The 70,859-nt window shown below is 52.8% G+C and overlaps 1 protein-coding gene across 1 annotated transcript; it reads right to left on the reverse strand.

Annotated features, from left to right (window-relative positions):
- Positions 1-10,619: 10,619 nt before the first annotated feature.
- On the reverse strand, positions 10,620-42,985 carry TNFRSF8 (TNF receptor superfamily member 8). Its single transcript, XM_036069603.2, has 12 exons — positions 42,846-42,985; positions 39,263-39,356; positions 38,743-38,942; positions 37,384-37,500; positions 34,270-34,419; positions 27,589-27,682; positions 27,242-27,387; positions 25,681-25,785; positions 25,517-25,570; positions 18,876-18,901; positions 16,298-16,505; positions 10,620-12,696 (listed from the first exon to the last, which is right to left on the reverse strand). The coding sequence occupies exons 1-12, from the start codon at positions 42,931-42,933 to the stop codon at positions 12,452-12,454; spliced, it is 1,527 nt and encodes a 508-aa protein (XP_035925496.2). The 5' UTR covers positions 42,934-42,985; the 3' UTR covers positions 10,620-12,451.
- Positions 42,986-70,859: the final 27,874 nt, after the last annotated feature.

Raw genomic sequence — 70,859 nt, forward strand, 5'->3', positions numbered from 1 at the left:
GATGTCCAGGTGTGGCTGGGTGAAAGGTGTCCGTACCCCTCCCTAACCCACCGCTCTAACCCCGACTCCCCCCTGATCTCTGCCATGTTTCCAGGTGAGCTGAATGGCGGAGCCTAGTAGTCCTATGAGATGATCTAAGAGATGATCTTACATGACTCATCCACGTCCACACAGCCAGCAGAGTGTGAACCCATAACATAGAACAAATCGGTATTACAACGAATATCATTAAAATCTGAAAAATTCTATTTCATAAGGGATTTGCCGGACCCCAAGGCAGGGCCTATTATGTTCAGTTATACCACTCATTCTAAAGAGGCTCCAACCACTTCATAGATGGAGAACCTGGGGTTCTTCTTGTGCCCCGAACACAAGGCTTTCTCCAGGCTGGCCCCTAGGGAGGGGTGGAATTACCAGGCCCATCTCCCCCCCATCATCAGAAGCTTATACCTACTTGGTGGCCCGAGCTCTTCAGACAAGCCTGGCCAGGAGGCAAAGACCATACCTGTCACATCTTCTTTGGCCTTTCCTAGAGAAAATAGCTTTCTTAAACCTATCCTTACCTCACTTTTCCCAAAGGCTTCCTCCAAGGTAACTTCCCAGAGGGCTTCACCTGGACCCCCCAGGCAGTTTGGGCATACCCGCTCTCACATTGAAATGCGATGCCTTCCTCCTCTGATGCAAAACCATCCTTCCTGGCTTTGCTCCAACCCCACCTCCTTCTTGAAGCCCTCCAAGATGTCTCCAGACCACAGGGGTCTCTTGCCCTCTCTACAGGAAGTCTGCCATTGGAGAAAAAGAAAATGAGCTAAACCAGAGACTTGCAAATATATGTATATTTGGCCATAAAACTCTTTGTTCCAGTGGACTCTTAGATGGAGAGATAACTCAGTTTTCTCTGATTGCCGGGGTATGGATCCCAACTCTGCCACTCATTGGCTGTGTGACCTTAGAAGAGTCACTACACCTCTCTTAGCCTCAGTTTCTTGATCTGTAGAATGGCAGTAATAACACCTGCCTCCAAAGGTTGCTGTGAAGAGTAATCGTGATGATACGTGAAAAGCACCTGGCACATAGTGGGCAATCAGTAATGATGACAATTAGGACGGAAACCTAGTTGGGAAGATAGACCCAAGGGTTGCTACTTCATCTGAAGGGGGCTTAGAAAGGCCTGCTCCCCACTAACTTGGCTCACTCCTGAGTTACATCCCCAGAACCCTTAAATCCCACGGTCTGGATCCATGATCCAGACTATGCAGAATAATGTGCATCATTTAAAATTGAAATAGGCAAAGTGATTCCCTAATACAGCACGGAGTTTGAGAAGGAGCAGGTCTGTTATGTAAAATAAATGAACAAGAGGCTGGCTCAGTCAGGAGAACACGCGACTCTTGATCTCGGGTGTGAGTTCGAGCCCACGTTGGGTATAGAGAAGACTTAAAATCTTAAAAAAAAAAAAAAAAAAAAGAACAAGAACTAAAAGCAGGAACCCTCTAGAAGTTCCATTCAGAATCACTAGAAGCAAATCCTTCAGTGGGGGCTCTGCTGAGGTGAGGTTCATGCGGACAGCCCAAGTCATGAATTGCTAGAATTATAATTGTGGGATGGAAATGGTTTTAAACCATGTGAGGAGAGCTATGAACAAAGACCCCTAAGAGTTATAACCATAGGCTGGGAAGTTTTATTTTGGTAATAAATCACCGAAGATAATTTTTAAAAATTATTTAGAAGACGGGAAGGAAACCAAAATGTTTGAAGTGGTTATAAGGGGCATGGGATCATGCATAATTTTTATTATTTTCCTTATACTTTTGCTGCGTTTATTCATTTTATTCTCGCCCACCCATTATATTTACTTCCTTATTTGTAAGGATTTTGGGTTTTGTTTTAATATATATTTTTTAAGTATTTATTTGAGAGAAAGAGAGAGAGAGTGGGGGGTGGAGCAGAGGGAGAGGGACAAGCAGACTCTTTGCTGAGTGTGGAGCTCCACGCAGGGCTTGATCCCAGGACGCTGAGATCATGACCTGAGCTGAAGTCAGACGCTCAACCAACTGAGCCACTCAGATGCCCGTTTTAATATTTAAAGCACCAGCAACCTGGGTTCTAGTTCTGAGGCTGGTAACCTTGGACACATGTCTCTCATCTCCAGGCCTCAGTATTCCCATCTGTACTCTGAGAGGGAGGGGCTTCATGGGGCTCTGAGGCCGGGGGTCCTGACTCCTCCTGCACATCAGCCCTGCCTTGTACACCCCATTTGCCTCAGGCCACATCAGGGCGCCACCTCACTTTGGCGACCCACCAGTTCAGATGACCTGCTCGTGGCCAGGTGACCTCACACATGTTTTTCTCATTAGCGAGACCGTGGCTCAGAGCTGAAGCAGCCAGGGAGCGATCTGGAGGTGACAGGGCTGGGAGGGGGCAGTGCCCTCCCACGCTGGACACCGTGTGGCTCTGTGCCCATCTCCCTGACGCAGTACGCAGCACACGAGACGTCTCCTTGCTCATCAGCAAGGAGCACACAATACTGAAGTCACTGACCTCATCTTCCCAGCAAGTTTTCCCTTCCCTGATTCAAAAGGAGGAAGAAATAAATCATTTTTCCCCTGGTACGATTTCCCAATCTTCACTCATTTAGATGTTTATGAGTACATGTCTACTGGCCAGAGCTGAGCTGGGCAGGGCCGGACAGGGATGACTCAGTGTAGGCAGACCCCCTGCAGAAGCTTGGGAGGCAGAGAGCTTGCGGGAGGGACAGAGGGACCTGGCTCAGGATCCTGGGGACTTGAATTAGATGACAGTGACTTGGCCACCCCTAGCTCAGCATGCAGGTGGTATCTGTCTACAGGACCTCACTCCTCATCCCCCGAGGCCTGTCCCACCTTCCCTGCAGATGCCACACATACTTACTGAGCACCTACTGTGTGCCAGGCAGAGTTCTCGTGCCCCTTCACCCACGGTTCATGGAGACCCTGCTCCAGCCATGTGCCCAAATGAGGACCCCAGGAACATGGAGCTCCTAGCAATGACGGCGGAATTTCAAGCACCAAGAAGGCATCAACTTTGCCACTACCTAGACCTGGGTTCAAGTCCTAGCTCAGGCCATTTACTAGCATGTGACCTTGACCTTGGACAAATCACTTCATCTCCTTGAGCCTCCATTTCCTCATCTCTAGGATGGGGATAAGTAAGTCCCCTTTGCAGGGATGCTGGAAAAAATCAGAGTTTGGGAGTCCACAGCACCTGGCACATAGTAGGTGCTCAATAAAAGGAAACTCAGAACTTGATGGTGGCCATACATTCTGCCTCCCCAGAATGGGAGCCCTGGGCCCCCGAGTGTGCAGGAGAAGTTTTCCCTGTGAAGTTCCCGAAGTGCTCAGCCTCCCTCTTCCCCTCCACACTCAAAGGAAACTCCCCCAGGCCCGTTCCCCTGCAGTTCCCCCACCATGGGGAGGCTGTTGCAACTTCCCACGAACAGCCAGCCCAGCCCTTCCAGTCTCCCTCCCAACTCCTGCACAAGGACGGGCCCCCTAAGGCCCTTCCTCCACCATCTCGCCCCTCTCTCCTTAGAGACCTCAACGTGGGAAGGCAGGAGAGCGGCACTCTCCTCCCCAGACCTGCAAACACTCTCGTCGCTGACACCCCCATCACAGCTGCTCACTGCATGTCCCGAATTCCTCACCCCCTACCCTGGACCTTTGTACACCATGTGTGGAATCCTCAAGCCCTGGCTGCAACCCCTGACCCACAACTAGGGGCCCTACACACCACTGCATTTTTTTTGTCTTTAGAGCAGTTCCCGCTGGCTGGTGTTATCTCATGCTCTCTTTCTTGTCCCTCCACAAGGGCAGGGCTGTGTCCCCAGCACCTAGCAGCACATAGAGTTTGAGCTCAGTAATTCACAAATCAATGAATGAGCTTCATCCTTGTCGTCTCTCTTTGGGACAGGTCCTCTTATATATCCATTTTACGGAGGAAGAGGTAGAGGCCCACTGTCCAGGCCAGGCGCCACACGCTAGAGCCCCAGCAATGATCACGCCCTCAGCCACTGCCGGACACCAGGCAGGCCTCCCCAGTCAGGCTCTGAGTCCCCGAGAGCAGTTCCATATATCCCTGTCTCCTCCCAGCCCCACTGTGTTTCCCCGCACAGTTCCTGACACACAGTAGGTGCTCGGTATGGGTTGCTGCTCAGATGACTCAGTGAGCAGCTAAATGAATGGACAAATTCATCTTTTCACCCAGAGGTATTTCTTGGGAACCTGCTGGAATTAGGCCTCCAACCCTTTTCACAGCCAGTGCTGTGGGAACTCAGAGGACAAAGAGGTCCTGGCCCTGGGTGATCCTGGAAGGCTTCCTGGAGGAGGAGGAGAAAGTTGAGGATGGAGGCTTGGGAACTGGGGCACTGGGCTGAGATTTCATGGTGAGACGTGCCCCCGGTATTTGGTGATGGAGGGGGCGGGGCACGGCCGTGTTTCAGAGTGGTTTGGATACAGGAGCCACGGGAGGTAGCCGGACCTGCCTGTGAGGGCTTGACCGGCCAACTTCGGCCTACAGGTACTGGGGAATCATCGAAGGTTCTGTGTGAGAAGGGCCCGGTCAGAGCCGGGCTTCGGAAAGGACAAGGCGGCTGGAGGCCGGGAGGCAAACTCCATTCGCTGTACGTTTACTGAGCCCGGCGGATGCCCTGGCGGCGTTCTGCAGGGCCTGGGACTCAGGGGTGGGGCCGCAGCACAGTGGTGACCCCAGCCTCAGCTCCAATGGAACAAGCATGGTCCCGTGGTTGGGAACTTGGACTCCAGCCAGGTGGCCTGGGTTTGAATGCTGGCTGCCCCACTTAGCAGCTGTGTGACCTCAGGCAAGCTACCAAACTACTCTGTGCCTCTGTTTCCGAGCACCGGAACATAGGGATAACGATAGTAATCACTGCCTCGGGGTTGCAAGAACACAGCAAGCCTCGATAAGCCAGAGTTCTTAACTGTCTTTCTAACGACTATATGACTTCCTGGATGGTAGGGATGGAGCTCTACCCCTTTTGTCAGAGCCCAGCTCACAGGGGCACAGGGAGGCTCTCCGAGAACTTCCCGTGTGCCTGGACCTGTCCCAGGGCACACTGGTCCATCTCGAGTGTGCCCCAGGGTTCACGAGGGGTCTTCTGCCTGCAGTGAGGAGGCCTCCCTTGACATCTGCCACGACACCTTCCTCCCTCCACACCAAGGCTGTGGGTATTTCCTGAGTGAAGTGTAATCACAACGAAAAACAATGTCCCTATGACAGCCTCTTGCATAATCTGCCCACAGCTCTCTGTGACTTCCTGGCCAGGCTGGGTGCAACCCCAATAGGGGGGCCCCCCATCCGGCCCCGGAAGGTGCCAGACCCTGCCCCCCTTCCCAGAAGACACCCAGCAAGAGCTCTGGCAGCCTCAGTTTCTCCGTGTGGAAACTGGGGTGTTGGGGCTGATTATTTTGAAAGCCTCAAACGTTCTCGAATCAAACAGAGGTAGGCTTGATTTCTGGCCCTGCCATATTCTGCCTGTGGGGGTTCCTGAATGCACAGGGTGTCCCCGAGGTCAGAGCTCACACTCTGGACACAGACCAACTTCAATTCCAGTTCCATCCAGGTGACCTTGGACACGTGATTTAGCTTCCTTGAGGCAACTTTGGGAGCAAGAAGAGTCCAATTACTGGGAGAATGAAACGAGGCAGGATGCAAAATGTTAAGCACAGTCCCTGTCACATAGTAAGATCTCAAAATTCTTCATGGGCTGGGGGGTCTGCAGCCCCTCCCCTTGAACCTGGGCTCTGGGGCTGCTTGACCAATAGCGTGCGGCCAGAGTGATGCTGGGCCCGGTGCTGGGCCCCGATCTTAAGAACCTGGCGCGTCCCACTTCCTACGCTGGGATTGTTTGTTCTAGGAACGCAGCCGCCATGCTGTGAGGAAGCCTTAGCCTCCCCGAGAGAGGCCTGTGGAGAGAAACCCACAGCCCGCACCAACTTGCCTGCTCTGTCAGAAGTGCGATCCCCCAGGCCAGCAGTGAACAGAGGTGAGCTTTCCCGCCAAGCCCCGGCCAAACTACAGATCTGTGAGCAAAATCAGTGACGGATGTTGTTGCAAGCCGCTAAGTTTTGAGGTGGTTTATGAGTTAGCAAGAGATAACCGGGACGGCTGAGGTCAGTTAGTAGCCACTCCACGTTATTGAACAATGGGGCTGAGCGAGCTCATCTGTAATCATGGTCACTGTGATCGTAAGCAGCCAAGTGTGGAAAGTGCCTCTGCATCGAGTACAATCCGGACAGATAATGCTGCTGCCCCTGATGCAGAGCAGCCACCTAATTTGGGAGACCCAGGGAAAAAGGAAAACAGAGGGCCCCTTGTTCAAAAATGCACAGGTTTTCGGACAGCACAGCAGAGCATTAAACCCAGCGCTCCCCTCCAAAGCAGGAGCCCTGCTGGACCGAACAAGCTGCGTGCTCGTGAGGCTGCAGACGCTCGTGTGACGTTCCCATCTGATTATGGGACCGCCGCGACGCCTGCAAAGCTGCCTTATCAATAAGAACCCAACTCACCGCACTTTTGTTTTAATGCCAAATTTAAAAAGTCAATAAATAAAAGGAAGAATAAAAAGCAGCAAGTCATCTTTAGCCTTCACCTGGACTGAACGGTGATTTCCCCCCAGCCGTGTCTCCAGCAGGCAGCACCGAGCTGGGACCTTAGCCCAAACCCCTTTAACCTCCACGGAGCTCAGTTTTCCCATCTGTGATCTGGGGAGGTTTGCTCCTGACTCGTCTTCCTTCCAGGGCTCCGCGGGGGCGTGGGGCAGAGTGGGGTACGAGGAGTGGCTGAGAACGCACACAGCGATACCATCATCAGGAGGCCCCCCGCGCTGCCTGTACCCCCAGCCCCGAGTCTCCCCTGAATCAGGCCACCTTCAGGGAGCGCAGCTCCGAAGACAGAGGCTCTGCCTGGGCCAGCTCCGTGTCCTTCCTGCCCTGCCAGGGGGACTCAGAAAGCCACAGCTGGCCTGCCACTTGACCTCGGGCAGGTTACCCAGCCTCCTGCGACCATCTCTGCTTGTCCAGAGGGCACAGGGCCCGATGATAACCTTGATATAAACGTGGCCCCAACCACAGGGGCAGCCCAGCCACGTGGACGGGAGGGCGCCTTCCTGGCTGTGTGACAGTGGGTCAGTCGGTGCGCCTCTCTGAGCCCTAGTCTGTTAAACAGAGTGCTGATATTCAGCCTTTCGGCTATTATGAATGAAGCCCCAACACAGAAAGAATGCAGAAAGGCGGGAGCCAACTCAAAAGCTCCTGAAATGCCTACATGGGCCGCTCCATACCAAACAGGAAAGGTGCCTAGAGCCAGGCCAAGCACTTGACCCGGGTTACCCCGGCGCCTCACCACCATCTCGTAAGGGGGTTATTACGTCCGTGTTGCAGATCTAGGAAACCAAAGCTGGGGGCTATGTGGCTGGAACTGCTCGAGCGGGAAGTGAACCCTGATGGAGCCACGCCCTTCCTGGGCAGGAGAAATCGGGCTGATGAATGGAAGGGGGCGCGTGCAGTCCAGGGTCTGAAGAGGCCCCACACCCCCGCACCCAAACACAAACAAAGGCTCCAGCCTCCCCCAGGAATTTTTGGTGTGGTTTTTACTCTCCTGGAAGACACCCGAAGAAAGGGGAACCTAGACTCCCCGGCTCCCAGCCCCCCGCAGTGACGTCAGCCATGGACCCTGCACTGCCATCAGCCAGGAATGCAGTCCGAACTCTCTGCCTTTTCTGAGAAAGCTCGGCCAACTGCCTCCTGGCGCCCAGCCGCCACTGCCTCTTTCCTAGACTTCCCTCAGAAATAGGTTAAAACAACCTTTGGTGCCTCTGCTTGGGCTTTTGAGGCCTAGTCCTGAGATAATACCAGGATGTTTATTGTTCTAATAGAGAAAAAGAGACATAACCGTGGACCGATGTTTTTATGATAAAATCTAAGTGATCCGGCCGGCCGGCTTCCCCGCTCACCTCCTTTTTCTCTCCACCCTGCTTCTACCGCTGGGCTATGCTTCCTGAATCTCAAGGCCAGAAGCATTCCCACCTCAGGGCCTTTGCAGCTGCTGTTCCCCTAACTTCCCGGAATCTTCTGCCCCCAGGTCCCCAGCCCCTCCCCCCCAGCTTGTATTGTCACTCAGGTTGAGCTCAGGGGACACCTCCGCTGAGAAGCCTTCCCCGGCCACCTGGCTGGAGCTGGTCCCCCGCTACAGACACTCTGCCACAGACCCCTAATGGGGGCTTCTCATAGCACACAGCATGATGAATTCTGGAATCACCTTGTCATCAGTCTCCATCTACCAGACACAGGACCCACGCCAGCAAGTCTGTCTTAGTGCAGTATATCCTCTGCAGCTAGACTTGGGCCTGGCTCATCTTAGGTGTTTTTAAAAGGATGGGAGACAGGGAAGAAGGGGGCGAGGGAGGCCACTCAAGAAAGATCTTAAGCAGCAATGCACTGGAATGCACTAGAACCATGAGCAGGACGTCCCCTGCAGAGGGACCCACAGCACATCGCAAACACCCTGAGTTTCAGACATCTAACAAGCAGCCCAGTCCTAGGACTTTGACTTGAGAGGTTCTCTAGGGCACCCCACAGAGCAAGAAGAGGTCTACTCACTGTGGGGTTTCCCACTGCAACCTGGCGGCAAGGGAGGCCAGGTCCCAGGAGAGCCTGAAAGCCCTGGTGAACCTTACCTGAGCCAACACAGGCTTACTGGAACCAACCACCAATTACAACACGCTTTCAAAGGTTACCTGGAGCTGAATTCTGCCAGCCTAGGAAGGACTCGCTCATGGCAGGTGGGGCCATGCTGCACCCAGGACACAGGTGGCCAGCAGCAAGCACGAGCCACGGACCAGGTGGCCTCTAACAGAACCCCACGACCCTACCGGATAGGGGCTGATACCCTCACCTCGCAGACCAGGAAACAGCCAGACCTGTGTTATCCCTGGGCCTCCCATAACCAAGATCGCCCAGCTGGTAAGTGGCAGAGCCGGGATTCGAACCCAAGTCTGACCTCAGCAGCCATCCCCACCTGCACATCACTGCTGTTCTGTGTCTACGCTCCAGAGAGCGGTGGGCAGGCGGAAGTCCCTGGACATGGCCCCGGGGTGTGCCCAGCACGGGTGCTGGGCCAGGGTAAAGGATATGTGGGAGGGTGCAGGAGCCCCAGGTGGGCTCTGCCAGCTCCTCATGAGGCCCACAGAGCCAACCTCGAAACTTTTAATATTCTCATTGTGACCTCCACTCAAGCCTTCTGCCCTGAGTTCATCTCCGTCTCAGGCCCTGCCCCTCCCACCCCATACCTCCCCCACTGTTATTTCTTAGAGGACAGGGTCAAGAGTGTGGGTGGGACAGAAGGCACCCGAGAACCTGCAGCGAGAGAGCTGCCTTGTCCCTGCACAGATTTTCATTTCTGTTTAGCCCGACAAGCCAGTCCCCGGTGACTGCTCTTCAAGATCTCAGCCCTGGGGAGTGGTGAGAGGACACAGAGGCTCTGGAGATTCAGCCTCTTGTTCCATTTCAGGGAATGGCCCTGACCTGAGAGATTCTATAAACCGAAAACAGCTTATAACCTACCAGCCTGCCTAGCTTCCTTAGGACACATCACTTACCGTCACTACCTGAATACAAGTGTTCAGGAAGACGGATGTCACTCGTGCGCGGGAGGCTCCCTTACGGCCTGCCGTCTGCTACCCTGAGTCCTCTGCCCACCTGGACGTCAGAACGGACAGAGGTTAAGAAGTGGTCCCTGATCACTGGTCAGGGCAGGGAAATTCGCCCCGGCTCTCGGACCAACCACGTGGCAGGGAAACACTGGGTAAATGGCTGGGTTTGACTGTGAGGTCTGGGCATGAGCTGGAATCTTGGGGATGGGGTGGGTGAGGTCTGACCACAGCCCTCTGTCTCTTTCGGCCACCCCACAGGTGCGCCACAGTCAAGAGGGGAGCTCCGGGCCGGCTGCCTGTGGTGGGGAGCAGGCCTCCCACTGGCCCTGAGTTGTGATCAGGGCTGCAGGCTGGGCCCTTTCCAGCTCAGGCCCCAAGTCCAAGGCTTCCATTTACCCCTCAGTCCTCTCCTTGCCCCCAAAACTGGGCATTCATACTGCTACTTTGGAACCCCCTTTCCCCAAGCTGCGGGGTAGCTTGGCCCCGCCCAGAGGGAGGGCCACGGGGAGGCTCAGGATCTCTTTCTACAAATACCCAAAGGGAGACTTATGGCAAGAGAGGCTTTCTTTTAAATATCCTCAGAGGACAAGTCTTAGACCAGGGAGTGGGAATTACATGGAGGAAGGGTTTGCCTCTGAGGATAAAGAAAAACCTCTAGCAGTGGGAATGGTTGCCCCAGCAGGTAGCAGGCTCCCTGCACAGAGCATCTGCAGACCTCTGGGTCCCAAGATGCCTCCCACAGAGGGGACTGGTGGGGACCTTGTGAGACAAGTCAGTTGACCCGAGGCCCACTGTGGGGGCTACAGAATAGGGGAGGGCTGGCAGCACCAGAAGGGTCTCACTCGAGCCCCGGCAGGGCTGGGGGCCAGGCTGGGCACTCACCTCGACACAGCACACAGAGCATAGAAGCTGGCCGCCTCGGTAGGGGGATGAAGAGGAACCTGCTATTCTGGGGGGAGAGAGATTGCCCAGACCATTCCTGCTCAGACATTCTCAAATATTCAATCTCAAAGATCGTTTCCTGAAACTTACAATTGGTTATTTTTAAGTGACCTTACAAATTTTCTGAGGATCAAAGGTTTCAGATGATCAGAGGTTTTGTGAAGGGACTTTGGGCAAGGGAGTGCTTCATTTCGTCCAACATGCGGTCCATATCTTCAAGCCAAGACTGCCAGTGCCCTGCTCAGCGGGGTGGGACGTCTTCGGGCCCCTTCCAGCCGGAGTTCCAGGCGTGGCGTGCCCGCGCTGTCCCCACAGGAGACATCCAGGCAAATACTGTCCACTACATGGCAACGTCTTCAGGTTCCAGGGTGAGTCCCTCTCGGTGTCCTAGCCTCTCCACCTTTCCCCCAAACATCTGAGTAATTTCAGAAACTACCTTGTGATTCCTGACACAGCCCCAACTTCCTCCAGAGAGTGAGCAGGCTGGCGGGTAAATAGCAGCTTTCCTAGGCCTGGCCTCCAGTGGGTAATTCCAGGGGCCTCCAGGCAGCCGAGACTGAACAGCCTGAGCTGTGGGCAGCCCTGTCATCTGCCCACACGTCCCTCTCCAAGGCCCCTGGTTTGTTTACATGAGTCTGAAAGCCCTGGGGAGAGCCGGCCTGCAGACCCAAGTCGGGACAGCTTTACTCCTTAGCGTGAAATGCAAAAGTCCTCAAGTCCAGACTGGACTACTTGCTTTTCTGAGAATCCAGAATAAGGCAGGATGTCTGGGCGAAATGGTGTTGCTTTCCTACATCCGTATCCCAGCCACGGGTGCTGGGGGCTGGAGCGCGAGGGCAGGGCGGGGGCCACTGGGCTCCGTGGGTGTGGCAGGTGTGGGGAAGGCGCATGTCCCCGGGACAGAGCAGAGGTGCCCACGGAGCAGGCAAGGACCCAGGAAGGGCCCAGGGCTCCCCTTCAGCAGGCCCTTCTCCAGGCGGCAGCTGGCTGGGGAGGGTCTCCCGCGGGGGCGGGGCGCTACAGCTGCTGAGCGTCTGCAGACCTCTGGGTCCTAAGATGCCTCCCACGGAGGGGACTGGTGGGGACCTTGTGAGACCAGTCAGGGACCCCAGGCCTCCAGCCCACCATGAGGGCTACAGAATAGGGGAGGGCTGGCAGCACCAGGAGGGTCTCACTCGAGCCCTGGCAGGGCTGGGGGCCAGGCTGGGCATTCACCCGGACACAGGGCACAGAGCGCCGTGCGCCGGCTGTTGCCAAGATGGGGCCAGCCGACGACGCCCCACCCCTTGACGTCCCTTTTGACTCAGGAGCGACCATGGCAGGCGCTGGCTCAGTGCCCACAGGGGGCCACGTTACAGTAACTGGGGGCTGCTGGCATGGCGGCAAGGTCCATGTGAGAGTAGAAGGCACAGGGGGATGCCTCCGCCCCAAGTGAGCCCCGGCCCCAGCGGTGTGATGCTCAGGGCCCTGGGGGCATCTTCCCAGCACTGGCAGGAGACAAGGTGCCCAGTCTCTGCTGTCTGTCCGCTGTTCCAACAAACACTGCCATTCAGATCCAGCCCCTAGGTTGTCTCTCCTGCACAAGCCCAGGCTCCCCGAGGGTCTGAGCTGGGGGGCAGTGGTCGGAGGGGATGCAACTAGAGACCACCAGAACCCCCTTGCTCCAGGCTGCTCTACCCCTGGATGCTGGAACCTCAGTCCAGGCCACACAGGGCCTCTGCCACCAGCCTGGTGCCACCAGGGCCACCCTGGCCTCCCGGGGGGGCACCCCACTGCCCTCTCAGCCCCAACCCAGGCCAGGCTTCATTTCTCGGAGACGGTCATGGGCAAGGGGGCCTCCTTTCCTTCCTCTTCTACTGAGAACATGACATCCCCGCAGCTGCCCAGAGGAGGCTCTGTCTCCTGCTCTGGGAAGTGGGGGGCATGGTCCACTTCCAGATCCTCCTCGAACTCAGGACCCGTCGGCCCCACCAGGCCCCGGCCCTCAGGCACCTCGGTCCTCACGGTCCCCACAATCACTGTGTCAGCCTTCATGATGTAGATCTTCTCTGCAAGGCAAAAGGATGGGTGAAGTGAGGGGACCGGAGCCCTAGCTGGACAGGGTGAGGAGGCAGAGGAGGGTCTAAGCTCCAACTCTGTCTCTCCCACTGTGTGGCTTCAGGCAGATGACACAATCTCTCTGACGCACAGCCAGCCCCATCAACCTCACAGGTGTCCTGAGGCTCAAAGGACATAAAACAGCTAGAAACTGCATGCCAGGACTGGCTCCCTTGTGGGAGAGGCTCATGATCTTCTCAGCATTTAGGTGGGGATGGGGTAGGGAAGGAGAGCCCAGCGTTGGGAGAGAAAGCGAGCCTGGGGCAGAGAAGGGAGGGACTGCAGCCCCAGTGAGCAGCGGACGTGCTGGCCACCGTCCAGAACCTTCCACACGACCCCTGAGTCCTCACACCACTGCCGCACGGTAGACAGTCTACTCTTGTCCCCGTGGACAGATACAAAGAACCTAAAGCCCTGAAAGGTTAAATGACCGGCCCAAAGTCGCCAGGCAGTTAGTAGAAATCTCGGCAGAAACTCCCACCCGACTAGCTGCCCTTTCCACTCCTGTCCGCGTGCCTACATCAGAAACCTGGGGTGACCAACGTGTTCCGGCTCGCCTGGGCTGCTCCTGGTTGTTGTAGTGAAGGTCCTGTGGCCTGTGGACCTTTTCAGTTCAGGTAAATCCAGACAGTTGATCACAGTCTAAGAACCCCAGCCCTGTTAATAACGAACACCAGCCTGTGATTCTTCGCTCAGGGCCATATTTCAGTGTTTGTTACTTATGGCCGATCTCCCGCCTGAGGCCTTCACGGCTGGGCCGTGACCTGCGCATAGTAGGACTGCTTGTGTGTTGCTTGGATGAATCGGCAGCGCAGCCCCTTAGAGGCAGGACCCCCTGCAGTCCTCACCACCATCTGCTGTGGGGATGGGGGTGGGAGGGGGCGCTTCAGAGGCTCAGGGGAGTTAAGTAAGCTGCCCAAGAAGCTGGGAAGTGAGGAGCCTGGCCTTCACTCAGCCCAGCTTCTGATGGCCTTTAGCTCGGGGCAGGGTCCCAAGCTCCCAGCAGCTTGGCCCTGGGACTCTCTCTGGAGTCTGAATGAGGACGCTCAAGAGGGAACTTGAAAGCTAGGGTGGAGCAGGGCGCTGGGGACCCCTACCTCTCTGGGTCACCCAGTTATACCCCTCTGATTTAGAAACACCCAAAAGATCCTTGGGGGCCCTGCACCCGCCACCCAATTGCATAATGCTGGCTCTTCTGTTTTGGTTTTTAACACCTCCAGGAAAAAGGGAAGTGTTCAAAATAGCAGCGAGGACTAGAGGAAAGCTACAAGTGTGGCAAGCCCCTCACACACCCCAAAAGAGAGAGCAGGGCCCCAGGCCCCAGCCACACACCCTCCACCAAGGCCTGCAGGCCCTTTGCCCTGGGAGCCTGAGCAGATGGGCTAGGAAGAGGTGGGAGCCAGAGGTGGTGAAAGAGAGGGGACCCTGGGGAGCGAGACAGGGCACAGAGCAGCCAGACAGGACTAGAGGAGAAGCTGAGGCATACGGAGCAGGGTGGGAGAGAAATGGAGGTGGGTTTGTCTGAAGAAGCCAAAGCCAGGGGCCAGGCTATCCCTCCCTCACCTCCGAGGGTCCTGATTGCTCCGACTCTATCCCTCATCACAGGGCTGCCCTTCCCCCCGCCCCTGCCACAAGCTGGGAGGGGAAAGGAGGGTCTTTCAGGAGCTGCTTGAACCTTCTACCCACCCAGAGCTCTAGAATCCAGGGAAGTTATCTTGGTGGGGTGGGAGGTGAAAGGGCTCCCCCTGCCTGGTGCCCAGGGGCAGAGGGATAGAGCTCAGGCTGCAGTTTGGTCCCCCTGGGGTACTAGACAGGTTCAGTGGGGCAGGGGGTGCCCCCTGGGATGGTGTCAGAAGGACAAAAGGCTCCTGAGCGAACCTCCAAGGCCCCCTCTCCCAACACCCTGCTTCCCAGCGAGGCTCACAGGCCGCACCCCAGCCATCCTGGGAGCCCAGTACCTCCCTCCACCTGCCCCCGCAGTTCCGGGCACTGCACTCAGCACAGACCCAAACGTTCAAGTTAGGACTTCTTAGGAAATTTAAAGGAGATGCTTTGGTGGTACTGCCCCAAATAACACTCTTTTTAAATAAAACGTGCTAAAAGCTACAATGCCAAAAGTTCTGGTTTCCTATTAAAGACCCTGCCCCAGAGAGTTCTCTCCAGCAATGCCTGCTACAGAAACGTGCAGGACAATTACAAACGCCTCTCTGGTATTAACCCAGCAATAGCTAACCCTCCAGAGAAGACAGAGATGCAGCTCACTAAGGCCCTGCCCTCAGGGAGCTCACAGCCAGGTGGGGGCGAGGAGGTGGGGAGGCCGCAAATACAGTCATACTGCTGGGGGCTGAGGATACTGGGTATGGAGGCCCAGGGTCTGAGGGAGCACAGCAGAGGGGCATTTGGTCCAGACAGGAGAGTGGAGAGGGCCAGGAAGACTTCCTGGAGGAGGAGGCAAATAAGCAGTGGCCTCAGGACATCAGGAATTGACTAGATTCAAAGGGGGAGTTGGCTGTCCCAGGTGAGGAAGCAGCTCCCACAGAGAAGCTCCAAAGGGAGGGAGGGCTCTGTCAACTCTGGAAACTGCCAGTGGGTGGGTGAAGTAGGCCAGAGGGGTCAGGAGGCAGGTGAGTCTGGGGGGAGGAGGCAGCTCGTGACCAGTGACCAGTCTGAACTCCAGAATAAGAATCCTGGAATTCATCCTGACAGTGACAGGGACCCCCACCCCCAGGAGGGATGAAGTAGGGGTGCAGATGGGAAAGGCTTGTATATTGGTGGAGACACTCTGGTGTGCAAGGGTGGAGAGAAGCGGGAGAGAAGGCAGGGAGACCCTTGGGAGGCCAAAGCGGAAGATCTGCCTGAGGCGGAGGGCGGCGGCAGTTCAGGAAGGGCTGGCCTCAGTGCGTCTGCTGAGGCCCGCGCCGGTGAGGGCAAGCCAAGGGGTTCAGAGCCCCGCGGGCACGGGGTGAGGCCGAGTCCCTGCTCTGCCACCCCGCAGCTATGTGACAGGGAACATCTCCCTGCACCTACCTCACAGTGCCGTTGCCCCGGGTGTGAAAACGGGAGGCAGACACTGTCCTCAGAAGGCCACGTGACAAGAAAAGACTTCCGCCCAGACAAGTGGCTGGTCTTATTGTCACTGGCATGTCTCCTCCTGTCCCAGCAAGGGGCTCTTTGCTGGGGGTGGGGGCAGCGTTCACATCCCACTTCAAGGTTGGCAGGCCCCGGGGAAGGGGGAGCCCCTCTCCCCCACCTTCACCCCCACCCACCCAGACAACTTCACAAATGCTTGCAATGGCCCTGTGAGGGCCGAATCACAACTACACCAATTTTCCAGAAATTTAAATTGGGCTACCGAGACGGAACAAGCTTTAACTCTTCCACAAAAAGCTGCTCCTACTTACAAGGGCCAGCAGGAGAACCCACGCCTCTTCCTCGCTGGGCCTTCCTGCCCCAAGGTCTCTGGCTCCCGTCGGGGGCCCAGGGTCCAGTGCCCAGCTCCCCCTGCCCCCTCAGCCCTGACCACACCAGGACCCTCCAAATCGGCAGACTCACCAATCCTGTTGTTGGTATGCTCTGAGGTCACCCGGGGCTCAGGAAGGTCCCTGGGGGATGAGGGGCTCCCGGCAGCGGGTGGGCTGGCTTCCAGCAGCCGCATGCTCTCTAGGCAGGCTGCCCCACTGGGGGAGGTCTCCACAGGCGGGGGGCTCATTAACCTCAGCTCTTCCATGCCTGACTCCACCACCGATATACTCTTCAGCTGCTGTGGGCACAGAGGGTGTGGAGTTGATGGAGGGTGCCCCCAGCGGCCCTGGGAAGCCCCTGTTTCTTCACCTCTGTAGACTCCAGTGAGTCTCCCTCTCTGCCTTAAAGCTGCCACACACCACCCACGGCTTCTCGGCTTTGAGAGCCTGATGCCCTGGGTTGAGTTTCAGAAGTCCTGTTGCTTTTAACTTGTACCAAATAACGACAGGAGCCAAAATCCCATACAGTGCTTGCGAATCCGCACAACCACCCTCTAAGGTGGCTAATATCAGCACCCTCCCCATTTTACAGACCAGGAAACTGAGACACAGAGAAGTCAAGTAACTTGCTCAAGTAAGTGTGTGGGCCAGCACTTGCACCCTGGCACCTCGCTCTGGAATCCATGCTTATAAGCCCCTGTGGGTAAGCGTGCACTCCAGACCCACCCCAACTCCCCAGCCCTGACCTCCCGGGACAGTTATCGGGTATGATGACACTAATGTATTCTAAAAATAGCTATATCTTCAGGAAAATGGTGGTTTCGTTTTTGACTTCTATAGGTAAGTATAAAGGTCTCATGAAGGGGTGCCTGGGTGGCTCAGTCCATTTAGTGTCTGCCTTCGGCTCAGGTCATGATCCCGGGGTCCTGGGATCGAGCCCCGCATTGGGCTCCCTGCTCGGCGGGAAGCCTGCTTCTCCCTCTCCCACTCCCCCTGCTTGTGTTCCCTCTCTTACTTGCTCTCTCTCTGTCAAACAAATAAAAAAAATCTTAAAAAAAAAAAAAGTCTCATGAAATGTTCTAACGCATACTATGTACCTCCAGCCTTTGGAACTCCATTCCAAATGGAATGAGTTCGAGTGATTCACAAAGTCTATCTACACAATCCTGATTATCCTTTTATAATCATCTGAAGTCCAAAAGACGGCATTTTAAACAAGTTACAGTGAAAACACTCATTCCCATGGCCAAAAAATGTTTATCTCACAAATCATTAAATGCCTTTTTCATGAAATTTCCTGGTATTGTAACAGCCACTTATCTGACCCAAGCATATTTGAATGTGACCTCCCATAATTTGAAACTGAACTCATATTGTGGTTCTGTCTGTTATATTAAAAAATTAAAGGATGGAAACCTTTCTCCATCTATGAATATTTTGAGTTAAAAGAAAGTCACGGAAAAATTGATAAATGGAAAAAAAAAAAAATTGGGTGAACCATACACAGCTGAGACACAGCCATATGGAGTGCTTTGTCCTGCCCCGTCCCTCAGCCCCGGAGGGCAACGTCCCTTCTCTCACCCCTGCCCCCCCGCCCCGAGGCTGCTCCTGGAGGCTGGGCGCAGAGCAGGGTGCCAGGCCCAGCCCGGTGAGGGCCAGGTGTCTGGGCCCCCTCCCCGGTAACTGTAGGTTCAGGGTAATGTTTGCAAAGCCCCTGGCCCAGCACCTGCACACAGCAAGCTCTTTGGAAAAGACAGGTGAAGAGATCCTTCCAGCGCAGGGCAAGAGTTCAGGGTACCAGCTTTGAAGCCACACAAACCAGGGTTCAAGTCAAACCAGGGTTCGCTGATCTACTTTCCAATTGTGGACCCACCTCTCCTGTCTGTGCCTGGGTTTCTTCTTTTGTAAAATGGACGACAGTACCAACCTCTGAGTGCTGTCAGGACTACCCACGATAACTCTGAGAAGCACAAAGCAAGGTGCCTGGCTCATGGTAAGTGCTCCATACGGGATGGCTAAGTTTTCACTTTTTTTTTTTTAGAAAGAGAGAGCAAGCGTGAGCAGGGGGGGAGGGGCAGAGGGAGAGACAGAGAAAGAATCTGGAGCAGGCTCCACGCTCAGCGCTGAGCCCGAGGTGGGGATTGATCTCATGACCCTGAGATCATGATATGAGCTGAAATCAAGAGTCGGACACTTCACCCACTGAGCCACCCAGGCGCCTCCCCCCCGCCCCCAACCCCTCACCCCGTGATGGCTAAGTTTTCAAAGAGTCGTGCTATGAATTTGTCATCCCGGCTGTGAGAATGAGAACCACAGCGGAGTGAAGGAGAAAAGGGAAATGACCCCACCTGGCACCCGAAGTAGCCAAAACCAAATCCACGGTCTGCCAGGCCCTTCTGGAAGTCCCCAGCAGGATGAGCCAGGAGCCAGAGACTGCTGAGGGGTTGTGGCTCCCCATCGCCGGCCAGGGCCTGGCAGAGGCCCCACTGTGCTCAGAGCACCCCACATGGGGCAGACTCAGCCTGAACTTGCAGGGGGAGCCCACACCCTGGTCACTGGGGGAGGGGAATGACCCACCAGCAGTTCTCAGAACCAGCGGATCTGTTAGCAAAGGAGTCCGATTTTAGGGGCACAAAGCCGGGGAGGTGGGGCAAGGAAGGGCTACTTACTGTCGGGTTCCTCCAGGGCCTGGAATCTGCAGAAAGAAAAAGAGTAGTGACTTCACCAAGGAGAACCTGGCAGCTGCCTGGTCCTGCCCCAACCGATGTATGGGTGGCAGCTGACACTTGTCCGGCCCTCAGGCTGGACAAGAGTGAATGGTTTCAGAACCCACGCCCACGCCCGGACACAGAGGCTCACTCGCCAGCCCTCGCCTGGTTAGTGGCTGCGGGAGAACCGGGAACCACCTCTCCCCCAACTGCTAAGCCAGTCAGGGCACCGGGCTCCTTCCCCAGCCCCCCGACCCCACACAGGCACAGGAGAGGTTCAGGAGAAGCACATGCCCCAGCTGGCGCCCAGGCGGAGGCTTCTGCGGGCTCAGAAGCTGGTCTGTGGCTTTGTAGCCCAGGGTCTAGAGAGCCCAGAACTCCCCGGAGCACCATGCAAAGCTCACACGGAGGACCTCAAGGCTGGGTGAGAGCAGGTGACCGATCCTGAGGACCTCTGCTGAACCCTGCGCTGGACACACCCAGAGCCAATCAACCCTGGAGGCCTTTGGTGGGAGTTCGGTTTTCTACTAGACGCGCCTGAAAGAGCCCGTGTGACCACCCACGAGGAGGACAGCTGCTCGTCATCATCCTACCACCTGCCATCTCCTCTGCGGGACTCAGGAGGTGCTGCCTGATTCTTAGGGCGCAACTTTATCTTCTCATCCCAAACCCCTACCCTCCACACCAGCACTTCTCTCATATCAAATACGGGGCCAGGTCATAGCCAAGCATGTGGTGACATTTAACCATTGCCCACTGGCCATCTGAGAAAGCCGAAGATGGCACCCAGGCATCTGGTCTACACTGGGCAAATCAACTCCCAGCGTTGACCGTCGTCTGGGGACACACAGCCCTTGAGGAGTCCTGAGGAGGCCCTCTCAGAGACTTGGAATATGCTGCTGTTAGGTGTGCGTACCTGACCAGAGAAATCTGCTCTGAAAATGCCAGCGAGCTAAGTCATCTCCAGAACATTCTGACATCAGCAGCTCTGGGAACCACCAGCCCTGAATCCTAGCTGAAACACTCACTGGAGGCCAACCAACTGTGATACTACAAACAAGACAGGTGGTTGGAACGTGCTGTGTAGACACTAGGTCAGTTCGGGGAAACACTTACACGTGCCTCCTAAGTGACTATCAGCATGTAAAAAGTGTCTAAAGAGGAAATGAACCAGATTGACGGTCAAAAAAAGAACACGTATAAAATGACACAATTCTGGATTCTTTCCTCTTCTTTTTTTATTTTTATTTTTTTAGAGAGAGAGAGAGAGAGTGAGTGAGCACAGGGGCTGGGGCTGGGGATGAGGGGGAGACAGAGTCTCAAGCAGGCTCCACGCCCAGCACAGAGCCTGACACGGGGCTCGATCTCACACCCTGAGATCATGACCTGAGCTGAAATCAAGAGTTGGATGCTTGACCAACAGAGCCCCCCAGGCACCCCATCTGGAGCCTTGATTTAACAAATGTTAAAGTTTCCTTCATCTGGTAACTGCTCTTCCCAGCAGAGTGGTCACCTTGGAAGGCCACAGCTCATTCCCGCTGGGTGGCCACTGTCTGTTACCCAAGCTACCGCTTGGGGAAATGCTCTCTGGCCTGAGGCACGTTCTTTTAAATGATGTCAGTGAAGCCTAATTTTTGTCCTTTGAGAGTAATGTTGACTTTTGCAAACAGCCAGCTGTGGTTTGGGTGGCGGGGCAGGGGAACGAGTGCGACAAAGTAACAAGATAAAATAAAATAAAATAAAAGTGATAAAACTCAGTCTTGGAGAGGATGTGGGTAAAAAGGAACACAGCGGCTCATGCCCTGTGAACTGGTTCCATGTTTCTCAAGAGCCATCTGGCAGTGAAAACCTCACACCCTTTGACCCAGTAATCCCTCTTTACGGACACACCCTCAGGAAATAACCCAAGAGAATACAACAAGGCTGTGTGCAATAACCAAAAAACTGAAAACAAGCCAGATGCCAAACAATGAGGCAGCTTAGCAGTCTTGAAGCAGAGGGCTTCCTGGCAGGGAACCCCCAACACAACATCACTCCACCTTCCCAGCCTTAGTCCTCATATCTGGAAAATGGGACACAGCATGCCAAATTTGGAGGGTTTTTATGAAGACTAAATGAGACCCGAAACGTGAAGGTACCCAGTGATCAGTCACACTGAGAGCACGTGCCTTGATATGATGTGATGAGAACAAGCCTGTGCCCATGTGGTCTTCCTCCCCCAAACCTGCAACCCCACTTTCATTAGGAGGAAAATATTAGCCAAATTCCAATAGAGGGGCATCCTGCACATAACTGGCCAGCGCTGCCAAGGTCATCAAAAACAGGAAAGTCAGAAAAGTCCAGAGGAGCCCAAGCAGACATGACAACTCAATGTAACGTGGTATCCTGGGTGGAAGCCTGGAACAGTAAAAAAATACATTGGCTAAAACTAAGTAAACCCAGGGGCGCCTGGGTGGCTCAGTCGGTTAAGCATCTGCCTTCGGCTCAGGTCATGATCCCAGGGTCCTTGGATCGAGCCCCACGTTGGGCTCCCTGCTCAGTGGGGAATCTGCTTGTCCCTCTCTCTCTGCCCCTCCCCCAACCCCCACTGGAGCTTTCTTTCACTCTCTCTCTAATAAATAAATTTTTAAAAAAAGAGTCTCTTATTAAAAAAAAACAAACACCTAAGTAAATCTAAACAGAGTATGGGCTTTAGTTAATGGAATTGCCTTATTCATCATGACAAATTCACCAACGTAAGCTGTAAACAATGGAGGAAACTGGGTGTGAGGTACACGGGAACTCTCTGAACTATCTTTTCAAATATTCTACAAATCTAAAATGGTTCTAAAAATTGAAGTCTGTTGAAAATTTTTTAAAAATTTAAATGTGAAAAAGGGACAGTGCCCAGGAGGCTGCCTAGCATGCCGGGGTTCCCAGGACATTAACGTGGCGCCGCGCTCATCACACCAAAGAGAAAACCAGCATTTGATACCGACTCTTGGCAACGAGCATAAAACAACATAAAGGCGAAAAGGCAGAATCCAGAGGCACCAATGTCTGCCTGCAGCTGCCTCACAACCCACATGTGTACTTTGCTAATGACCCAGAACAAATCGTGCTGAGTACAGAGATCAGATTTCCTAAGTGCGCTTCCCCTAAAAATGTGGCTTCAGTCCACTGTCTTCATTTATTGGTTTCCTCACTTTGGGGAGTAACTATGAGATCTTCTCGTAAACGTGTCCGGCACCCAAGGACATGAGTCCAGGGACACACGAGGCATCGGTGGCCCCCCCAGGACAAGTACATGTTCTCCCAGGGGCTGCCGTGAGGGCCACTCCAGCCGAGCCCGTGAGTTCTGACACCGATGCTGCGGTCCTGTCCTTCCCAGTCTCTCTCCCCTTTCAGTCCCGGCCCCCATCTGGCCTGGGGGCCTGGCTGCCATGGGAAGCGGAACAGACCTGAGGAAGGAGTCTGGCACAGAGGCTCAGCCAGGCTTTGGCAACGGGCACCCCTAATTCAGATCTCGGCTCCTGGGAGATGCCGCTGATTCCAGGGTGAGGGCAGGGAAGTACCAGGTAAGTTGGGATCGTCTTAAAGAAGTGCTCAGAACAAGGAAGGATGGGACAGAAGGACACCGGGGCCAGCTTCAAGGACTGAATCTGAACATCAGAATAACGATGGCAAGAGAATAAAATAGAAAGCCACCAGTCCATGCAGATATAAATAGAGAGGAAGAAGAAAGTGTGATGAGGAACTGGTTATTCACAGAGCTTCGCAGTACCTCCCCCAAAAGTGCTTACTGCTTGCCAAGGAGAAAAGAACAGCCTCGTGCAGGAGCGGCCTGGCAGGGAGCGCTCACGCCAAGTGCTCCAAGCCGGCCACGCCAGGAAAGGGACCGACCGGCTGGAACCTGGCGGGACGGCTGCCACCAGAGAAGCTCAGTGTCACTCCTGGCATCTGCCCGCCACCAAAGAAGCACGACCTGACTCCAGTCTCCATGAGGACGCACCAGGCAAGGGGAGGGATGCCCACCAAGTCGGTGGTGGAATGTTCAAAAGTGGCAAGGGCACAAACGTGACAGAAAAGACAGGAACGGAGCCAGGCTGACAAGAGACGTGACAACCAGATGCAACACGAAATCCTGAACTGGATTCTTATGCTGTAGAGGACATGGTTGGGACAAAGGATCTTGAATGAGGTCTGAGAATTTGCCGGTGGTAACGCATCAGTGTGAATTCTGATTTTGATGGGGTCACTACGTCGTATAAAAATACACCCGTTTGTATGACCACGCACTAAAGTGTGTGGAGATGATAAGGCATTGAGTCACTAACTCATCTCAAAAAGTTCAGAAAAATAAGTTCTTTGTACTGTCCTTGTGACTCTCCTGTAAGCTTGAAATTGTTTCAAAACAACAAAAAAAATTTTTTTTCGACTTAAACCTGCCTGAAGTAACAGATAAGGACTTTAGTGTCCATTAGAATGAAGAATTTTAGTCAGTGTTTCTTAACCAGGCACGATTCCCACCCCCAGGTTGTTATTAACCAAGTGGCCTTAAACAAGTTCCTCCACCTTCCTGATTCCTCATCTGCGAAATGGGGATGAAAGCAGCAGGTGCCTCCCCAGTCCGCTGTGCGTCTGCCCGCTGCAAAAGCCTGCCGCCGAGGACATGGGCCATAAAGGTGAATCAACTCAAGAGATGGCTGGTAAGCGTTGTTGCTCCGGGACGGGGAGGGCTGGGGCATGCATCCCCGCCCTGCCAGCCGTTAGTCCCTTGAAACAACTGATGCTGGTCTGAACGCTCGGGAGAGCGAGGACCCGTTTCTGCACCCAGCAGAGAGCCACTTGGACGATGATCTGAACACTTGAATGAGCAAGCACGTGAATGAAAGCTCCTTTGCCCCTTTAGCACGCACTGCTCCGGAGGGAATAGGGCATCCACCTCGCTCCATCCGTTCTCTCCTGAGCCCCTGGATGCTTATCCTGGCCTCACCTTCCCTCCAGCTCGGGCCTGGAAACCCAGACCCTCCAGGGACCCGCCGGAAGCCAGAGGGCCAGAAACAGCCCCAAACAGGATGGCCGCCACTGAGTCTCAGGGCTTGGTTTCTCGTAGGTCTGCCTTCTTAAGGGAAGGTGCTTTTTTTTTCTTTTTCTCTCTCTCTCTCTTTTTCTCTGTGGCAAAACTGCCATCACGAAGATTTGAAGAAAAAAATAAACTGACAGCAATGGAAATTCTAATACTAGAAAAATGTCAAGAAAGCAAACATGGGTTTCAATGAGACATTAAGGCTGACAGCTCATGGAAACAGGCTTGAAACTATCAAAACACAAAAACCCCCCTTGCTAAGAGCGCACAAGCACCTGCTGTGAAACTCATCAAATTCAAAACAGGCCTCAGTGGACAGGTTTTGTGCCCAAGTCCAAAGGCAGGCTGCAGTGACGGTCTCCGAGGGTCCTGGGGAGACGGCGGCGGGGGGGAGGGGGGGCAAGAGGGCTGTGACCTGGCCCAAGACTGCCCACTGGGCTCGTGGGTGGACACTGGAGGTGGACAAAGCTTGAGGGGAGGGAGGCGGAGGGGACAGGTCTGAGCCCTCCACAAAGCCCGCAACCTCAAGGACCAGCGCCTGAGACTTGAGTCTCATCGGTTGTGTGGCCCTGGCCAGCTATCCACCTTTCTGAGCCTTGACTCCTCCTTATGGAATGGAGATAGATCATCACCCACCTCCCTTGGGGTTCTCAGGTCAGTGAGACCCTCTATGGGAGCCTGCCTTGAAACCAGAAAGGGAAGCTCAGAAATTCGCGTTCACTCCTTCCCCTGTGGTCAGGGCCCAGCACACAGTAGGTGCTCAATCAGTGCTTATGGAGTGCTGACGAAGACCTTGCCCTGCCTGCAAATGGCTGCATAGGGGAGAAAAGGCACGTGTGCGTGCACACACACACACACACACAACCAGGTGAGGGCTGGAAGTAGGTCAGGGGCTCTGACAGGTGGTCTGCAAAAGTTGGCCTGGAAGCTGGGCCGGGATCAGAGAGCCAGGGCCAGGGAGCGTTTCAGAACAGCGTAGATATCAGAAGGCCCTGAGATTCCTGGTGAGGAAAAAGGCCCCCAACACAGGCCGGCCCGTCGGCCGACAGCAACCACCTCCTGCACCACACACCGTCTGAAGTAGGCCCCACCGTCCCCTTTTACAGTGAGGAAACTGAGGCACAGAGCAACAAAGAAACTCACCGGGGCCATACAGCTCGTAAGTGGCAGAAGCAGGATTCCGGCCCTATCAGCCTGCCCTACAGACCCCTATGCCCCTCGCTGCCAGCAGAAGGGGCGCAGAGCAGTGGGGAGGAAGGAAGGGGTAGGGAGGCCAGGAAGGAAGGGAAGGCATTCAGGAATGCCTCTCCAGGGGGTGGGCACTGTGGAGGAAAGAATGAAAGACAAGATGGATCTTAAACCTTCCTGCCAGCCCGCCATCTGAACGCTGCAGAGGACCGTGGAGGACGGGTCCCACCCGCACTGCATTCCCGTGACAGATGAGCCTGTGCACAGAGGGAGCCCCAGACCCAGGGCCTCGAGCTGCTGTGTCCATGGGGCCCGAGTAGCCCCCTCTGGACATCTGGACACTTACCCACGGGCTCCAGCTTGGGCCGGAAGGTCTGGACAGGGTAGCAGAGGTGGAGCTCTGGAACGACAGAGGAGTTAGCTGGAGCGCCTCCGAGGGCAGCGCAGAGACCCAGCCAGCCCAGTGCGGGGCACCTGCCCTCCCCAGGCCCCAGGAACACATCCACTCACTCTGCTGAACCCACTTCCTGCAGGCCCTCCGGTGGCAGAGGAGAAAGGACACGGAGCCCAGGACCAGCAGCAGCAGCAGCAGGACCGTCCAGAAGAGCACCGGCCCTGGAACACAGAGGCAGCCCTGGACCCTCTGCCCTGACGCTCGGGGGCTCTGAAGTCTACACCACGGCAGTGCGCCAGGGGCCCCCGCTGCAACCTCCCCACGTGGTCCTCACCCCGGACTATGTTCTCCTTCTCCTGGGACACAGACACCATCGGGGCTGGCAGGACCCGGTCCTTCCCCAAGCAGGAACTGAGACCCAGACCCTCTGGCTCCCTGGTGCAGCCTTTATCCACCTGCCCTCCCTCCCCTGGCTCGAGGGGGCCCATCAGGGCAGCTAAACGGTTCACAGAAACAAACCATTTCTAGATTGTGAGAAACTGAGGAGTCGAGGAGTCAGAGGAAGGAACTGAGGTCCAAAAGAACATGGTCTGGGGGCCGTGGAGGAGGGCCTATGCCAGGTGCGGCCCCGGGGCAGCCGGCAGCACATTCAGTGTGGCTGGAGTCGGGGCGGGGGGGGGGGGGCCGGCGGGTGGAGCAGCAAGGAGGGTGAACTGGGGAGTCTGATAGGACTCCAGCTCCCCTCCAGATGGGCAGGCACGGGGTCTTCTCTGCACATATACCCACTCAGCACCTGTTCCCTGAATATCACGTAGGCACCATTACCATCTCCTTTTACAAACGAGGGAAACTGAGGCTGGCGAAGATTAAGTAACTCACTAAAATGGCGAAGGGTAAACCGCAAGAATCACGGCTTGGGTCAGGCCAGGCCGGGCGGCTCCAGCGCCCACACACTTAACCGCTATGTGGGTATATTCTTTGACAACTTAACTCAGGACTTAACTTGTCCCTTTTCTTCCTTTGTCCCTTATGAAGATGGTGTATCCAATCACTGTTAAGTCCACGTTCAGGTGTTAAAAAGTAGTAGGTGCCATGTATGTGCTTCTCAAACTTTAACATGCATGCAGATCTCCCGGGACCATGTTCCAATACAGACTGTGGTTCAGTGGGGCTGGGGTGCAGCCCTGAATTTGCTCTTCTAACAAGTTGCTGATGCTGCAAGTCCAGGGCTGCGCTTTGAGGTCGGCTGGCCGGAGGACTGCCGCCACCTCGTGTTTGACACTAGAACTGCAAGCCCCAAACCGAAGCCTACCTTAGAATGCCTCCAAGGAGCCCCGTAAGGTGCTAGCTACGTATACCCCACTGCTTACTGCCCTGCGTGGTCCGTGCGACAAAACTGAGGCTCAAAGGAATTAAGCAACTAGTCAAGGTCATGTCTTCGTTCTCCAAGTATTTTCTGAGTAGCAATTATGGGCCACGGGGATGAAGCTGTGAATAAAATCCCTGCCCAGAATCGAGGAACAATCACTAGCAAGTGACAGAGGCACATCCCCAGCTCAAGAAGCCAGAAACCTGGGGTCAGCTCTGGTCTCTCCCACCCAGTGGATGCTGCTGCCCAGGGAGAAACCTCCCTCCTCCCGGCCCTCTGGGAGGCAGACGCTCCTCTCTAATAGTTACCTGAAACCAGAATGGGCTTTGCTGTGGAGGAGAAAGAGATGGGCGTGCTCGTTGATATGGGGGTGTCTCCCCAGGCGTGGGTGATGCCCCCTCCATGCTCCTGACTGATCTGGGGGTCTGCCGAGGAGACCAGAGGGGCAGGGGCACTACCAGGAGAGAAGCCAGAAGTAAGACTGACAGTGGAGATGGAGAAATGGAAGCGTGTGCTCAGGAACCATTCCCAGTGGTTCCAGCCCAGAGCCGGGCACACATCCTCCAAAATGACTTGCGACCTTGGCACAGAGATTCAGCCCAGGCCCCACCTCCAGCCCCAGCCCAGCTGCCTCCAAAAGGGGCCAGGGAGTCACCTGGTGGGCGTCTTGCTGTCCTCTGGGTTGGTGCTGCACTCAGGGTGGGCCTCGGAGGGAGGGAGCTCATCTGTGGCATCCCTCTCAGCTGCACCTGCAGGGAGTCGTCTTAGAGTTGGTGTCAAGGAGCCATACCCAGCAGGACTGGTAACTTCCAGGGAGGCGGCATGGTGAGGCCAGAAGGACATGGCAGCCAGGTAGACTCAGGCTAGTGTCCTGACCCTCTTTCCTTCTCTCCCTCTTTCCTTCCCTCCACGCAACAACTCTTTATTGAGCACCTACTATGTATCAGGGACTGTCCTGGGAGCTGGGACATAGCAGTGAGCAAAAGAGACAAGATCCCTGTCAGGGGCCATTGCTGCGGTGTCTTGAGGGGGAGCTATCTAAGCAGAGGAAATCGAAGGCAGGGTGGCCCCTAGGTGGGGGAGGGAGGAGCGCGAGCACACGGGAGAGGCTGGTGAGCAGCCATGTTAAAACGTGTGCACGATGGTCCGTTGTACACAATTGTTCATAGCGGCATTCTTCATAGTAGCCAAAAAAGTGGAGACAAGCCAAATGTCCATCAACTGGTAAATGGGTAAATAAAGCACAGTATACGTGTACCTGAATATTGTGTGGCAATAAAAGGGAACAGCGCACTCACACACGCTACAGCACGCGTGAACTTCAAACGTATCGTGTGCAGTGAGAGAAACCCGACACAGAGCACATATTCTGGAAATGTCCAGAAAAGGTCCATCTAGAGGGACAGAGAGTAGGATCAGTGCTTGTACGAGCTGGGGACGGATACGGGGGTTGACTACTAAAGACATGAGGTTTCTTAGATCATGGTGATGGTTTTACAACTTTGTAAATGTCTTTACAATCATTGAATTACACACTTAAAGCTAGTAGGTTCTGAGGTATGTCAAGCATACTGCAACAAAGCTGTTCTTAAAAATTAGGTCTTGCTCCCCAAAGCCAGGATTTAATTAGCAAGGGAATGGGATCGGTGCGGTCGGTTACACCCCCGGCCCCCCTCCTCAGGCGGGGAGGTGTCTGTGTCCCCGCCTCACCAAGGCCCTGTGACTCGGATGGTCGGTGGAGCAGGATGGAAGGAACAGTGTGCCTGTTCCCAGCCTGGGCCTTAACCAACTGAGCCACCCAGGCGCCCCCCAACCTGGGCCTTTCTGCACTTCCACCAGGGCTGTAAGGAGAGGATGCTCTGCCAGGTGGTGGTCCCCGCTGGTCCCAGAAGTATGAGAAACACTCGAAGCAAACCCAAACCAAACCTGTGAGCCCAGACAAGACAGCAAAGGCCCAGCTGACCAGGGGAGGAGAGCTGAACCCTGACATGTCAGCGTTGTTTTCCATGTGTTATGCCTGGAGCTAGAGCTGGCTGAGACGGTCAGGCCTGTGTCTCGAAAGATCAAAGTGGAAAAGCTCCTCATCTCCAGCCAACTGTGATCTCACAGGAAGGTGGCTTGGTGGCTCTAGCCTTTCTGATTTTATGTAAAAGAGAAACCTGATAAATACATATAAATAAATAAATGTAAATACTATCTCCTGATATTTAAACACAGCCTCAATTTTTTGAAAGTTCCTTTCTTTTGAAATCAACTTTATTAAGGCATAATTTATATAGAAAAAATGTCCCCTCAGTTATACTGTTTGATGGGTTTTGAAGAATGTATCCTTCCATGTAACTGTATCTTCATTCAAGATCTAGAACATTCCCACCATCCCAGAAAGTTCCCTCGTGACCTTCTGCCGTAAATCCTCCTCCCACATTCAGGCAACCACTGGTCTGCTTTATGTCACTATAGATTAGTGGGTCTGTTCTAGAATTTCATTAGACAGAATCAGGCAGTAAGTACTTTCTGGGGTCTGGCTTCTTTCTCTCAGCATAGTATTTCTGAAATTCACTTATGTTGCACGGAGTAGTCTTCCATTGTAGAGATGTACCACCATTTATTTATCCATTCACCAGTTGATGGACATCAGGGTTGTTTCCAGTTTGAAGCTATTATAAATAAGGCAGCTCTGAATGTGCTTGTACAAATCTTTGTGAGGACATATAATTTCATTCCTCTTGACACTTCGGAGGGGGAAGCCTGTGCTGACCAGACAGAATGCCTCTGAGGACCCATTCAAAGATGGTCTCCTCTGATCTGACCCAGCCACTCTTTTTACAGATGGGAGAGAACCACAGCACCAGACCTAGAGCCAGAAGGCAGGACTCCTGGGTTCCAGCCCACAGCACACTCCATTGGATCACGCCACCTCCTGCCCGGGGACTGAGCACAGTCTTACAAGTTTACAATTAACTGCTTTTCTAGGGTTAAGAAAACTGGCCCACATTTGAAGTAGGTCATGCCCAGCCACGATCCCTCTCTACCCCCATGTCCCTGGTGGCGGCACCCCTCCTCTGATGTGGTGCAAAGCAGATCCCCACCCACACTCCTTTCCCTTCTGAAAAGCTTTCATGATGCTTCTCAGATTCTTCCTGAAACACTTTGAAGAGAAAGTGAAGCAAGGATTAATTTTCTTCTTGGATTAGTAGTGTCCTTAGGAACGCTCCCCTTTGGGGGGGGGGTCTCCAAATAGATGCTATGTCTTTCCTCAGGGTCACCAGACTATTACCTGAATTAGTTGAAGCCTGCAGGCTTTAAGCTATGAGGAAGATGATACAATTTGCTATGATAATTTCTATTTATTTGCAAATCAGTATTTGATTAAGTTTAAAATGTCATTGGTTTCAACAAGAGTTGACTTTGAGAGGATTGGAGGAGTTCCAGTGTTGAAATATATCACCGTGGCTACCCCCACGTAGCACCATGAGGGGAAAGCCCTCTGGCCTCCCTCTAAGGCAGCCTCAGTCTGAGCTCCCACTGAAACACCTGCTGGAATCCAGCAACAGAACTGCTGTCCTGGGGCGCCTGGGTGGCTCAGCTGGTTAAGCCTCTGCCTTCGGCTCAGCTCACGATCCTGGGGTCCAGGGATCGAGCCCCACATTGGGCTCCCTGCTTAGTGGGGAGTCTGCTTGTCCCTCTCTCTCTGTCCCTCCCCCAATCCCCACTCATGCTTTCTTTCACTATCTCTCTTTCTCAAATAAATAAAACCCTTAAAAAAAAAAAAAGTACTGCTGTCCTTCTCTAAGTGGAGAAGATGGACCCAATGCTCCCTGGGTGCCTCTCAACCTCCTCATGTGTATCATACCTTACCTGTAGCCTTCCTCCTTCCTCCCTGGTGTAGTGACCCTCCCCTTTTCCTCCTCCTTTAAATCTGGAGGTGAGCAGAAAGTATTGTTTAGCCCCTACTTAGTCTGCCTGTGTTCTCTGGTAAGGGCCCACTGAAAGAGGAAAAAAAAAAAAAGAAACTACCCATTCTTACTCCCAATTTAGAACTAAAAAGGATATTATTTACCGGACTGAAATATTTCTCTTTAAATCCAAACACCTGATCCTCAGGCCATTTGAAGGAGAATGATCTTAGCATCAAGGTCAAATGGATTCTCTTTTAGTGCATCCAACAAGTGCTTAAAATCAGATGACATTTTCATCTTCGTATCTGGAGTGTAAATTTCTTGTCAGCTTTTTATTTTCCCTAGAATTCTTAACTGCCTTTCATTTTCTTGTTGAGAAAAGAATAACGTGCCTTTACCATATCATCAAGTTTTTCAAACGTACTACTCGTGAAGTTTACTGAAATTCTTTCTTTCATTCCTGCAGACAAGACAATTCACTGGAGCCCTCCTTCGTTTTTCTGTTCTTATCTGGCTCAACTGGTCTGCAATACAGCTGTCATACTGGGACTTCCCTGCTCTCCTGGGATAGAATCACCGTTTTCTAGATTCATGGCTTTTGTTTTGTTTTGTTTTTAGCCCCTCATTTAGCCAAATAACATCTTCAAGTAACTTTCTGAGAGGACACATGAGGGAAAATCTTTCTGCCCTTTTATGTCTGAAAATGTTTTTTTTTTCTGCCTTCAAACTTAATTGTATCTTAACCGAATAGAAAATTCTAGGTTCAGAACTAAGAAGGAGCTGATGTGGTTGGTAGAGAGTACTCCAGGCTGGAACTCAGGATCCTTGCGTTCCAGTTCTAGCTCTGGTCCTCTCCATCCATAAAACTAGGTGGGTAAGATCAGATCACGGGTGGTGACAGGCTTTGAATTGGCCCTCAAAGACATTCTGTGTGGCGAGCACAGTGATCTAGTCATTCATCTCCTGGGTATTTACTTGTGAGAGACGAAAATATATGTTTACACAGAGTTGTACAAGAATGTTTGTAACTGCTTTATTCATAACTGCTCCAAACTGGAAATAACCCAAATGTCTGTCAACTAGTGAATGGGTAAATAAATACATCTATTGTGTCTAGGTATGAGTAATCTTATTCATCCTGCTTGCTCTTGGTAGGTCCATCTGAAGTCTCATATTTTTCAGGTCAAGTATGCAAGGAGAGTTGGGGCATCACTGCGGGTACAAGGCCCGGAGCATTCAGGGACCAAGTCAAGAGGGCCGTAAGCGATGGGAATGCAGAAGACCCAAGGCTTAGGGTAGGCGTGCACAGAGGGAATTACGGCACTTCTGCCGACATGAGGCCTGGAGTACACCAGAGTCCCGTTGGGAGGGTCACACCAAGGTGGTCACCAGACCCAGGCTGGGGCTGTGAGGCTGCCCAGGGACTGTCTACTCTGGGAGCATGACTGGGGCAGGGCACGACCAGATGTCCCAACCCATGTGCTCTGCTGACAGAGGACACAGCAAGAACAAGAAGCAGATGCAGCCAAGAGAAGCCTCCTTCTTCCTACAATGGCTCCCCAGTGCCCTCTGGCAAAGCTTATCATGTTCACTAGGAGAAATGCGTGAAGAGCCCCATACTTCACCGCACAGCAGGGACTGAAGGTGAATTGAGAGTTGAGAGGCAATACTTGGTAACAAGCACACTTTCCAAAAGCGTTTTTTGGTCCTCTTCTCTCTTACTGTTTCTTTTTCACGGCATTCTGTTCTCTCTTTATGGATGTGACAACTTCTTGAATTCTTCTGTGGACGCTAATTTAAAATTTTAAACGTCTATTCCTCTTCCTGAAGCCATTTCTATTGCTTCACCCACAGTAAGTTTTCTGTTAATGTATCTTGTTATTCTCCATCATGCAGCTGGTTTCCCTTAACAGTCTGAATAGCTTTACTGCTCACTCATTACTTAAAAGGACTCTGCTGAATATTCCAGTAGCTGGCAGCGGGGGGGGGGGGGGGGGGGGGGGCGGGGGGGGGGTTCTTCTGCTGTGGGGCTAGCATGGCCTTTCCACAGCAGGTCTCTTCCCTGAGGAGGAGGGCCGTCTGGGAACTCTGGGCCCACGGTGGGGAGTGGGGGCCGGCAGTCTTCACTTCAGGGTGACTTAGCAGGGGTAGCCTATCAACAGGCTACACTCAGAAACACACAGCCGAAGAGGGCTTTATGCAGGGTGGTAGGACCACACCAGCAGCCCCGTTTCCCCAGATGCTCCTTCAGTGTCTTCAGCCAAAAAGTTGATGATTTTCACCAGAGGATGAAAACTCAAGCACCATCTGTTCCAACTGCTCAGTGTCCATGGTGTACCACTGTCTCAAGTTTTTAATTTTTATTCTCAAGATGAAGTCGCACCCCACTGCACCGTTCCATCCATCTCCACTTCACTCCCATCTTTCATTTTACTTGCCTGCTCTGAGCCCAGAGCCTCCGTGGGGATCTTACAAGCAAGGTACCTCTCACTTTTCCTGCAGCACTCATGGAGTGAATTCTGGGGCGAGCTTTCCTCCCCCTTGTTTCATTTGTCACCACCCTCCCATCTGTTTTCTACCTTCTAGAAATTTGTTGAAATCTCTTGTCTGTTGATTAACCTTTTTTTCCCCCCACCGTCAAGAGTTTATATTTTTCTGCACTCTGGCAAATGTCTACCATCTTTTTTTTTCTTTGTTTTCGCTTGTTGTTTTTTTATTTAAGTAAACTCTGTGCCCAACATGGGGTTCAAATTCACCACCCTAAGATCACGAGTTGCACACTCTACTGACTGAGCCAGCCAGGTGCCCCAAATGTCTACCATCTTGAGCTGGAACCGTCTTCAAAAATCTCATATTGCTCTATCTTGACTCAATGAAACAGCCTTTCAAATAAGTGAAGATTTTACCAGCCCAACAATTTCAGAAGGAAGAATTTTTTAAAAATCATCAGAATCTCTTACCAAGGGGCGCCCGGGTGGCTCAGGTCATGATCCCAGGGTCCTGGGATTGAGCCCCTCATCCGGCTCTCCACTCAGCGGGGAGCCTCCTTCTCCCTCTCCTTCCGCCTGCCACTCCACCTGCTTGTACTCTCTCTCTCCCTCTCTCTCTGTCAAATAAATAAAATCTTAAAAAAGAAAATCTTACCAAAATGCCAAATCTAGATTTTTTTCAAGGTTTTTTTTTTTTTTTGGTAATCTCAACGTGGGGCTCGAACTCACAATCAAGAGTCACATGCTCTTCCAACTGAGCCAGCCAGGCACCCCCAGATCTAGATTTTATTCCACTTACCAGACCTAACCGTCTAAACAAAACCAAAGCCCAAACCTGACGTAGTTAGCAGCTAAGGTTGAAGGTCATTTGCCCAGCTGGGGGTGGAGAGAAGTTCAGCTGCAGGGGCACAGACTTCAGCCCCTCGGCTGGGGGTGCAGACAGCTTACCCTGGGGCTTGGAGACCATCCCTGGTGGGCAGACGGAGTGGGGGACGCAGCGGGCACAGGAGTTGGCGGCTGACGTGGCACAGGACATGCCAGATCGACATTCGCAGACTCGAGAGGAGTTCCACGTGCACGGCGCCTTCTCCACCAGGTCTTCAAAGGGACACAGAGAAGGGTCATGAGGAAGGATCTGGGATGGCAAGGGCAGGGGGCCCAGAGACCCCCCAGGAGAGCAGAGAAGCATCTGCCTGGAAGCAAACACTCATGTGACTATTCTGTTGAGATCTTTTGGCACGCTCAGAACAGGCTGAGTGGAAGAAGGTAGGGGAAAAAAAAGAATATGTGCTATATGATTATGTTCACAGAAAATGCTAGAAAACGCAAAATCTTCCGCAGTGACAGAAAGGAGAATGATGGCCTGGGAATGGAAGCAGGGTGAGCAATGGTGGGAGGGAGGATAAGGAACACGAGGAAACTTTCTGGGGAAATCATTTTCCTTGATTGCGGGGACGGTTTCACAGCCTCACACTATGTCAAAATGTATCAAATGGCACATTTTGAACACGTGTGTTGCACTGCATGTCAATCCTATCGCAATAAAGCTGTTAAAAAGAAAATAATCTAGAGAACAGGGTAAGCGGGCATGGGTATAGATGAACCCACACTGGCCGTGACTTGATCATTCTTTAAAACTGGGTGAAGTCCATAACCATTCCTGACTCTACTTCTGAATATGTTTGAAATTTTCAATGATGGGGCGCCTGGGTGGCTCAGCGGGTTAAGTGTCTGCCTTCAGCTCAGGTCATGATCTTGGGATCCTGGGATGGAGCCCCAGGTCAGGCTCCATGCTCAGCAGCGAGTCCGCTTCTCCCTCTGCTCATGCCCCCCCACTCGGGCTCTCTCTCTCAAATAAATGAATAAAATCTTAAAAACAAAGAAATTTTCAATGATAAAAAGGGTTTTTTTTTCCAAAATAAAAAAATAAAATGTTAGAGGTTCTGTAAAAGAAAGCATGTGATAATGCATTTACATATGCTTGGGAACACTTTATGTGCTCTAAATGGGTGAAAATAGAATGACCGCCTTAGTAGATTAGATAAATGTGACTTGCTCATGAGGACTTTTCTCAATCAGCAGGATACTTAAGAGACCTCAAATGATAAAGAACCTCACAGTCTCTTCCTGAAACCTCTAGACAGAGTGGGCATTGGGGAGGATTTGGGGAATTTGTGTGGATGGCAAGAGTGAGCTCAGCAGTGAGAGAGATGACTTGGGACAGTGACAGCTATTATCACGATTATAGCTATTAATATCATTGATTGTGTGCTAGGCAGTATTAATATCATTGAGTGGGTGGGGGGGGCCCTGGGTGGCTCAGTCAGTTAAGCATCCGACTCTTGGTCACGATCTCAGGGTTGTGAGATCGAGCCCCGCGTGGGGAATCTGCGCTCAGTGAGGAGTCTGCTTGAAATTCCCTCCCTCTCCTTCTCCCCCCCTCACCCCCACGTGCACACTCTCTCAAAATAAATAAATAAAATCTTTTTTAAAAAATATCATTGAGTGCAAGCAAGGCAGCAGTAATACCATCGAGTGCGTGGGGGGTCCTATTCTCAGCATTCTGCCCAGATTAACCTAGTTTAACCTATTTAATTCCTGCAACAGCTCTCTGAGAGAGTACTATTATTATGCCCATTGCAGATGAGGAAACTGAGGCACAGAGACGTTAAGAAACTTGCTTGTGTTTATAAGCTGCAAACTGGTAGAGCCAAGGTTCGAACCCAGGATCTTGGGTTCCAGAGTCTGTGTTCTTGGCCCCTGTTCTCCACCCCACTGCTTCACAGGGCTTTCATCCTTAGAGCTGAAGGAATTCTCAGACCCAGAGCCACCTCTTGTTTCTCTCTCTGTCATGGTGGCTATGACAGATTATATTTTTTCCAAAAATGGCCAGAGCAGTATTTCTGGCCCCGTCTGCTCTTCCAGGCCTCTGCCACTTACCCGTCGAGTTCACTTTCTTCTCCTTCCGTTGACTCTATTGGGATCTCTGACTGCCTCAAGAGGTAGAAACTGGCGGAAGTTACGCCATGTGACATCCAAGGAAAGGTCAGCAGAAGGGATAGGACTTGTCCCCACCCCTGCCCCATCCTTGGAATCCAGCCACCAGGCCTTGAGGAAGCCCCCAAGTTAGCCACCCAGAGGCCCTAGCCAGCAGTTGGCACCAACCCCAGACCCATAAATGAAAATGCTTTCAGATGATTCCCGCCTCCAGCCTTCACATTTTCCAGCTGAAACCGCAGACATCGTGGAGCAGAGACCAGCCATCCCCTCAGTGTCCTGTCTGAATTCTGACCCACGGAATTCATGAGTACAATGAGTGCTTTGTTTTTCTCACATTTTGAGAAAACTTGCTATGTGGCCTTAGTAACTGGAACGGTGTTCTTTCCTCTTTTGGCCTCCCTTGACTTCAGCCAGGGTGTGAAAGAAACCTTGGACAAGGAGACATAATTGCACATACCCCGCCCCTCTGTGAGGGGGCTGGGGCCGCACCCAGCCACGGCAGTCCGGGGCCTGGGCAGCTTCCCCTGCCCTGCGCGGCTCTCATGGACACCGGGGGGGGGGGGGGGGGGGGCAGTGGTGGTGCTGGGAGGCTGTGCTGAGCGGGTCATGTACACAGCAGTCACCCAGTGAGTGCCCGTCCTGAGCATGCTCTAAGGACAGTGCAGTGACTGACCAGAGCCCAGAACCTCCAAGTTTAAACTCTGGCCCTGCTGCTCTTGAGGGCCTGTGGCCTTTGTAAGGCCTCAGTGTTCTCTGTACAATGGGGACAATCATAATCCACACACCAGAAAACAGCTACCAAAAATAACGAGACGCGCTTGGAACAGGTAGATAATAACGAATGTTTCCTTGCAAGTGTGAGCAAATGGAAGCCCATCAACACCCCGCAATCAAGAGTGGGACTCAGTAAAGGCCAACTGCTCAGAGACACCAGCAAGGTGAGCTAGGCTCCCGAAGGCTGAGCAGTCCCAGAATGAACTCGGGGTCCCCCAGCCCCAGATTCTCGGCTAAGACCCCCTGCTCCCAGGAAGGAGCCCCTGAAGGGGACGATGAGGCCCTTACCTCCAGAACAGGTCACACAGGCCTTGCAGCGGCCGTCCTTGTCCAGGTAGTAGTCGGGGTCACACTGCTTCCCACAGTCCGATGACCCCTGTGTGCACAGCTGCTGTGAGGTCAGCCCTGGGGAAGGAAGCAGAGAAGCTCCAGGCCGGGCCACCTTGGCAGAGGCCCCCACCTCCGCACCCAATCGCCACCTCCAGCTCCATGGCCAGCTCCCAAACTCCACACGTGTCAGATCAATCTTTCAGAGGGAGTCCTGAAGCCCAGAAAGGGAAGGAATGTATCTGGCTATTTCTAAACTGCAATCTTTTTTTTTTTTTTTAGATTTTATTTATTCCTTTTTCAGAGAGAGAGACAGAAAGAGCACAACAGGGGGAGCGGCAGGCAGAGGGAGAAGCAGGCTCCCCACTGAGCAAGGAGCCCGATGAGGGACTCGATCCCAGGACCCCGGGATCATGACCTGACCTAAAGGCAGATGCTTAACTGACTGAGCCACCCAGGCACCCATGACTACATTAAAATTATGAAACATCTCTCTAGGGGCGCCTGGGTGGCTCAGTCAGCTGAGTGTCGGACTCCTGATTTCAGCTCAGATCATGATCTCAGGGTCCTGGGATGAAGCCCCACATCAGGCTCTGCGCTCCACGGGGAGTCTGCCTGAGGATTCTCTCATTCTCCCCTTGCTCACACGTGTGCACACATGCACATGCACACGCACTCTAATAAATAAATAAATCTTTTTTAAAAATAAAATTAAAAAACAACATCTCTTTAGCAAAGACACCATAAAGAGAACGAGAAGGCAAGCCACCGGGTGGGAGGAGGTCTTCTGCACACCACTGTGGGATGAAGGGCTCAAACCCAGAATTGTAAGAAGTCCTATTAAGAAGTCAACTAAAAAGACAAACAACCCCAGAGAAATGAAAACATACATTCACACAAAGACTTGTTTTTCATTACAGCCAAAAAGAGGAAACAACCCAAATATCCAAAGACTACTGGATAAACGTGAGCCACCATGGAAGGCTAGTCAGTCATAAGCAGGAGCGAACTGAGGGCCCCGTCCGTCCCGTGGGAACCGGGAGGGCGTCAGATCGACACCCGCTCCCTGGCAAGCACCTCCGTGTCGCACTCAGGAGGCACTCAAGCTGTCAAACAAATGACTTCTTCCTTGATCTACTCTGGCCCTCGACACCTTCAGCCTCCAGAGACCCGGAGACCCTCGTCTCCCCGGACCGGGAACGACTGCAGCCCAGGGTCCCCCCACCACCGCCCCCCGGCCTGGACCACCCCACAGGGGTCGCCCGCCAACGACACGCTGTTGCCCTGGGAACCACCCCACAGCTTCTCTGGAGAACTCACCTGGATCGGGACTGGGCTTCCGCACCGAGGAGGGAGAGCCGGGGGCCCTGGTCATTTTGGAATCATTTTCCGGGGTGAGGGAAGCACCCCCTCCAGGAAGTGTGGTCCTGGCCTTGGAGCTTGCCAAGGAAGTCCCCAGGGGCCAGGCCTGGGGGGGCCTGCTGCCGAGAGAGAAGCCAGAAATGGCACTGCCAATTCTCCTGAGGGGGCAAACGGAGGTCTGTTCTCAAGGGCAACCATCTCCGCAGAGAAGGGGGCCCCCAGACCCTCTGCCCACAGCCTCTGGCAGCCCCACTGTCAGCTCCTGGGAGCAAGGACTGTGATTTCTAGGCTCTTCTCTCACGTGCTTAGGGAAGACTGAGCACACGGTGGGGCCTCAAGTGGCTTGTGGGCTTGACAGAGAGGCACCCTGGAATCCTGGCACCGTGGGCTGAACCCCACCCACACCACAGCCAGCTGGGCTCCGGGCATCCTGTGGGCCAGGACAGCCAAGTTCAGCTGGATGGGGAGAGGGAGTCACCTGGCGGGCGCCTGGCTGGCTTCGGGGCTGGTGCTGCAGTCAGGGCTGGTCACTGGGGAGGGTTCCTCACAGATGGCGTCCCTGTCTGCTGTACCTGGGGGAGTGGGGGGGACAGCAATGCAGGAGTGACAGACGTCACGGACGAGTCAGGAGATTCACTGAGACACACTGAGGAGACGTCATGGAGGAGCCTAAAGACTCTAGGCATAGATGTTTTACCACCACAACCCAGAGTCCGGAATGAGGTGCTTGGAAACGTAGCTGCCATCTGACGTTTGTGCCTGCCCAGTGTCCAGTCCCTGTTGCGGTAAAGCATCCCGATTTCCCCTGGGGAATACTCTCCAATCTCAGTATCTGTGTTCAGGGGCTGAGACTGACTCACATCCCTCCCTTCTGGGAGCAAACACAGAGCAGGCTGGACCCATCAATCCATTTGATTCCTCTGACCCTGATGAAGTGGTTCAGGGACGGGCACATGACCCAAGGCATGCCCATGAGGTACAACACCAAGGTTTTGGTTTTGGTTCTTGAAAATGTAGGAAGGAGGAGCCGTCTTTCCTCCGGGGTTGGGTGGGAAGCAAGCCGGGAGCTGCTGGTAGGTGTCTTACAGATACCTACACATAGGGGAGGAGAGATGAGAAATAGGAAAAGACAGAGCTCCTGGATCCAGCCATGCCTGACACTACCCAGAGTGAGCCCCAGACTTTGCAGGTACATGAACCAAAAAATTTTGAGATTTTGTTACCAGCAACTCAAAGATTCCTAAAGAATACTGGGTGCAAGCAGAGTAAAGAGGAAAACACACAGCACTTTCTATAAGCAGATCTGAGTTCGCCTGATACCTCTATCACGTCCTCGCTGTACCCACCACACTGTGTGATATATAGTAAATGTCTAATAAACAGCATGTCCTTTTCCCCATCTGGACTCCTGTCCATTGCTTAGAAAGTGTCCCACATGTGGGCTGTGGAGGTGACATGAGCAATGTGGATGTGTCTTGTGCTTCTGAGCGCAGTGGGGTGATGAGGCCTGGCTCAGATATTCCCTGCTCTGTAGTCTGGAGCAATTTACCCATCTCTGGACCTCAGTTTCCTCAGCTGTAAAAGACGGCTGATTCAGCCTGCTTGATGGAGTTCTGAGCCCTTCAGGAGAGAACACCTGCAGCTTAGCGACGGGCTGACTCCTAAGCAGAAACTACTTTCCATTTTACGGCTGGAGAGCTGCCCTGTGGGAGCATCCACAGGGGAGTCCAGGAGTCAGCCAGCGGCGCTGTCCCACAGAAATATGATGGGAATCACACATGTCATCTGAAATTGCCTAGTAACCACATTTTAAAAAGTAAAAAGAAACACGTGAAGTTAATTTATTTAACCCAATAGACCTAAAATAGGTCGGTAGATATTCAATATAAAAAAGAGTTAATGAGCTGTTTTACACTTTTGTCTACTAAGTGTTTGAAATCCAGTGAATATTCTACACTGACAGTGTATCTCAACACAAGGAGCCACATTTTAAATGCTCTCTGGCTGCATGTGGCCAGCGGGGACCGCTAGGGGCAACACGGGTCCAGGGGCAGCAGAGAGAGGCCCCTGGCGCCACCACGTGGCAGTCGCAGGAACAGCACGGAAAGGGCCTCTGGCTGGAACAACAGACCTCCACTACTTTTCCCAGAGATGCAAGAGTTTCTGAGCTGGAAAGTCCCCCAAGGCCTTCTAGTGACAACGTCACATTTTACCGGTGGGAGACTGAAGCCCAGGATGGGGTGGGAACACGCCCCACAGATGCAAAGCTAACAGTACCCCAGGTGTCTGACGCCCAGCCCAGAGCATTTTCCACTCCACCCCCTGGCCCTGCTTGTGGCCCTAGATGACCAGGAGCACCATAGGCATGGTCTTGGCCCTCACAAAGCTACGGCCCAGGGAGGGAGGCCAGCACTGATCAAACCAAGAGAGACACAAAATGTTCATATCCATGTTTGCGAAAAACACTGTGTGGTAAGAGATCACAATGCAGACGTGACCTGTGACAAGTCGCAGGAGGCCTCTTGAGGAAGTGATGTCTGGACAGAGAGCTCAAGGCTGAGGAGCTGACTGAGTGAACAGGAGGGAAGCGTGTCCCAGGCAGAGGGAACCGCATGCACAAAGGCCTGGTAAGAGGGAGAAGCACCGCGCACCCACAGAATCGAAAGAGAGCAGACCAAGTGGGGCCAGGAAAGGAGGCACTGAGTCTGAGGCTGGAGGAAGGACAACATGCATGGTGCAGGACCGCGTACAGGATCACATCCTGGAGACTGCCTTGGGAAGATGGAGTGGGTGCCATTTCCCCTAGTCCTCCCACTAAAGACAGCTAAACGCCATGCGTATGTGTCTAAACAAAGAAAACTCTGAACAGTGGAGAGGAGAAGGCCTTGGAACCCAAGGAATGACACAGTGGTGAGTCCCTTGGGTTTTCTCTTTGTTCATCTATCCGAGACATGGAGCCAAATAAGCCAGCAGCCCAGAAATGCCAAACAGCACGACTTTAAAAAAGAAGTGCCTCCAAAAATCTGTTCTCTTCTGCCAAAGAATCATGTCATTATCGTTGGAGTAATGAGAAGATACCAAAGTGTTTTTTTAGCACGTGTGTGTGTGTGTGTGTGCATGTGTGTTTGTGTGACAGAGAGAAAGAGAGAGAATCAGATTTGGTTTTGCAAGGTGGCCCTGCCTGTCTGCCATGGGCAAGGAATGACAGGAGGAACTGGGGGTGAGGAATGGGAGAGAGAATTAGGGGAGCAAATGCCATGGGACTGGGAGATGCGCTGGCTGTCAGGCGTGAGGGAAGGAAAGGAAGGAAGGACAGTGGGAGAGAGGGTGGTAAGGATGGGACTTTGGAAAAGGACCGGGTTAGAAGTGGGCGTGTCATGGGCTGGGTACTGGCACTGTTCTCCCCAGTGGGCGTGGCTCCCTCTGATTCCATCTTGCCCCCTCCCCGGCCTGTGTGGCCGTGGCACCGCTATGGGGCCATGGTCCGAAGCCCACCCACCCCCATGCCTCCTTTCTGAAAGGTGCCCTCAATACCACCCACACAGCATCCGTGCCCCTTACCTCCTTTCTGGCCACAAGCCTCCTTGTATTGTCAGAAAATTAGAAGCCCAGAGAGGGTAAGGAATTTGCCTGGGCTCACACAGCAAGTTGGAAAAGAAACCCAAGTGTCTCAGCAACTCTAACTCGCAATGCCTCAATAGTGAGTTGGGGAAACTGGCCCTAACCCTCTGGGGAACTCCCAAGACAGAGACTTGAGGTTTGCTTCTTGTTTACCAGGCATCAGAGAACTTCTGCCCCGAGCCTCAAACCAATCCAAGACCTCATCCAGGCAGGCCTGTGCCTCCGGCCATCAGGGTCTCCTGAGCCAGGGACACAAAGTGCAGGGAAGGGGGCTCTGCAGTGGCTGGTATACCTACAGGATCTCGAAAGGAGACAGCAGTCTGTCCAACAGGAAGGAGGAAGTGGGAGGTCGGAGGTCATTTGGAGATCTGGGGCAGTGGCGGGGGAGAGGTGCAGTTGGGCCCAGATCTTGGTGCTGGGCTGAGGGTGGGGATACTTACCCCGGAACCTGACGACCATCCCTGGTGGGCAGACGGAGTGGGGGATGCAGCGGGCACAGGTGTTGACGGCTGATGTGGCACAGAACATGCCAGGCCGGCACTCACAGACGCGGGAGGAATTCCCTGAGCATGGCACCTTCTCCACAAGATCGTCTAAGGGACACAAAGAAGGGTCACGGGGCACAGGGGGAGGATGGGGAAGGGAGCTAGAGAACCCTCAGAGCCAGTTTGGCACGTGACAGAAGATGCCGCCTTGGCCTCCCATTGGGCAGGGAGCTGGCATGCTCAGCCCTTCTTTCCAGAGTGTTCCCGCAATGGGGGCAAGAAGCCAGGCGGGGCCAATGAGGCAGCCTCCACTTCCCCGCCCAGATCCCCGGACATCAGTACAATCATATTAAAAAGAAATTAATGCCCCCATTTTAAAATGGGCCAAAAAAAATAGACATGGGGAACACTTAAATGCATATTGCTACATGAAGGAAGCCAGTCTGAAAAGGCTACATGCCGTGTGATTCCAACTCTGTGACATTCTGGAAAAGACCAGACTATAGAGACACTAAAAAGATCAGAGGCTGCCAGGGGTTTGGGAGGAGGATCCTAAACCTAATATTCATGTCAGTATTGCTTGTAATAGCCAAAAAGTAGAAACAACCCATATGTCCATCAACCGATGAACGGATAAACAAAATGTGGTCCATCCATTCAATGCGATGTTATTCAGCCACAAAAAGGAAGAACCCGTGTTACAACATGGATGAACCTTGAAAACACTGCAAAGTGAAAGAAGCCAGTCACTAAAAGCCATATATTAATGGCTTTGAAAGGTCCAAAGTAGGCAAATCCACACAGATAGAATGTAGAGTCGCGACTGGAAGGGAGTGGAATGGGAGGAGAATTGGGAGGATAGGGATTTCTTTTGGGGGAGGTGGAAATTTTCTGAAGTCAGATAGTGGTGGTGGCTGCATATTATGAATACAATAAAGCCCCTGTATTGCACACTTTAAAATGGTAATTTTAGGGGCGCCTGGCTGGCTGAGTCGGTAGAGCTCACCACTCTCGATCTCAGGGTCGTGAGTTCAAACCCCATGTTGGGCGTAGAGCTTACTTGCAAGAATAAATAAGTAATTTAATTTTTAAAAATAAATAAAGTGGTGTATTTTATCTCAAGAGAAAAAAAAAATCACTGGTATAAGTAATCGGCAAATGCAAACACTCGTGGAAAGCTACACAAGGCATCCTTGGTCAACCAGAAATGGCGAAGGCTTCCTGAAACACAGAAGGCAGGTGGGGTTGCATGGAAGAAGAAGACCAAAGCCTTCAGCCCAAAATATACCCAAGAGGGTTCTTCTGGGAGAGGCTCGGTGGGGGGTGGGGGGTGGGGGTTACTCCAGTCTCCCAGGGGGTACAGGGCAGGGGCAGGCCCCAGGGAAGCCGATAGGGATTGCAGCAGGAGCACCGAGCTGGGTCAGTCTCCCCACGCTTCTCATCCACTTATGCCACAGATCCGGAAGCCAAGCATCTCCCCCAGGAGACTCCTGGGTGAGGTGAGCGAGACAGTGCCCCAGGGCTGGTCCTATGTGGGAGGAAGGGACCCTGCAGACCCAGAAGATCAGCCACTAAAGAACACACTCCCCTACCCCAGTGATCAGATACAATGTGCAGAAGCGTCACCAAACACGACAGAAAACCAGCACCAAGAAAAAAGAGCTCCAAACTCAAAAAGAACTAACTCTCGAAAGAGCAGATTAAAAAAAACAAAAACAAAACAAAAACAAAAACCACAGAACAAGCCGTTAGAATCAGTACAATTAATAGTCTCAGAAACTTGCAGCTATAAAACGGAATCCCCTGGAGCTCAAGGAAGGAGAGAAAGGAAATCGAAGCCATAAAAAAAGAACCCGCTGGGAGCACAATGCTGTATTTACCCATTCATTTCACGTTGGCCCACAGAAAGACTACATTTCCCAGCCTCCCTCGCAGTTGGGTTTGGATCATGTGACAGGATTCTAGCCAATGAGATGTGGACAAAAATGATAGGCGTTTCTCCCAGGCCTGGCCCCTAAAACCATCTCACGAGGCTCTCTCATCTCTCTCTTCCTAGCTGTAGTGGCCCAGGAGTAGCCCCTAACTCTCGCCTGCACCCCAGGAGCAGTACTGAGCAGAGAATAAAGTCCTGGGAATTCTAGAAAATCTAAGGGAGAGGCAGACTGAGGGCAAACAGTAGACATCCCTGGAAAATTCAAGGAAAAAGCCCTTAGAGTAGCAGCCCAAACATAGTATCTCAGGCCTGGGCAAAGGTGGGAAAGGCTGCTGGACTTGCTTTCAGGAAGGCAGGCCCAGTGAAAATGAGCAGAGGCCCCGGGAGTGGGGTACACCTCTTTTCGGGCAGCAGGAGCTCTGGTAATGCCTCTGATGGAAGGGAAGGCAGATCCCTGCCCCAGCAAGGACGACGCCCATCTCTGGCTGCACTCTGCCTCCCACCCAGGCCCTCCAGCTCCTAAAATCAGTTTCAAAAGTAATATTCGGGATTCCTCAAAAAATTAAACAGGATGACCACATGACCCAACAATTCCACTGCTAAGTATATACCCCAAAAGAACTGAAAGCAGGGACCTGAACAGATTATTGGTCGACGTACGTATACGGCAGCACTATTCACAACAGCTGAAAGGGAGAAGCACCACAGTGTTCATCAGCAGGAATGGATAAACAAAATGTCGTCGATCCATCCAATGGTGTATTAGCCTGAGGCCTGCTACAATGTCTTGAAGACATGATGCTCAGGGAAATAAGGCAGTCACAAAAGATAAATATTTTAGGATTCTACTTATATGAACTTCCTAGAGTAGTCAAATTCACAGAGAGTAGAATGGTAATTGCCAAAGGCTGGGGGCACCGTGCTAGGGAGCTATTGTTCAACGGGGACAGAGTTATAGCTGGGGCAAATGAACAAGTTCTGGAGCTGGAAAATGGTGAGAGTGTTGCCAAAAACATGAATGCACTTGATGCCGCTGAACAGTACACTTAAAATGGTTACAATGATCGGGCGCCTGGGTGGCTCAGTCGGTTAAGCATCTGCCTTCGGGGCGCCTGGGTGGCTCAGTTGGTTAAGCGACTGCCTTCGGCTCAGGTCATGATCCTGGAGTCCCAGGATCGAGTCCCGCATCGGGCTCCCTGCTCGGCGAGGAGCCTGCTTCTCCCTCTAAAAACCCTCCCCCCTCTCGTGTACACTCTCTCTCTCTCTCTCATTCTCACTCTCTCAAATGAATAAATAAATCTTTAAAAAAAAAAAAAAAAGCATCTGCCTTCAGTTTAGGTCATGATCCCGGGGTCCTGGGATGGAGTCCATGTTGGACTCCCTGCTCCACAGGAAGCCTGCTTCTCCCTCTCTCTCTGTTTTATAAATAAAATCTTTTTAAAAAATGGTTACAATGATCAATTTTATGTTATGTACATTCTACTACAGTATTTTTGAAAAGGAACGCTCAGCCCCCAGCTGAAGTTCTGAGCAGAAAAGACAAACCAGAGCCCAGTAAGGTGGGGCAGGTGTAAAGGAGAAGTCACACTGTATCAGGGCAGAAAGAAGGCAGTAACAGAGCTGCTGCCCCTGCTAAGCTTAAGCAAAAATAGAGAAGTGCAAACACACTATAGCAGTAAAGAAGGAAGGGAGGGAGAAGGGAAGACAGAAAAAGAAAGAGGAAGATCTAAAAGAGATAGAAATACATTTTGGAAAGATAAAGAACCCACTCTAAAACAGAAGCAATCCCAAGAGTGCTTCACACTATAAAAGAAGTTAATAAGAATATAAATTCAGTGGGACGCCTGGGTGGCTCAGTCGGTTAAGCACCTGCCTTCAGCTCAGGTCATGATCCCAGGGTCCTGGGAGTGAGTCCCACATTGGGCTCCTTGCTCAACGGGGAGCCTTTTTCCCCCTCTGCCTGCCACTCCCCCTGCTTGTGCACTCTCTCTGACAAATAAATAAATAAAATCTTAAAAAAAAAAAAAAAAGGTATAGGTACAGGTCAGTGAAATCTAACCAATCAAGCAATAAATCAAAATGAAAAATTCAGGAACAGAGAAGCTGTGTTCAATGTACTCATAGTGCACAATGAATAAGTTTAAATAGCAAAGTAAAGCTAACAGGCCAAGGGACTGAAGGTTACAGAAAAGAATATAAACACCATAGTGTTTACACAAAGTAAAAAAAAATATATAAGTAAGTAATAAAAGTCAGGAAGAGGATAAGGAGGCAGCAAGCTAATTACTTCATTTTTCATTACAGGAAGCCAATCTACTCTATCCCATCCAAAAACTGAAACAAGCAGAACATGATTTTACCACAAGAGACAGTTATTCCTTTAATGATTTCCAACTGCTTCTTGATTTTCATAGCCTCTTCTTAATTTTAGAGGGTTTTATTTTTACAAACTGCTCTCTTGTGATTGTTTTATTTTCACTTTAGTTTCTTCCTTCTCTGATACATTTGAATAAAATTAAATGTAATCACTTGAACGTCATAAACAGTATGATTCCATCCTCTTAAAAATCCCTTTTCTCAGGGTGCCTGGGTGGCTCAGTTGGTTGAGCGGCTGCCTTCAGTACAGGTCTCAGGTCCTGGGATCGAGGCCCACCTTGGGCTCCCTGCTCAGCGAGGAGTCTGCTTCTCCCTCTCGCTCTGCCCCTCCCTCTCGTGTGTGTGTGTGTGTGCGCACGCTCGTGCTCTCTCTCTCTGTCAAATAAATAAAATCTTTAAAAAAATCCCTTTTCTCTATGTGTGTATAGTCTGTCTGGCTGCGAACATTCTCATTCTTCCCTCTATACAGAGATACAGAGAAGTGTCAGTCAGACATCCAACGAGGGGGAAGGGGGCAGAGCTGGCTTTCTTCCTCACACTTCTGTATTGCTTGAATGTTTTATAATGAATGCCTATAACTTTCATTTAATACAATGCAGTCACTAATTTTAAAAACTTAAAGATATACCAAAGAAATGCTAACATAGACAAAGAAGAATGGCAATATTAATATCAAACAAAAATGGAATTAAGGCAAATACACTGTAAGGAGCAAAGAGGTATATTTCATGCTGGTGAAAGGTCCAACACACCAAGAAAACATAGTATTCATGAACATTGTACCTAGTAACAGCTTTGACATATAGAGAGCAAAAATAAACAGAACACAATGAAAATCTGATGAAAAACAAGCACAGGGGAGATAGAATTACACATCTATCTCAGACGTCGACCTTTGGGAAGGTGACAAAAATAAGAATGCAAAAATAAAGAATGCATATTATTTCGGGGGACTTAGCTGGCTCAGTCGATAGAGCATGTGATTCTTGATCTTGGGGTCATGAGTTCGAGCCCCACGTTGGGTGTGGAGATTCCTTAAATAAATAAACTTAAAAAATCATTTTGAAAGAATGCATATTATTTAAATAACACAATTAACAAGTTTGATCTGATAGGTATATAGAGAATTTTGTACCTAACAAACAGAACACACATTTTTTCCCCCAAACACACTAAACATGGTTTAAAAATATGAACATTAGGGTGCAAGAAATCTCAACAAATTTCCCAACCCCACCCCACAAAAAACCCACACAAGACAAAACAAACACCAGAGAGCACACAAACCACATTCAAGAACTATAATAAGAAATTGACAGTGAAAGTGCTATGGAAAGCCTCCTCCTGGAAGCACTTGTGGTCTTAGGTAAAGAACACAGCTCTTGGTGTCAGACAGACGGCTCAAACTCCAGATCTGCCACTTACCAGACTTTTGTAACTTTGGCAAGGCCCTTGACCTGCCTAAGTCTGGGTTTCCTCACCGTAAAGCAGGGATAAGAAAAGACTTTCCTCCCCCACCCCCCGCCCTGGCTGGCTCAGTCTGTAGAGCATGCGACTCTTCATCTCAGGGACATGGGTTTGAGCCCCAAGTTGGGCAGAGAGATTACTTTAAAAAAAGAAAAAAAAAAAATCTCATAGGGGTTTTGTGAAGATTAAACTCAATAAATGTGAATTCCTCCCTTGAAGAAACACGTTAAGAAGTCTCTCTAAAAACGGATGCAAAACATCATGGCTGATATCAATTCACAAATCCAGAGGGGTAAACTGAGGCACCAGGGGGCCAACTCAGAGTCCAGGCACCAAATCCTGATGCTCCCCACCTTCTCTGCCTACCCCCCCCCCAAAAGGCCTCCCCTCCCCCGAAGCTGCCCCTGGAGGGGAGAACAAGGCCCTTACCTCCAGAACAGGTCACACAGGCCTTGCAGCGGCCGTCCCTGTCCAGGTAGTAGTCGGGATCACACTGCTTCCTGCAGTCAGATGACCCCTGTGCGCACGGCTTCTGCGAGGTCAGCCCTGGGGAAGGAAGCAGAGAAGCTCCAGGCCAAGCCGCCTTGGCGAAGACCTCACCTCCCCAGACTTGACCTCTCATCCCTAAAGCCCTTCCCAGCTCCACCCCTACGCCCTCCAAACGTGGTAGTCCAGCTATCGGGTTCTACATGGAGGCGTCGCCGGGGACAGAGCAGACCTTGCCTAACTAAGGTCAGCGGGCAGGCGGGAGCAGCAGCACAGATTGGGTGGAAGACCTGGGCCTGGGGGTTCCAACTGCGTGGCGTGGGCAAGTTCCATGACTCATGGGCACCATGACGTTAACAGGATCCCCCTGTTCGGGTTGTTGAGCCAGGTAAAGGGATTGTGAAAATAAACAGGTGTGCTTAGCAAAAGCGCTGGAGGAGCACCGGCTGCTGTCATTCGGGCAGGAGTCCTGTTTCCCTGCAGGAACGGGGGAGCCCTAAGGCCCTAGACCCTGAGGAGCCTCAGCCAGCCTGACTGAGATGCGCGCAGATCAGCCTGCAGTCCCTGACTCCCACTACACAAGGATGGGAGATGCACGGCGTTGATACCAAACTGTGGGGCAAAGAGGTAGAGCACCTTCGCCTGCCCGCCCAGCTCTCGCGCCAGTGACGGTACTAGCCGGGATGCCTACCACGCACTGCTTGAGGCCCGGATGGGCACGTGAGCCAGATAAGCCAATCAGAATACCTCATCCTTCAGCCTTCAGGATGAGCACATGACCCAGATAGGCCAATCAGAATACCTCGCCCTTCCGGATGGACACGTGACCCAAATAAGCCAATCGGAGCACATCTTCCTCACCACGACGATTGGTTCAGAGACACATGACCCATGCCAGCCAATGAGCGCCATCTCTGAGAGTTTCACAAAATCTACCAGTTAAGGCCACCTGCCTTTGTTGTTGGATTCCTGGTGTAAAGGGCAGTTTAAACCCGGGGCTGTGGGATGGTGGCAGGTGCAGCGTGGCCACGGCGTGCCTGAGAAGGAGGTGATTCAGACACAAGTAGAGTCCAGGACAGAGAGAAAAGGATTCCTGAGGACGTCCAAACTGAATTTATGGCGCCACCGTCTTGTTATCGAGCCAGTTATTTCTCTACCCTAACTTTGGACATAAATAAGTTAGGCTAAACCATGGGTCCTCAACATTCCTTGTGCCGCCTAGTCATTCTGGGGAAACATGGGACACTGCTTGGAATCATGTTTCTAAGTGCATAAAATAAAATACATCGGGTTACCAAGGAACCTAGCTATGTGAGAGCACGGTTATCAAAGCATTAAAATAATCTAAGAGATAGCAATATATGTGATTCTTTGTAAACTCATTAAATAAAATCTAATGAATATCATAGTTTCAAAGTACTGATGAGCATAAATAGTATTTCGTGATATCCTGAGAATATCTGATTTCTACTGTTGGAAAAGCTGCAGACACTACGATATCATTACTGTGCTTTGTTGTCTTAATTCATAATGGAAGGAATTCATACAGGGCATTTTAGTTAGAGGCTGATGAAAAGGAGTGAACTCATTCAGGTTTAGGCCCCCCTGAAATCTACCCATGGACACTTGGGAGTCTGTGGACCCCAAGATAAGCTCCTGCTCTAGAAAAACATGTAAGAACCTCTCAGAAATACTAGCTTGATGGCTGGCATCCTCTAGCTCAGAAAATTTTGGTAGCTCCCCAGTGGTCTTTCAGAGAGGTAAATGGGACCCCATTACCCCTTGCCTAAAATTTTCAAAGGCATCTCATGGCTCCCACGATAGAGCCCTAGGTCCTTACCATGGTTAAGGAGGTTCTGCCTACCTACAGCCTCCTTACTGTCTAATCTCAAGCCACACCGGAATCTCCATGTCCCCCAAAGAGGCCGTGCTCCCTTCTGGCCCCAGGCCCTTTGCACAAGCTGGCCCTTTGCCAGGAATGCGCCTCTCGCCTTTCCCCTCGTAAACTCTTGCTCAGCCTTCACATCATTGTCAAGGTGTCATTTTGTCAGCAACTTGGTCAGGACCCCTGTTATAAACCGTCAGAGATCATGTGCCTCGCCCTCCTATAGCTAACTCTGCTGTAATCTATTTAATCTAGATGTGTAATCACACTCATTTGTGGGATAAATTGTCTTAGTATCTGAATTCCTCCCATGACTGTCAGCTCCTCAAGGTTGAATCTTTTCTTTTCTGCTCACCAATGATTCCCCTCACACAGGGCCTGACACATATAACTGATCAATACGTGCTCTGACCACCCAATCAGTATGGACCCAGCCTCGCATTCCCAGGCCTCCCTCTGGCTCCGACTCCTGCTCTGGCCTTACAGTACATGGCTCATTTCATGGGCTCTATGCTGCAGCCACCACTGAGTACCTTGGTCTTTACTCTGACACCCCTCCTATGTCCTGGAATGTTGTAATGGGTTGAATTTTGTCCCCCAAAAGAGACATGCTGAAACCCTAACCCCCGGTATCTCAGAATGTGATCTTATTTGAAGACAGTGTCCTTACCGAGGTAATTTAATTAAAATGCAGTCATTGGGGTGGGCCCTAATCCAAGATGACTGACGTCCTTATAAAAAGGGGGACATTTGGATACGAGCCACACGTGTACCCAGAAACACAGCCAGGTAAAGACTGGAGTCATGCTGCCACCAGCCAAGGAACTACCAGAAGCTGGGAGACAGGTGAGAACCTTCCCCAGAGCCTTCTGAGGGAGCATGGCCGTGCCAGCACATTGAACTTGGACTTCCAGCCTCCAGAACTATGAGACAACCCATTTCTGTTGTGTCCACCGCTCAGTTTGTGGTACTTCATTGATGGCAGCTCTAGGGAACGAATACAAATGTTCTTCGCCCAGGCTGAGTTGCCTATCCATCTCCCTTTTTACCCACTGGGAACCCTCTGTATCCAACCAGGTCAGGCTGAAATCCCATCCACTGGTGGAATTTTCCTGATCTTCTGACCCCATCCAGTTCCCCTCTCTGGATCCCTTTAAAATCACCTCTCAGCACCAGGGGCTGTTTGGGGTGAACTCTAGAAAGCCCATGCTGCAGGAAATCCATTCAAGGACTCAAGTGACTCATTTGGTGGTGGGATTATATTTTCACTCAACTCACATTTATTGACCACCACCTTTGTGCCAGGCTCTGACTTAGAGATTGGAGAAGGTGAGGTCCCTGCTCCCGAGGAGCTGATCCTTGGGCCTGGGGGAAGAGAGGCAAGCAAGTACAAGAAAGAAATGAGCAAGTCGGTTTCCAGTGTGCATACAAACTTTGAAGAAAATAAAGCAGGAGCCAAGAGAGAAAGCAGAGGGGGATCGGGGAGGCCGAGTCCCCGAGGCCCGAAGGTGGCAGCTGCGCAGAGGGCTGTGGGAAGAGCACTCCAGGCAGAGGGAACCTCCTGTGCAAAGGCCCTGAGGGCAGAACAAATGTGGCTTGTGCCAAAAACAGAAAGGCCACGGGGGCTGGAAGCAGACAGAGCCAAAGAGTTATGAGCGTTGATTCGTTCCTGTTTTCTTCTTTGTCCATTTTCCACGCAGATCTTCTGCATGGAATCACTTTCAAAATCAGAAACAAAAATGGTTGAGAAAGGCTCGGGGTCTGCAGAGGTGGTGCTAGAATGGGTCCCTCTGCCCTGCTCTGTCTCCGGCCCCACCCCCTCAGTCTCAGGGCGCTTTGCTGACTCCAGATGTTCTCAAAGTTTGTGCGAACATTCCCGCACCACCTCTCACCTCTGGCGCAGCGTCAGGCAACCCAGCCCCAGCTGCTTTGGCCAAAGAAACTCCCACACTGAGAACTGCTCCGCACTTAGTCGGGCCGCCAGCCCCTCCAGCCTGCTCTCCCCCGCTCCCCATGCACACCCTGGGCTTGGGCTTCTGCCAAATGGAACCCACCCGATTCTCCAGCGGCCCATCCTGCTCCCCCCAGGGCTATGCACGTTCTGTGCCTCTGCTCAGAGCATGCCCCCTCCCCACCTTGGCCTAGCCAACCCCTGCTCATCCCCAGGACTCCTTTAGATGCCATCTCGTCAAGGAAGACCCCTGCATGCTCCAGTCAGGTGAGGTGCCCTTGGAGTGTGTCCCCATGGCTCCCAGCAGCACCACCCCAAATTCGAACAGCCTGGGGCAGCAGACACATTTTTGAAGGGCTTCCCAGCCCACAGGCTGGCCTTCTTGGAGAATTGCTCCCTCCGTCACCCCTCCCTCCAGCAGTGGTCCAGGGCCGGGGGGAGCCAGAGCAGAGGTGGACATCTGGGCCTCTGCACCATTGGATGCTTTCTTCTTAGGCTCTGGAATTAGAACTGAAAAATGTTGGCCATGTGTCCCTCTTGGTGACCGAGGGAGAACAGACTGGGAAAGGAACTGTGGGCCCCCCACCAAGCTTGGCCAAGGGCCGGAGGGCCAAGGAAGCCTCCTCCTCCTCCTTCCTGCTCACAGCCCGTGGAGAATCCCTCAGCTCCTGGGACAAGATGAGGTCCACTCAGCAGGCCCCAAGCAAGCCATGCTCTCTGCCTAACACGGGGCCTGGCTTCACAGGGTCCCCCCGCACCAAGGCAGCCCTCACACATCTGCAGGCTCCCCTCCTCCCACTCTGGGGAGTGAGTCTGGGCACTAAGGGGAGGGTGATCCAGGAAGTAAGGGGCAGAATAGGAAAAGGTTTGTAGCCCCCACATGGGCTCTTCACTGACATGCTCTGCCTTGTGGATCAGCACCAGGTAAGGGGGAAGGGCTCAGGTTTCTGAGTTAACCAGACTCAGATGTTCTGAGTGAGCCAGTGGGGGCTCCAGTGTGGCCCTTGCTGACTACTTACTAGCACGTGACCATGGGAAAATCTCTGAACCTTGCCAACTCCAAGTTTCCTCTCTGGGTTTCCTATCAGGGTTCAATGAGCTAATGTAGGTGAAGGGTTAGCACTGTGGCTGACATAGAGCATGCTCCATCAGCGATAATTGTTGTCCTTGTTATGAAGCAGTGAGTGAGCTCCCCGTCACTGAGGGTGTGTAAGCAGAGGGCTGGGGAGCAGCTGTCAAGGATGTTACCAAGGGCATTACAGGCTGGGTGAGAGGAGAGATTCAGTGACATCTAAACGTCTCAATCTCAAAGGTCTCCCAGTTTCCTTCCTCTAGGAACCCACCCCGGGCCAACATTGCTACACAGCTGAGCTGAGCGCTGATTGCAGAGGGCGGGCAAAATGTCAGAAATTTCCCCCAGAGACCGAGAAAGGGGTTTTTGTGGGTTTTTCTTTTTTCCTCTTGCTTGCCGGAAGCACGGGGTCAATAAAACTCCAGCAAAATGCCCCGCCCACCACACCAGCAAGAGGCACTCAGCCACCCCCAGTCACTGGGCCATGGAGCAAGAACGTGGGGGGACGGCAGCCCTTCTCTTCCCAAGTCACAGCATCTAAGTGGAGGGCGCTGGGGACGCACACGTCACTCTGTGTCCACCCACTTCACTGTGTGGGGACCCAGCCAGGCAGGGGTGAAGGAGTTTGAGGGCGGGGGAAGGAAGTGTCTGTCTTTCTTCCTGCAGCTGGGATTATGGGTCCTATGGAAAGTCACAGAGCCCTGAGGGCCCCACCACTCCAGGGCCCTGACTGCGGTTGTCCTGGGGAGAAGCGGTGTGCGAGCCGCCCCCCAGCACTGGGCTGGTGAGGGAAGGCTTCCTGGAGGAAGGGGTACCAGGACTGCCGGAGGTGGTGGCGGTGGGGGAGGGCATCCCAGGGCAGACAGCCATGTCAAAGGCCCAGAGACTTGAAAGCACGGAAGAAAGGCCAAGGGGAAAAGGCTGGGAAAGGTGACAAGTGACCTCACGATAAGATGGAGCAATGAACAGTTGTTGGATGGATGGGTGGAAGAGCACAGGATAGGTGGTTGGGAGGAGTGGGTGGATGGATGGGGCCAGGTGGGAGGGGGATGGTGCTGTGGCCTAATTGCGTCCCCCTCAAATCCATATGCTGAAGCCCTAACCCCCAATGTGGCTTTATTTGGAGATAGGGTCTTTAGGAGGTAATTAAGGATAAATGAGGTCATGAGGGTGGAGCCCTGATCCGATAGGACTGGTGGCCCTTAGAAGAGAAAAAGAAAAATATATCTCTTTTCTCGCTCCCTCTCTCTCTCTCTCCTTCTCCCCCACCCCTCTCTCTCCTTCAGCCACGACAAGGGGCTGTCTGCAAGCCAAGAAGAGGAGACTTCTCACCAGAAACCGAACCCTGCTGGAAACTTGATCTTGGACTTTCTAGCCTCCAGAATGGTCTGGAAACAAATGTCAGTTGTGGATGTGTCCCCGACCCCCCGCACCACACGCCCACTCCCCATCTGTGCTGTTTTGTTACGGCAGCCCGCCCCCAGCAGCCTGAGATAGATGGGGGGATGGGTGGGGGATGGGTGGCAGAAGGAATGGGGAGGGGTTGAAGGGGGGCGGGCAGGCATATGGGGGGTGGGTGGGGGGCTGGCCAGTCAGGCACTGGAGTCCCAGGCACTGAAGAAAGCACAGGCACCCACCTGATATGCAAAACCCACACTAAACCATAAAATAAAGGCAAGAAAATCCAATAAAGTTCTACTTTTTTCCCTACCATGACAACTTTGAATCATTTTTGGAAATAGAAAATATCAAATTCTTCCCCAAAATGTTGTTCTGGGTCCTTGGGGGCCTGAGCTTGGGCTCGGTCTGCCCTCATGGTAGAGCAGAAAGCCTGCAGGTCTAGGGACAGCCCGGGGCTCCCACCCAGCTCCAGCCACTTACCCTTGGTGACTTTGCGCATCATGTCCTGGCACCACCCTCCAGAGAGCAATGCTGGAGGCTGAGAGGATGGGTAGGTGGGCCCCCTACCTATCCTGAACGTCACCCCCCCCACTTCCAGTGGCCTCCAAGCACGAGGTAGTCCTCACACCCTCCACGGCCAGAATTAGTGTCTTTCCCGCTCGAGTCTCTGCGCCAGAGGTCAGAGACCACAGTCCAGCTCTATCTCGTGCCCCACCCAGAGAAGGGCCCTGGATGTGCCTTGGGAATTCTGATAACAGCCACGAGGATGAGAGTGCCTCACCACCCCGTTCTTCGGGCCTGAGCAGCACCGGCCAAGTGAGGATGGGCAGGCTGATAATCTACTCAGAGCCAATCATGGTGCTGGGGCTGGGTGAGGCTTCCAGGAATGGGCTTGGAGCAGGGAGCCTGGTTCCAGAGAGATCTATAGTTCAGGTGGCCCAGAGATAAATACATGTTCTGGGCTGGAAAAGATGAGGACCGCAAAGGGCTTCCAGACTCAGAAGTGAGGGGCAGTCAGGGGGTGTCGAGAGCCCAGGCTTTGGGATCACAGGACCCTGGACTCCAGACCCAGCCAGCTCCATCATTTCCCAGCCCTGTGACCTTGGGCCAGTTACCTAACCTTACAGCACCCTGACAGCCTCATCTACAAAATAGGATTAATAAAGGATACTGATGAGGTCACGCAATGCATCTGAAGGTCTCAGACCAGTGTATGTATGGTAAGTGTTCATAAGGGGCCAGCCGGTAACTAAAACCAAAACCTTCAGAAATCTATAGCCAACATGACGATGACAATGTGGGCTTCCATCTTGCCCACTCACCAATCACCCCGGAGTTTTATAACTTGAGGACAAAAATCCCCCCTTGTCCCTCCCCAGCACCCGCACTCACCCACGGGGCAGCGGTAACAGCACCTCCCAGCAGTCTCGTTGTAGGAGTGGTTGGGCCCTTCCTCGCAGGTGTCCCTCCGAACTCCATCCTGAAGGGCAGGATAAATTGGTGAGACCAGGCTGATCCCAGACACGCATCCCTCCTACCCCTTGGGTCCCAGGAGGCCTGGTCTCCACTCATTGTCAGCATCAGGCTTGAGACAGAGCCTCAAGTTTTAGAAGAGAATCAGGACAGAAACACCTGATTTCACACCTGCCTCAAACCTGCTCCACCTGGGGGGGGGCGGAGGGTGATGGCAACTCCAGCCTTCCATAACTCAGCCCAAAACCTGGGCTCTGCCCTGACTCTCTCCCCTCACACTCACATCCAACCCATCAGCAAACTCTCTTGGCCTCTCTGGACCAATGTCCGCCCCCCTCACCTCCTCCACCTGGTCCCAGTCCCCATCCTCTCTCCCCTGGATTAATTAATTCAGCTGCCTCCTACCTGGCCTCTGGCATGGACCCAGCAATACAAATTTCTAGTAAATTTGTTTGTTGTGGTCTAACATGCTCTATAGCAAAGTGCACACATCTCAAGTGCATACCCACTGAATTTTTCCAGTGGGAACATGTCTCCCAGCCAGCACCTAGATCAAGAAACAGGACATTGCCGGCACCCAGCATCCCCTCCCAGCCCCTTCCCATGCTCTGCATACAAAAGGCACCCACTAACTCGACTTCTCCACCATAGAATTGTCTTGTCAGCTTTTGAGCTTTACCTAGGTAGAACCATCTCTGTACTCTTGCAACTGTCTTCTTTAACTCAACATTATATTGTGAGAATCACCCACATTGTTGCAAATGGCAACCATTCATTCAAGTTCATTGCTGCGTAATGCTGCATCACGTGAATATGCACAATTGATTTATCTATTCTATTCTTGATGGACCTTAGGGTTGTTTCCACTTCTGATCATTATGAATAATGCCACTAGGAACAGCCCTATACATATATTTTGGTGCACAAATATACACATTTCTATTGGACTCCACACAGGTGGAATTGCTGGGTCATAAAGTATGTGCATGCTCAGCTTTGATAGAATCTCCATTGTTTTCTAAACTGTACTGACCCTTCACTGCAGTGTATAAATGTTCCAGTTGCTCCCCATCCTTGTCAACATTTGGTAGTGTCAGTTTTAAAAATTTCAGCCATGGTGCTGCGTGTGTAGTGGTATTTCATTGTATCCTTTATTTTGCATTTCTCTGGGGAGTAATGATGTTGGGTATCTTTTCACATGTTTATTAGCCATTTGGATATTGTATAAGATGCTCATTCAGGACTTTTGTCTATTTTTTTAAAAAATTGGATTGTCTGACTTTTCTTATTGATGTGTGGGAACTCTTTATATATTCTGGATACAAACCCTTTGGTGAATAAATGCACTGCAAATATCTTCTCCCCTTCTATGGCTTGCCTTTTCACTTTCTGAAGGGAGCCTTTTTTTTTTTTTTTAAAGACTTTATTTATTTTATTTGAGAGAGAGAGAGAGAAAGAACATGCAAGTGGGGGGAGGGGCAGAGGGAGCAGGAGAAGGAGAGAATCCCAAGCAGACTCCACACAGCATGAAGCCTGTTGCGGGGCTTGATCCCAAGACCCTGAGATCATGACCTGAGCCAAAACCAAGAGTCAGATGCTCAACCAACTAAGCCACCCCAGGCACCCTCTTAAAGGAACATTTTTTTAAATTAATTTATTATTTTTTAAGATTTCATTTATTTATTTGAGAGAGAATGAGAGAGAGAGCACATGAGAAGGGGGAGGGTCAGAGGGAGAAGCAGACTCCCTGCCGAGCAGGGAGCCCGATGCGGGACTTGATCCAGGGACTCCAGGATCATGACCTGAGCCGAAGGCAGTTGCTTAACCAACTGAGCCACCCAGGCGCCCTAATTAATTTATTTTTTTTAAGATTATTTATTTATTTATTTGAGAGAGAGAGAGCATGAGCAAGGGGGAGGGGCAGAGGGAGAGGGAGAAGCAGACACCCCCTGCTGAGCAGGGAGCCCAATATGGGACTCGATCCCAGGACCCTAGGATCATGACCCAAGCGCAAGGCAGACACTTAACTGACTGAGCCACCCAGGCACCCAGGGAGCCAAATCCCTGCCCTGGGCTTTCTTGGTTTGGGGAGAAAACAGAAGCCATCTCCCCACCCTTTCCCCACAGGGGAGAGGCCTGGCTGGTTTAAGGGGCTTCTCTCCTCTCCTCTCTAGGCAAGGGAACAGTGAACACTAATGAATGAGTACTTCTGTTATGGTCAGAGAGCAGAAGGAGGCCAGTGTGGCTGGGAGGTGGATATATGGAGTCTTGATTACATTCTTTTTTTTCTTTTTTTGCACATCTGTAATATCACCATATAAATGAGAAATAAACATAACTTGACATTTGCACCACCAGTCCCGTGGCACTTATGTGCCTCCTTTCTCACTCAATCCAGAGCCCCAGGCCTTGAGGACACTGTCTTCACCCACCCACACCCTGCCTCCTCCCTCCAGCAGGATCTCATTCTTTTCACGTAAACCAGGGAGCTCCTGGGAGCCTCTCCAGGGACAGGGACCTGCCTGACCCACAGCATTTCACCAAGTGAGCTTGGACGCCTACAGGTGGAGCAGGGTGGGGGTGCGAAGGTTCAGGCCTGCAAAGTGTGGGGAAAATTCTGGGTCCCTAGCCTGGGTTTTCCCCTTCTGACTGCCCACTCATCTCATTGATAATTATGGACTCTGGGGGGGCTGTATGTCCAGGCCCTGCTCTCTCTCCAGGGTCTTGGGGGGGGCGCCGCTGAGGGGAGCCTGAATTCTTACACTTCACTTCCTGCCACCACATCCTGAGTCAGTCAAAGCCTGAAACCTTCCCATTTCTAAACCTGCCTGTTTTTCAGGCTGGTTTGGTTTTCCCTACAAAACCTGGTAAATTTCACTTTCAAAAAGCCCCACCTGGTTTCAGCTGCATAGAGAGGAACAGGAGCCGGGCTGCACCTGCAGGAACCAAGGGGCTAGAGGTGCGGGGTGGGGGGTAGAGGAGTCAGATCAAATGCAAAATACCCGAAGGGACCAGAGGCAGGCAGAGCTGGGAGATGGGTCTTAGTGCTAAAGGAGAGGGTGGGGGGTGCAGAGAAGAATAGGGAAGCCATGGTACTGCGTATCACCCCCCCACCCCAGTCACACATCTCCTCCTTTATGTCACTGCCAGTCCTCTGGGGCCAGATCACTACCCCATATTACAGATGAGGAAACTGCAGCTCAGAGAGGTTCAGTCACCCACCCGAGGTCACACAGCAACTAAGTGCCGAGAGGATATTTGCGCTTCACTGTGTCCCCAGTTCTCTTCCCCTCTCTGGGCCACAGGCTGCCCATCTGTAAAATAGAAATAACCTATTGTGCTGAGAAGGACACCATATCATGAATCTGTGGTCTTTCTACTGAAAGTCCATAATCTGAATCAAATCATGAGGACACGTCGAATAAACCCAAACTGAGGGACTTTCTACAAAACAACTGGTCTGGACTCTTTGCATGAAAGAGAAAGAAGAGCTGTGGAATGTTCCAGAATAGGGAGACTCATGAGACATAGTGGCTGAATACGATGTCTGGATTGGATTCTGAATCTGAGTGGGGCTGTAAAGGAGAATATTGACATAGCTGGTAACATTTGAATATGGACTTTATATTTGATTCTGTATTCTTTATGTATACATGAAGGGAGAGAGAAAAATAAAGCAACCGTACAAAACCACACCTGTCAATAATAGGTGCTCAAGAAAGAATTTTCACAGTAAACATTGTAAATCCACGGCTGCCACCAGGGGGCGCTGGGACCTCAGCCAGGATACCCTGGGAGTAGAGGACCTGGGGGCCTCGCTGGGGTGTGGGGTGTGGGGTATGTGGGGAAAGGGGCAGAGGTCGAGTCCAGGTGGGGCCACAGCTGAGCGCCATCCCCCAGCATCCACCGCGGATGCCCCCAGGCCGCTGTGGCGGGCCTTCTCTGGCAGAGACAGTGGGGAATTTTTTTTGCCTATGACGTCATGCATGGCTTTACAAGCGCCCAGAAAATGGGGCCAGGGCAGTGCACACATGTTGTAGAAGTAACATTAGTTGTTGAAGCCAACAGCCCTGTGAGACCCTACTACCCCGGAAACTAATCTCGGAGAGGAGAAGGACCTGCCCAGCGGAGCACCTCGTGGCCGGGCAGGAGCTGAGTCGGGGTCAGCTGATTCCTGACCATTCCGACCACTCCACCAGGGCGTTGAGCACCTACTGTGTGTCAGAGAGCTGACCTGGCCCCCGACTACCCTCTAGGAGCTGGTGCTCCAGTATGGGAGACAACCCCACCTTCCCATAAACTAGAGAGAGGTGGCTTCTGGGGCCCTGAGCTTCACCTGTGCAACACTGTGGTCCCCGGAAGCTGGCCCAGTCCCATGCCCCAGGCCCGGCCCTCGCCTCTGGCCTTGTTCTTTACTCCCCCTCTGCCATCTCCCCATTGGCCCCAGGCCCCCTGTTGCCCAGCACCATTGCCAATTCACACAGGCCCTTCCCCTTTAGTACTAAGACAGCCCCAAGAAGGCTGACCCCCTGGATACTGGGGCACCACTGATCCCTGCTGGCCATGGGCCCAGACCCTGGATGGCCCATCAGTTCCTGCTGCCCCTGGGGAACTGGCCCTGGCCTGGAAGAGAAGGGGCGTCAGAGAGGGGAGAGTGGGAGGGGGAAGCCCGGGGACTGGAAGGGGGGCTTTTGGGTGGGGTTCCCCAGCATGTTCGAGGCACAGCGAGGTGTCCACAGGGTAATGAGCTGTGCAACCAGAGGCCTGGGGCCCGACCTTGATGGCCTCAAGATAAAAACATAGTGGCCTGAAACCTTTCCATTTCTAAACCTGCCTGTTTTTCAGGCTGGTTTGGTTTTCCCTACAAAACCTGGTAAATTTCATTTTCAAAAAGCCCCACCTGGTTTCAGCTGCATAGAGAGGAACAGGAGCCGGGCTGCACCTGCAGCAACCAAGGGGCTAGAGGTGCGGCGTGGGGGGTAGAGGAGTCAGATCAAATGCAAAATACCCGAGGGGACCAGAGGCAGGCAGAGCTGGGAGATGCACCCCACCCCTACCTATCCTTGGGGATCCGTGCCTCTATTATTCAAGGTGAGGTGCCTGGGCCAGGAGCACTGGCCCCACCTGGCAGCTTGCTAAAGAGGAAGAATCCCAGGTCCCACCCTAGACCTGCTATCTGTCCCATTTTACAGATGGGGAAACTGAGGCACGGAAAGGTTAAGAAACTTGCCTAAAATCACACAGCTGGACAGCGTTAGCGCCAGGATCTGGCCCGAACCGTCCTGTGCGGGCTCTGATCTGCCATGTTCTGTCACTAGTCCTGCATGCTTAACCCCCACTGCTACCCTCAAATTCACCAGCACTTCCTCACCGCCCCCCAACCTGGACTTGCCAGTAGCCATCCAAGGCCCTCCTCCCATCAAGTCCATTCCCCGTGCCCCACTCACAGCGCAGACGCCAGAGGGATCTTTTCAAGACACAGACCTGGTCTCCTCCCTCCACCCTGCTGAAGGGTTCCAACGAAACTATGAATAAAGCCCATAGTGTGGACGGTGGCCCAGGAGACCCAGCTGGCCTGTGCATCCTCTGGCCCCTTCTCCCACCTTCTTCCCATCCCCACTTCCACCCCTACCCTCCCTCCCTCCCTCCAGCGTCCTTGAATGTGCTGCTCCCTGACCACCCCATTCCCCTTGTCCAGCACACCCCCAACTCGTCCTTCACACCGCTCTCCCAGAGACCCCTCCCTTTTCTCACTCCCTATCCAGTCCAGGTCAACTGTGAGCAGGCAAAAATCAAGGTGTGGCATTAAGTAAATTTATAATGATAAACTAAAAACATTAACTGTTAGCATTTGTAAGTCTATGGCGTGGAGAAGGAGGGAAGTTATATTGTTGGGCTTTCTTTTATTTTTATAAATTTCTTAAAGATATTGAAAATAAATGTGCAATTTTAAAAAGTTAAAAAAAAAAAAATCAAGGTGTGGGCAGGGCTGCATCCTTGCCAGAGGCTATGGGGGAGAATCCATTTCCTTGCCGTGAAAACTGAGGTCCCATCTCTTTGCTGCCCATCAATGAAGGTCATCTTCTGGCAACTGCTGTGTTCCCTGGCGCACTGACCCCCCTCCTCCTTCTGCAAAGCCCACACTGGTGGGGCAAATCCTTCTGTCACCTCTCCCTCTTCTTCCACGTCGCCTCTCCCTGACACAGCCAGGGAAGATTCTGCTTTGAAGGACTCCTGTGAGGACAGTGGGCCCACCTGGATAATCCAGGCTGATCTCCCCCTCTCAAGGTCTCTACCCTTAATCACAGGCACCAAGTCCCCTTTTCCATGTAAGGTGCCATATTCACAGATTCCGGGGATTAGGACGTAGACGTTTTAAGGGACCAGTATTCTGCTGACTACAGCCCTGCTCGGAAGTAACCACTAGGTTATTCTGTCATCTCCTGGTCCTGGGGAGTTCTGAGCCCCGCTCTCCACCCACAGGGCGCGCTGGAGGCTCCAGGCCAAGAGACCACCTAAAATTGAAGTCGAGCTCCTCCCCAAACTTAAACACACCCAGAGGCACACGCTGCCCGCAGGCTGCATCCCTCCCGGCTCTCATACCTAGGAGCAGGAGCCAGGGGGAGCTGCCCCCCAGTTCCCACCCCTGGCCTTCAGGGGGTAAGGGGGGTATGCATATGGCTCCATGCAGCCCAGCCCTCCAGCTGGGGCTGGAGATAAAACCCAAAGACAGTAGACCCAGAAACAGCCCCCAAGGAGGGGGTCTGGCACCCCTGGCAGGAGCGAATGCCAGGAACAGCTGAGACCTTCTCTGAGATGGAGTCACAGGAACAGTAGCCATTCTCCCTGCGAATCTCCCCTGTGGGGTGGAAGAAGACAAGAAGGGGTCTGTGGTGGGCAGAATAGCGCCCCTCCAAAAATGTCCCCGTCCTAAACCCCAGAACCAGATGATGACGTCACTTTATGTGGCAGAGGGGAAATGAGGTTGCTAACGAGTGACCTTGAGATGGGGAGATGATCCTGGGTTATCCAAGTGAGCACAGTGCCATCACAAGTGTCCTTGGAAGGGCAGACGAGTCCAAGTCAGAGTTGGGGATGGCGACAGGGCCAGAGAGGGGCTGTGCGGCTGGCGTGAAGATGGAGGAAGGAGCCTGAGCCATGGGATGCCATACCTCCAGCAGCTGGAAAGGCAAGGCCATGCATTTTTCCCCCTCGAGCCTCCAGAGAGTTCCATAGGCCTGCGCACACCTTGATTCCAGCCCAGTGCCAGTTTGGATTTAGGAGCTACAAATCAGAAAGATAATCCTCTGTGTTGTTCTGAGCCACTGAATGGGTGGTTAAGACGCCCCAGGAGGGAACTAAACCAGGGCCCTAACCCAGAAGGCAAAGAATAAAGCACCGAGCATCCCCTGAAGGCCCGGGGGTGGGGTGGGGGGGGGGGAATCAGGTGCTGGGCTCGGCGCCACGGGCCCCACGAAAGCCAGTACCAGACGGTCCCAGCTCACGAACGCAGCTCCCACGACAGGCCCACTGGAGACACTATGCAGCAATCTGTGGAATGAATGACTGAAGGAGAACCTCAAAGACACGATCAGAAAAACACAGGGATCAGGGAAGCAAAGCAGAATGATGTGAGCATCATGCAACGGGGAGAGAACAAGACAGAGCGTGGGGGATTCGTGACGACTTCTTGGAGGAGGAGCACTTCCACTTTTTCTGGAAGGAAGGTAAGATCTTGGCAGGAGGAAATGAGGGGAGAGCTTCCCCAGCGGAAGGCACCACAGAGAAGAAGGTCCAGGTGTGGGAAAGAACAGAGCGGTAGGGGAATTCAGTGGTTTGTGGGATGAGACAGTGGGAGCAGAAGGGGAAGAGGCCCAGGATTCAGGGCCAGACTGCACATACTCGTCATTTCCCACACGGCATTCCACCAAATGCTGGTTCCACCAAATGCTGGTTCCACCCGATGTCCACGGGTGACAAGCCAAAAAAAAACCCAAAAAACAAAATACAACCAACCCACCCACTGCTGGATTCCATCTGAGAGGTTTACATTTTAAATCGTGGGGCCTTTAATGTGCTTGCCCGCTCTCTGATTCGCCAAGAAAAAGTTGGGGGCAGAGAGACAAATTATTTCCCAATCTTGGGTGGCCATGGAACCCTTTCCTCATGGAACGCCTGTTCCCTGGAAGTGACTTTGGGAAATGTTGCCTTTGGCAATGGGGAGCCACTAAAGGTTATAGGCCAACTGAGACGGAGGGGATGGATGGCATGGAGGCAAGTAAGTCAACATTATCAGGGTCTGGCCTTAAGTCCAAATTCTGCGACTGCTAACACCTCACTTCTCACCGACCGACGCCCCTCCTGCCCTAGAGAAACCCCGGGCCAGCTACCTGAACCAGTTGTTCAGATCAGTCCTCCTGAAAGTTCTGGGGCTGCAGCAAGGATTCGGGCCTCAGACTCAGCGATACCTCGGATGGGATAAAAGCCACCAGCCTTGGGCTAGCTGACCCAGCAGCAGCAGCGGCTGCCAGGGAAAACTGAATGGCATTAAAGAATAGGGAGCGCCCCCTCTCCCCCCGGGGTACTTTAGCTTTTGTCCGCTCTTGGAGGTGCCTTGGATTCCTCCCCATGTCAGCCCACCAGCTAGAAGGGCCAGCTTGCTTCTGGGACCACCTCCATTATCCCAGCCTGCTCAGGGAGGGAAGCCAGGGGCCCAGTGTGCACCGCCCCCCCATTCCACTACGAGACTGTGTGGACAGAGAGAACTCTCGGCCTGTTCCAGTGCAGGAACCGCACCGGGCAGTCAGCTCCTGGAGGCCCAGAGACCCTGCATGGAAGCCAACGATGGAGTTTCAAGAGCGCATAGCCACACCCCCGCGCTGACATGCGGTTCCACCCGGCCATCAGCAAGGACATTGTCGCCGTCCGTGGTACAGAGCTTCTTATCACAACCTCTGCTGCCTGACCACCTCTTCCCCTCCCCTCCCCCGCATCAAAAGCTGTCCCCACCAGTGCAGTGGAGGCGAGCACGGGCCCTTTGTGGGCTCCCGCTGGGGGGGAGGGGGGCAGATCTCCCCACAGCGCTGGTCACTCTCCTCTGGGTCCCTCTTCCCACACCCTTGGGGGCAAGGACCGGTTCACCTTCATCCTGCATCCACAATACCTAGCATACAAGAGGAGCTTAATAATGACTTACCTTTCATAGCACTCAGCACATGGCAGGCACAGAGCAGCTGTTCCTTTATGATTTTATGAATGAATGAGTACTTGGAGGAATATCCCCAAAGACCCAAGAAGTCAGTGAGTAATTGAACTGGGCGGCATAGAAAAGGTCCCTCCCCACCAGGGAGGCCACTGAGAATGCCAGTGGTTTTCAACCATAGGCAGCAAAGATTTTGGAATGACGCCTCCCTCCGCCCCAACAGCCCCTCGGGGTGGGGGGGGGAGGTGGCAGGAGAGAGAGAAGCTGGAGAACTGGTCTTGCTGAGCTGGCTTTTTTGAACATTCTGTCCGTTGGGTCTGCGACTCTGGTCCCACTCAGCCCCTGACCCGTCCTGACACTATGGGCAAGACCGTCCTCAGCTTCTGAGCCTCTGAGCCTCTGCATCCTCGTCCAGAAAATGGCGCCTGTGACCCTGGACGGGCCACCCCCAGGGTCAGCACACAAGCCCGATAAGGCCACCCCAGCCCGGGCTGGGCTAAACTAACCGTCTGGGCCAACGACCGCCAAGTTTCCGGGGCGACCCAGACCCAGATCTCCCTCAGCCCCATTTTCCTTCTGATGATGTTCCTGAGGCAAAAGAGGCCTAGAGGAAGGTGCATTTGAGCTTAAGGATGAATCACAACTCAAGAAACAAGTCTAGGTCAGATATGAGTGGGAACAGAGTCAGAAACTTACAGTAAACGCTGCCCTTTTTCAGCATTGACTGATCTCAAGCTGACTAAGGCCCCCCCCCCGACCCCGCTCAAACCCCACTGTGCTCTCCTGGCTGCCCAGGCCTCTCTCTGAGGAAGGGGGGCCCTGCGTAAGATCAGCCTACACCTCCTCCCCCACCTCCCATCGGACACCCCGCTCTGGGTCCCTTCCGCTTGGTGCATAAGGTGGAATTCTGCCTCCATGTGGCCTGTGAGCTGCAGGAAAAGTCCTCTTTCCCAAACAAGACAGGAAAGTCTCATCTTCCTCCCGCCGGTACCTATAACCCACTATTAGCCCTCCGTCCTGTGGGGTCACTAGCCAAGCTCTGAAAAGCCCTGTGGGAAGAGAGACACATAGAGCTTATGAATCACCCCAGCAAAGGCTCGTTCAGGAGAACCGTACCCAGCGGGAGCATCAGGGTCCTACAACTGGCTGGAGGGAAAGGGACCTGGGATGGGAGGGCGTGGGTGCGGGAGGGAGTTTGGTTGTAGCTTTAGCACTGGAAGAGGATGACAGGAATTTGAAGTCCGCAGAGCTCACCGAAAGGCCCTGGGCCTCCCTCCCCTGCCACCACCGACCGACCGACCCACCCCGGGGTGACCACATGAGAAAGATGGCGGCGAGGGCGAGGCACGAGGGCAATGAATTCTTCTCAGGATTCACATCAGAGCAATCCTGGGTCACATTACCAAAACCACTCTTGGGGAGACTGCAGTGTGAGGCATCAGGGGCCAAATCTCTTCCTCAGAAGGTGACACACAGCAAGAAAGCATTCTTGCCTCAGGTGTCAACCACAAAATGATGGAGTCTCAAATCAGATGGTGAGAAAAAAGGATTTAAAATCCCTGACTTGGGATTTTTTTTTCTTTTTCTTTTTTTTTTTAACGATGAATTCCCAAAACTTCACTGGGACACCAGAGGCGGAAGAAGGCTTAGGGGAGTCGGAGGGACTAGGAAGCTGAGCAGGCAGCCCAATTCCTGCCAAGAAATGCCCCAGTGTCTCAGCCCACGAGAGTCACACAGGCTCTCCGGTAGGCAGAAAATGCAAATTAAGACAACAAGGATATGGCACTTTTCACCGGTCACACTGACAAAAATAAAAACTCTGATAAGATCTAAAGTCGGTTAGGATGTGGGGAAGTCACTACGCTCAGGCACTGCTTTGGGGAGTTGCGGGGGATTGTCCAGCCACCCTGGAAGGCAATTTGGTGGCATCTTATTACCTGAATGCATTTTCACCCTGCAACCTCTACCTTCTCGCCTCAGCTTCTCTGGGAAAGAAGCATACACATTCCCAAAAGCATCCCTATGGGGCTGTCCACTGTAATTGCAAACAAACAAACCAAAAAAACGGTGGTAGGAATCTTATCACCCACCCATCAGGGACATAAATAAATAAAACTATGGAACCCCCATTTGGTAGAATACTACATAGCATTTTCAAAGATAAACATGTGGGAAAAATAAATAAATAAAAGGGAAACAGGGGATCGCTGGGACAGTATGTCCAAGACATATTGCAGACGTAGAAGCCAAATGAAGAGCCGTGCATTCTGTATAGTATATGGAAAACCCTACCTACTTCTCTAAAACTAATAAAATATGGACATGCATTTATAAAGGTGTGCCAAGGAGACACCAAACCCAGGATGGCAGTTATACCTCCAAAGGAATCAGGATGAGGGGAGGTCCAAAGATTTAGCTTTATCTGTACTTTTTGCATCGAGGATATATTCATATATTACTTGCATAAGTAAATACATACTTTTAAAAAAAATTTAAACAGGGGTTTCACTCTATAGAAAGGAAGCACACGAGCTCCAGCCACCAAAGCCCCCAAGTCCCCCTCACATTCTTTCCTTCCCTTTATCTCCCCGAGCCCTTGGCACCCCAAACTCACACCCTCCCCCAGGTCATCAGCAGAGGACTCGAAGGGCCAGGAGGGTTCTGTAGCCGGGGCGTTCGCTACCCCCTTTGCCTTCTGTCTCACGTTGTCCTGTGGAAGACCGGGTGGGGCTGGGGGGGTGGGCATCGGCTTGTCCCCCTTTTCTACCTATACTCTTCCTCCTCCTGCCTGGAGACCACTCTACTTCCCTCCTCTCCCTGCCCCGAGGATGGGATGAATAGGGCTGACCTCCCCTTTCTGTAGGATTAAAGAGGATGGGCCTGCCCCTCCCCCCAACAGACCGCTGTTGTTCCTGCATTTGAGCTCGGTACCAATGTTCAGCAGGCCCCTCACCAACATCTACTGTATTCCACCTGGGTATTATGGTCGGCCACAGGCCTCTCTCCTCCTCAGACCCTGCACTCAGCGCTGTCGGTAAAGTAGACCACGTCCGCTTAATCTGAGCTCTGCCCCCACCTCATGCTTAGCTCAGTGCTGGCCACTAGTAAGGGCTCAGTTTTCCTAAAGCAGTCCCCAGATTCGGTTCTGGGGTTTTCCTACAGCAGACGTCAGCCCCACTGCTGACCTTTTTCCAGGGGCGGACACCTACTATGTGCTCCAGGGCCTGGGATCCACGTGTTGGCCAGACAGGGGTGGGGACGAGGGTACTAATCTGGCCCATCTAGCTCCCTCATTCCCTCTTCTCACCCACACTCAACTCCCCCTCGCCAACCATGTTAGGGACCAGGGGCCAGTAGCAAGGAGAGCCCCAACACCAACCTCACTGGCCTGCCCAGGAGCCCCACCGCAAACAGCCTACCTCCTGCAGATAGCCCCCACAGCTCAGTTACTGCCGATTGAATGAATAATCGCAGGGTTCTGCCAGGGCGGGGGAGGAGAGGCCCCCACCAGCTGCCAGTCAGCCAACCTCCCACCTGTGGAATCCTTGCAGGTTCCTGTCACCCTACTTGTCACCTGCGCCCCCTCACCCCAGCTGGGCGGTAATGAGGTGAGGAGACTCCCCGACTTCCCCTGTGCCCCACGCCCCCCACATTGCCAGGGGCTCAGGGCAGCGGTGGCAAGGAGGGGACTCTGGACCACTGGTGCCTCCCAGGCTCCTGCCACCCTCTTACCTGTGGGAAGGCTCCCAGCACCCCCAGGAGCAGCAGTCCCAGCACAGTGCGGAGGGGGCACATCCCGGCCTGGCGGAAGGCTGAGCTGGCCGGGGGAAGCGCCCACCTAGGCGGCCTGGGAAGCGCGCTGCGCCCACGTGCGGGGCCAGAGCCCGGAGCTGCACCTGAGTGACCCTCGGGTGGCGCGGGGCGCCGCCAGCAGACTTCCCCAGTGCACCTCCCCGGCACCGGCCGCAGCTGTGAAGTCACTTCAAAAGTGAGCTACTCTCTCTGAGGGTTCTGCCTTAACTCTTCCCTTCCCCCACCATCCAGAGGTGCACTGGTACCCAGGACGGTTTCCAGGAACGCTACCAGCAGTGAAAAAAGAAAGCGCGGACAAACACGTGCAGAGATGACTCAGGACAAGCCACACTCCCCTCCTGCTCTGTGAAAGACCTGCCCCGATTGGACAGAAGGCGTCCTCCGCAGCTCCAGGGAGTTTGCTGCCTGGCCCCGCGGGACTGAGGGCCAGGGAAGGGAGCTCCTCCCCTCCACACAACACCCTGCTCACCAGCCTGGTGCCTGGAGGTGGGAGGACTCAGGAGATTGGGAGGCTCCAGGCACAATGGTCCCACCCCACCCCCATCCCAAGATAGGGCTAGATCTGAGTAGGTTCTGATGTGGATCAACCCAGACCTTCTCTCTTGCCCTGGGGATTCTTTTAGAAGGGACAGCTAGAGTCAGGGGACTGCAGAAAAAGCCAACACCCCTGAATAAATATTTGCTAAAAAATGAGTCAGTAGATGGATGATAGATGGGTGGGTGGGTGAGGTAAGAGATCGGTGTGTGGGTGGGTGGATGGATGGATGAGTGTGTGGATGGATGGTTGGACGTGTGGATGGATGGGTGTGTGGGTGGATGGATGGATAGATGGATGCATGGATGGGTGTATGGATGGATAGGTGGATGGATGGGTGTGTGGATGGATGGATGTATGTGTGGATGGTTGGAT

Source organism: Halichoerus grypus, chromosome 5, assembly GCF_964656455.1.
Source record: "Halichoerus grypus chromosome 5, mHalGry1.hap1.1, whole genome shotgun sequence".
Classification (NCBI taxonomy): domain Eukaryota; kingdom Metazoa; phylum Chordata; class Mammalia; order Carnivora; family Phocidae; genus Halichoerus; species Halichoerus grypus.

Bases quoted from the DNA above. Each gene is read 5' to 3' on its own strand.
- TNFRSF8 (XM_036069603.2), bottom strand. From the start codon at position 42,933: ATGTTCTGTGCCACATCAGCCGTCAACACCTGTGCCCGCTGCATCCCC. The intron at 39,357-42,845 runs GTAAGTATCCCC...CCACTCCCCCAG, and splicing joins GATGGTCGTCAGGTTCCGGG to GTACAGCAGACAGGGACGCC. The intron at 27,683-34,269 runs GTAAGCTGTCTG...GACTCCCTGCAG, and splicing joins GATGGTCTCCAAGCCCCAGG to GTGCAGCTGAGAGGGATGCC.